At 36.4% G+C, this 72,089-nt stretch overlaps 1 pseudogene; it reads right to left on the bottom strand.

Annotated features, from left to right (window-relative positions):
• Positions 1–57,370: 57,370 nt before the first annotated feature.
• Positions 57,371–61,245, bottom strand: LOC129244174 (jerky protein homolog-like; annotated as a pseudogene).
• Positions 61,246–72,089: the final 10,844 nt, after the last annotated feature.

Below are 72,089 nucleotides of genomic sequence, written 5' to 3'. Positions count from 1 at the left end.
TGGAAAAAGCATAACTATTGATTGCACAGTGGCGCGCCTCTCTATTTCAAGCTACACTCCGTGTACTCCCTATTGGAACCAATGCGATCGCGCATATACACATATGGTCATCGTTCAGGCTCTACTGAGACTAGTTGCTGGCTCTCACTCTAAAGGAGTTGTTCAAGAAAAAAAAGAGTTAAGTCGCATTGTACGAGTAAATGCAACAAGCGGCGGTGTACCAGTAAAAGTGGCGACAACAACTGTGTCGCCTGTGTGGTCTGTCGTGTTGAGATCTTTATGAGTGCGATCACTGTCGTCGTAGACTTGGAGTGGCAACTGCATATTTAGTTGTGGAACAACTTACTGCGCGCTTTTTGGATGAATTGCGTTCGGCCGCGGATTACTCACAGTATATTCAGACATATTATATATACATATGTACATACATATGTACATATACAGAGCAGTGTGTGTATTTCCATACAAATAAGTTTGCCTGTTAGGTCTGTCTGCATGTCTGTCTGCTGTCACTAATTGTTGGCTACAGTTGAAATGAAATTGTCTTATTGCGCGCAGATCTACGGCAGCAGTTCCACAGTCAGTTTTAGCTAATCATTATTTCCGTAAAAGGTTTTTACGGTAGCCAAAGTGGTTGTGAACATGCGAACTTAAGTTGAGTTTCAATGATAAAACTTGAATTAAAGAAGGGTGTAGAGAGAGCGACATATAGGGAAAAGGCGCAGCCTAGACAGCTCCGCAGCATGCGTAAATATATTTCGATAGTGCATGATTTAGATTTAAGTCTTTGGGTACATTTGACGTATCAGAACGTCACGTGGGAATTTGGCAAAATAAATGCATACCGTTCTGATACGTCATTGAAATGGATACAGTATTTAACAGTTCATTCTTGTTTGTTTGAGAGTAATTTGTATCCGTTACAACAGAATAAATAATGTCAATATTGTGCTGAAGCTTATTTGAGAATAACAGCCCCATAATGGCAGAAACAGAGAATATATTTTACCAAAGTGATAGCGACAGTTTTGAAGAAAGTAGTGATTTTGATCAATCTGAGGAAGAACTTTCTAGTAATCCTTTAATCCTTTCGGAAATTATTACAAGCTTAAAAATGATTAATAATTAGCTTTTTGTTATAAATTGGAATTATTTGTTTTTGTTTTGTATATTAATTGCCTAAAGTTCTTATGGCGCGATAACCGCTTAAGCGATTTTGACCGAGTTTAACAACGCGCATCCGTTGGACACACCAAGTGTAGCCAAGTCCTTCTCCACCTGATCTTGCCAACGCAGAGAAGGCCTTCCTCTTTCCTACTACTACCAGCTGGTACCGCATCAAACACTTTCAGAGCTGGAGCGTTTGTATCCATTCGGATGACATTCCCAGCCAACGAAGCCGCTTGATCTTTACTCGCTATACTATGCCATTATTCCATCCCCTGCGATACACGCCGTCGCTAACGTGCAAAGGTCCAAAAATCTTTCTTTCAAACACTACTTCTTTTCAAACACTCCAAGGGACGCCTTATCGGATATTGTCATCGTCCCACCTTTTGCGCCATATAATCTAGGAGTATATATCATGGATAATAAGAAATAACTGAATTCTAGCGTAAAATATACCGCTTTTAATTTCCCACTTAATTAAAAATCTATCAATGTATTAAAGAAAGTATACCAGAAGTTCATCTTCTTATCAGTACAAAAATTTATAACTTTCTATATTTTCATTTCAAAGCATTTTTAAAATTCTCTTTTTATAACACACACACTCATGCACTTTTGACAACCCCATCTGTAGATGAGTCATTGGCTTTGACGAACCTTAAATCACCGAATTTCAATACCAAAAATTTGAACAAACTTCGTGCAAGAATTTTGGGAAAAAGTTTGTAAAGGACAATTCATACTTTTTCTCAGTTATCGCATTTTCTTTTTTCGTATTTTGGCTCCTGATTTTATTTTTTGCAAACTATTTGAGGATGTCCAATTTAGTTAATAATGATTACTCGAATTCGCTTTCCTTTTTGTTTGAAACTAAGCAATCCACGAACTCTTCTTCATCTTTATTATACAATAACAACCGAAGTGATTTTGACCAAGTTCAGCTTGTGTTTTTTTCGTGCTAATTGAAGACGAAGTGATACCCGAACTACAACTGCGCTTGTTATTTCTTACGTAGTGGGCCTTCCACCTTTGTTTCCATTCGTTCTATAGACCATCCTAGCGCCGCCGCTACATAAAGTGCATCCAACTGTTCGCTTCATGGTCTGCTGCCGGCGTTATGGGAGACCTAAAAAGTGTGATTTCTTTTCGATGAGAGGGAAATTTACTTTTCAACTGCCTAATTAGCTCATAATAGCACTTGCTCTAATCTCGATTGGATTTTAAGGCTGGCATTATTAACAGTGTTAATGTTACTTCCCAAGTATGATAGGAGAAGCTCGAAGTTATTTTCAAGCGCTACAGTGTTCGCTAACATAATGCTCAGATCGTTAAAACCAGCCTGAAAACACTGAAAGCTGATGAGTTACACAAGGAGCGGAATAGCTCAAGCATTATTTTTTCCAATCTCTGTCTATTCCGACAAATGACGCTCGGTCTGGCTGAAAAGCACTAAATTCATGACGCACCCCGAAATACGAAGGTCTCCCTCGGAAAATTATGACTAACGATATGCAATATTTTCAATATAAGTATGTATGTTTGAAACTAATTGCTCGCAATAAAGAAATTGAAATTTGAAATTCGCTTTGTCAGTCTCTTCGATTACGCATAAGACAGTAAAAGTTATCCAAGAAAATCAAATGCACGTAACACCAGAGATGCATGAAACCATAGATTTTATATAGCAGACTGAGTTTTTCATGTTCTCATCAATTTACTTTTGTAAAGGACCTTTAACATTTCTAAGGATTAAAATTTCAAAAAATAGTTTTGAACACTTATACACACTCTATGACATTAATATATACAGGATATATATAAAGGATATACCCAGCTATCACAAAAATTGTGTTTACTTTCGACTTTGTTCTTGCAGTTTTATAAAAACGCAAAAAAATGGTTGATCCTTCTTTTTATGGAATAAAATATGGGAAGTGGGTAGTATAAAACATCTATATTCTTTCTAGCGAAACGTAATACAAATTTGTTTAAGGTAAAAAACTGAGTACCCAGCATTTTTACATATGTAAAATCTATACGTGAAACTAGGTATATATGCAAATGCAATTTTTCCTTGGGTAATAAAAAAAGTAGATTTTTGTCCCACGGTGTTACCTCGAAAAGGGTAAAACGATTATTTAGGGTTAGAATGATGCGATGTTGAGGCAAGAAAAAATCGAGGTTGACCACCGCAAGACAGTCCGTAGTCACTATGGTAAGATTTGATGAATTTGGTTACGATTTCGTCTTTTATGCAAAAAAAATTCCAAGATTTAGCTTCTTCCAACTGTTTTCTGTTTTAAAGTATGAAAATAATAAATTATTCGGTAGTAAGAGATTTTGGTTAGAAGAAGAGGTTATTGATGAAACCAACGCTTCAGGAAGTTGTATTATTTGGATATCAAAAAATTGTCGAAATATTTAATGAAGTATACCGCGCTAAAATGAGATTATGTTGACTAGTTAAATTCTCTTTTTGCCAATAGAATGTTTCTAGTTTAAATTTTCTGAAAATTGTTGACCAACAGAATTGTGTGAGCAATGCTAGTATTACCCGCGCCCTAAGAGAATTCAATGAGATCTCGAGTTCTATTTCCCTTGACTTTTCGATGTCAAAGAATGAATTTTATAAATTTGTAAACTCTTTTTTTAATTAATTGATTTAACTATCTGTAATAATTTAAGCTCATATTAGCTCTACTCGTAAGTGATCTGCAAAAACTATAATTATGTTTTAGGCTTGAAATAAACGAAAACTCGAGCATACGAGACTCTCACATAAGAACAAGTAAATCTTCAAGAAAAGACCTATTCCAGCTTTAATGCATTATATTGTATATAATATAATTCTCAAGATTTTTTAAATTTCTTTCCAAATAGAAGTTCTGAGCTTCCCCAAATAACTTTTTTACTGCCCCTTTTTAGTGGCGTTTTTATTTATTAATTAATTTTCTTCCAAACGGTCAGTTGCTCTTTATTTCCTTTATCGCGCCATTTCACTCTGTCGCCCTCCGCTTATTTTGCTTTGTGCAGAATATCTGCTGGTTCGTTTTTTTTTTTCTTTTTATTTCATTTTTAATTCCTCTTCGGGTTCAAAGTTCGCGCTGCTACCATTAACCACCTCCACCTGCCACCTGCCAGAGTCTTGGTAACGATTTAAATCTCTTTGCTGTCAACACGAAGGCGCGAGTGTGAAATTTAAAACGTGATAACACCGTTTCTCCTGGGGGTGGGCACAAGCGGCAAGCGCACACTTGCCAAAGAGAAGAGTAAAACATATGTATGGATGGGATGTGCATATGTATGTTTAGCTGATGCTGGCGTAGTTAGAGGGTTCTATATGTAATTGTTTGTGTGTAGGTGTGTGGTGCCTTCTATTGTTGTGACTGCTGCTGTGAACACGTGTTCACTACACTTTTTTGACACGCCGCACACTTTTTTATTTGATTTAATTTTACCACTTGAAAACTTGTAGACCATCAAGTACAGTTGGAGTAGTGAAAGCACTCGGTGGGTGGATGTGAGTATGCTCGTACCGATGTTGTTGTTTGTGATGCTGTTTTGTTTTTGGTTTACTATTTCTGCTGCCACCGTTACTGCTGCTGCCGCTGCTGCTTTGACGACAAAATTGATTTGTTCAATTTTTCCAACGATTAAACTCGCTGAAATTGACATTAGTTACGGTACATTTACTTTGAAGGTTGCAGAGCAATTCGATGCGACGCCGCACCAAGTGATACGATATTTTTTAGGTACTCGGGTGTCAGCCAAATCGTTCGACGCACTGACTACTCAATGCATTGTTGTTGTTGTTGGGCGGAAGCTGGGTAATTTTGGCATTTTTGCACGTCTACTCACTGTCTTCCTGATTTTTGAGGTATGCGAAAGTGTAAAAAAGAGGTAGGGGGGGTGTTTATTTGAAAAGTTTGTTTTAAGTTTTCTCACCAACGCTTCATGTTTATTTAACCAAAAGGTTTCTAGCTGCATTTTTATTGCCGCCACCGTTGCGCTGTGGAATTTAATCAATTTCGCCTTTTATTGATTGGCACAGGGCTTTCGTGTTATTTTCGTTTGTTTTTCTTCTCAATTTAAATCGATATTTTAACTTATCTTTAATTTCCACATTTTTCTTTCTCTTTGCAGGACGAAGTAAGTAAATTTTGGAAAGAACTTGAAATAAAAAATAAAAGATTGGCTCACGCTTTAAGTTGCCCTTTCTGTAGCAGGAAAAGGTAAGTGTTTTTGAAAGGATTTTTAATTTTCGAAAGCTATATATTTATTTATTTTATAACTAAAATCTTTATTCCCTAATTCATCTCAAAGCTTAATAAAATTTAAAAAGCTGAAACATGTAATCGTCAATTAGAAAGACATTATTATAGCATTACAAAAAAAAAAAATATATATATATTGTATATTTATATATTTGTTCAAAATGATTTGATTCTCGAAATCTTTACTACTTCTTTATTATTCATTTTTCTGCTATTACACCGCACGGCTGTAAAAGTTGCGCAGTAAAAATTTCATCTAAATAAATAAATAATTGGCGCGTACACTTCTGTTAGGTGTTAGGAGCTCCTCCTCCTATTTGTGGTGTGCGTCTTGATGTTGTTCCACAAATGGAGGGACCTACAGTTTCAAGCCGACTCCGAACGGCAGATATTTTTATGAGGAGCTTTTTCATGGCAGAAATACACTCGGAGGTTTGCCATTGCCTGCCGAGGGGCGACCGCTATTAGAAAAATGTTTTTTTTTTTATTAATTTTGCTTTCACCGAGATTCGAACCAACGACCTCTCTGTGAATTCCAAATGGTAATCACGCACCAACCCATTCGGCTACGGTGGCCGGTTTCATCTACACATATTTTATTTAGTAATGCTCCATCTTCAGTTTTTCTCTCGTAAATTTAGTTTCTCAAAGAACTTTAAACTTTCAAAAAATATGATAGTTTTAAATCTTATACTTACCTTACAATATTAATATGGATATCAAACGAAGGAGAATATATCCAACTATTAAAAAAAAATTTTTTACTTACAACTTTGTTCTTCGTGCTATTTTATATAAACGTAAAAAATAGTTGAACTCACCTCCTATGAAATAGGGTATACGCAATACTGACATAGACATAATGCTGCAAATAAAGATCCAGTGGCTTCGCACGCTTTGTCATATCGTCCGGATGGATACGAGTATAAGCGCTACAGCTCTGAAAGTATTCGATAAGCGCTGGATATAACCTCCTTTGTTTCAGGAAAATGATACACTTGGTATGCAGCATTACTATATAAAATTTATAGCTTGACATATATACATATGAAATTTTTCCCTTGGTAACAAAAAAAGTTTATTTTAGTCGCACGCCTTATCAAATATATTAGAAATAAAATGCCAAATTTTCTGACATGGATTATTTTTGAACTGAAAAATGTTTTTTATAAATTTACATAATATACGATCAATATTGGCAATTTAGACAATTTGCAGCAAATATTATACTTCATATTTTATATGTCTGAGTAAAATAAGTGATTCATACTACATATGTTGTTGCTGTTTCCACACTCCAAGTTGATCAGAAAACAAACGTAGTCACGACTTTGGTCACAACTTCTGCATTGGCTTTGATAAGCACTTTAAGATATGTTTTCTTTTCAGAAAAGAATGAAAGAAAGGTAATGTCTTTAAGGGTGGTCTAGAATTTTCAAAAAATGGTTTTTGTTTTTTGATATTTCGAAAGCACCGTCACGCGGCGGCATCAATGGTCGCATTTAAATTGTCAAAACTTTAAACTCAATTATTTCTACTGTTTTGGCCTGGTGCTGTCAAAAAAAAAAAAAAAATACTATTCAACCGAATCGTCTGAAATTGTAGTATGATGTTCACAACATCAATGGCTATCGCTCGTACTATAATCATATTATTTTTTCAATTATTTCGTATTTTTATTATTAAAAAACTTTAGAGTGTCAAATTCAAAACCGCGCCATTTTGTCAATTTTTTTTGTTCTAGTACGGGACATAGCTACAGTCATGCTGATTAATAGTTCTTTTGGTTTTTGGCACTTCAGCGCCATTTTTAAAATTATTAAAGTTAAACATTTTTTTCAGTTTTGTATGCAAATGAAGTTAAATAGAAAGCCTAAAAAATTTAGATATCGTTTTTCATTTCTTTATTGTAAAAAGAAATCCTGAAAATACCCTAAATTTTCAAGCTCTAGACCAATGGGACCCCTTAAGAGAAATATCAATGCCGGTAACCACATCCAAACTAGTCAAGCAACGCGCAATGTAATTGCACTTGGTGTTTCAGTCGACGTTAATCTCTCTTATTTTAGCTCCCTGTCTCAGTAGTATCAATGGAATCCAGAGAACGTACGACTTGGTTCCTCCTAAGTAGTCACTTGTAAAACATTGCAACGCACCAAGCAACACTATGGGAAATATGGCATCTGATTTCTGTTAAAACTTTTCTTGCAGGATCTGCGCGGCCCACATATCGCTAAAATAGAGATAGCATGTGATATTGTTTTCGTGTCAGTCACTCCAATTAGTTTTGTATAGCCTTCGAGTTACCCTTTAGTAGAAATCTATGGATGCCTATTAACTAACAGAACCTGTGCTGTAAAACATATTCGTTTACGTTTTAATCACCTTTAATATACACCGCTCACCTATCCCTCGAAATTCATGAAAGCAGTGTTCGAAACAATGTTTGAGCCTTCTTCCTTAAGCTCAGAGCTCGTGCCGACTTCGCTGCCACAGCTTATACTCTCTTAAATCTGGTACCTTTTAATGCTTACAGATAGAAATCACAAAGCGAAAGATCCGGCGAATAAGGCGGATCGTCTAACACTGGGATTTGTATGAAAAACATATCTTGAGAGGCAATGAGGAATGAGTTGTCCCAGTTTCTTGCTCTACCGATATCACTTTTCCGGCGCAATAAAAAATCAGGCTATGGAGGTACGGTAAAAAAAAAACAGAAACGAGAAGTACAGTGTTTGGTGGCTGGCGCTTAGCGCACGCATAATTCTTATCTACAGTAACTCCACAGTCTCCTAACTTAATGGCCACACTTCGTATGAGTTCAAACGGAAATTTTGCGCTGAACACCTTGATTGCTATATAAAACTTCAACTTCTAAAGAAATTCTTACACAATACGTAAATATTTTGGGTCATTTTACATGCATCTTTGAAAACATTCGTAATAGCAATATTAAGTCGAAGAGGAAGATTTATTAAGTAGTTTCGTGGTAAACACAAATATTTCTTAATTTCACTAAAATATTTTCTTAAGCATCGCTATACTAATAACGCAGGAGAAACACGTCAAGACGCTTCAGTCGCGGTTTTGCGTGGCTCTACCACTAGCCAAGCGGATATGGTGAGTAGGGCAAGACGGAAAAGTAGAAGTCAAAGTAATAGTTGCTTGAAAAAAATATAGAAGCAAGCATACATATGCAACTATTTCTTCCATTAGTTAACCTTTTTCATGCTACATTTATGTACAGTTGTTTGGCCGCCAGTCGAAAAGTTGAAACCAGAAATGCCCATTAGTGGCTGTCGAAATTGCTTCATTTTCGCAAAACTATTCTAATAAAGGATTCATTTTCAAGTTCAACATTATTCGGCTCATTCAACATTGGACATTTTTGTTGAAAAGTAATTAGGATTTGTAAGCTTGTGGACGACAGCGAAATGAAGTGTCAAAAATTTTACTATGCCAATACTACGAAAAGTAATAAGAAATAATGAAAAGAAGCCTGCCAAATATGCCCCATCCACTCTTCAGGGCTTAAAGTAGTTGTCGGTTATCACACAGCCAGCTGAGTTGAATTTAATTTGAAATAATTGTCCAACTTATTCGATAACCCTTTTGTCGGCAAGCAAATTTAAATTCTTGTGGCCCAATTATTTCTATATATTTGGCGCACGCTTTTTATGGCAATTTTGTGGCTGCCTATCAACATCACCACTACTCACCCACTCAAAGAGTGGCAATTCATTGTGGTGCAATAAAATTTCATTACTTAACTTTAGCGAAATTGAAATTTACATTGTAATAGAGCATAGTACTCGTCCGTAAAGCATAATCAAAGATACGCATGGCAAGGGACTTTCTCCCGCGCTTCTGTGCCACCAGTTCTGTCCTTTGTCAACTCTTTCACGCTTGCTCGTCATGCTTGTCAACATTTAACTGTTAATTAAAGAAAAAACATCTTTCTTTGATTACGCACACAAAGGGGGTACAAGTTCTGAATTGCTTGAATGACGAAGAGGTTTTGGAAAAACGGTGAAATTAAAGTGAATTCTAATGCAATTTAATATAAACTCAATGCGATGCTTGTACTCGTATGCCCTTGAGCGATATATGTCATCCTTTCCTATGACACATATGTAATACTTTTTTGAACACACTTTTTAAGAAATATTTCAAAGCTTCATCCCTACCTAAATAAGCCGCTTTTCGGCAATGAAAAAGGGTGATTAGAACAAATAGCCTTATCATCTCAAACCGAACATATTGATCGACAAGAAGCACATTTCCAAATAATCCCATAATTATTTTCTAGCTGAATGTGGATGAAACAATGTATGTTAAGCACTGATGGCTCATTAAGTCAAAGTAAATTTATGAAAAGTTTGTTTATAACGCCTTAACCCATAAATGATCAATGCCGCAATTAGACCTAATAAAAATCTAAATGAGCTTTTAAGTAATTTTTTTTTAATTAATTTTTCTTATTTAGTAATGGTTTTTTACGTATGTACTTGTACATATACTAATGCTGGGATTTAAATTTCTTGTTCAATAACGAAAATGAGTTCTACATTAAACAACTTTTCTTGTTCTTGTTATATTTTGATTTCGCGAAAGGCTAGTACTAACTTCACAGCCGTGAAATTATGCATTTGGAGTAACGCGAAATGTTGCTAGCAGAAGAAGCGTCAAATATATGAACAGTGCGCCTGATGCAATTGGCAAATTTTGATAAGAAAGAAAGTGTTTTTAATGCATTACTTTGCTGGTTGGTTGGTTGGTTGGTTGAAGTGGTTATTCATTCGGAATCCAACTAGCGCTTCCGCACTATTTTGTTGCCATATCCTTGCTACTAACTTATTTAGCGGTCATTTACCACATGACCGTATTCAGTCTGTGTAGTTTAAGAACCTTATTAGGTTGTTGACGTCTATGCGAGACAGTTGGTTGAGGGTTGACACTCTCTCCTTCCAAAGGACAAGGCCTTCACAGAGGAAATGGAAGCTCGATGCATTTTTCTTTTGTTGTTTATAACTATGGCAATGTGTGTTGTAAGGGATACCCATTTTGGCTGCTTATTCCCCGATAGACAAAAAGCCAGTTATGACTGCCGTGAGTCTCTAGGTGTCCCATCGTTTCATCTTTATCAATGTTGACGTTTCTTTGAGGTTGTTGGTTGGCCATAACGTTCTGATAATTTTGCATTTCGTCTGGTCTTTCCATCTACAATCCGGTCTTTCCATCTGCACCCAGTGATGTGAATACCGATTCTGCCAAATCGTTACTCAATGTTCCGATGTCCCGAAACCCAGGTTAAGGTAATGTTATGGTTTTCACTCAAGGTCGTAATGCTATTCCTGATTTGTTCCACTAGTTGTTGTATCCGAACCCTGTGCCTTGGTTGCAGCTTAGGTATCCGAAAGAATAGCGATATTGCCCTTAAAAGGGGGATCTGCGAATAGTAGCCTACAAGCTTCCCCAATTGCCAGTACTTCCGCCTGGAAGACACTGCAAGCAATAGCAAATTTTTTTTCAAGTTTAAGTCTATGAGAATATATACCAGCTCCAACACCACAATCCATTTTAGAGGCATCCGTATAGACTGTAGTGTCGAAGTTGTTTAGTGAGAATCCCTTATTCCATTCTTTTTTAGATGGAAAGAGTGTGGCAAAATTCCTATTGAACGTTGCCATCGGGACGATGTAGTCAGTCCTCACCGAGGTTAACTGAGTTTGTCGCAATAATAGACTAGCGTGATCATAAGTTTTTTTTTTCCAGCGACCCGCTTCATTTAACCTAAATGCACTCATGGTTGCCGTCTTCTTTATATGTAGGTCTATTGGAATAACGTGTGTCAGTGCGTTGAGAGCCTTCCTAGGACATATTCTGATTGCACCGACTTTTATTGTACAGGCCGACCTTTGTATTCTGCCGAGTAATTTGATGTTGTAATCTCTCCCTAGAGCGTTCCACCAAACTACCGATCCATACGATAAAATTTGACGTATAACCGCCTTATACAACCATAATTTATACTTAGGTTGAAGACCCCATCTTCTTCCAATCATACGTTTACAGGCATATAAAACCACTTCTGCTTTTCCAGCTAAGTTTAGAGTCCAGGATTACCCTTAAGGGGGAGGTAGGGTTTAGCGCTAAAAAAAAAACACTTTTTTTGTGAATTTTTTACAGAAATATGGCTTAAGATACTTTAATAAAATCAGTTACATGTTATTGTACATCTTTTCAATAAGTTTTTAAAAAATATTAATAATAAAATATTGACAAATAAGCCCATGACAGAGTTTTTTTGGAGATATGTTTTTCGAGAGGTGCTCTGCGGTGCCAATCGGCATTCATCGTAGAATCATCTGAAACTAAAAAAGTCGAATTTTTCAGTTAAAGTATGACGTAATGCTCCCCCCTACATTAATAAAAATTTTTTTTTTTCATTTTTGTAGTTTTGGTGGCAAAAAAACGTAAAACGAGCATTTTTGGCGAAAAATTTCGCCATATTTGTAAGTGAAAAACAACCTTAAAAAACAAAAAATAAAAAAAAAACAGTGTAGGGGGGAGGTATTTTTGATTTAGAAAACGTGTGCCAAATTTGAAAAGAATCGGTTGAATAGTTTCGGAGTTGTGATTGGCACCGACTTTTAAGAAGTCGTTTCGGGAAAAACGCGTTTGAAAAAATGACTCTGAAAAATTATCGATGCTCCGCATTTGAGGTAGAGTGCCTACAAAGGCTATAACTTTGAGAGTTCTGCTCCGATCCACATAAAATTTTGACACAACATTCTTGAAATGATTTACTATAAGATGAGTGAAGAAAAAAAATTTCGATTTTGTGACCCTACCCCCCCCCTTAAGTACTTTGTACTGGGTGAGAGTGAGAGTGAGAGAGTTTGGCCATTTATATTTGGTAGGATAAAATTCTAACCTTGTATGTGCTATTTCGAAAACCCTTTGGCCCAATAACGTTACATGAAGGACTCAGAAAGTTCTTTGGACTACTCGCCATTCAATTTCCAAACTCGCAGCTGTGTTTACCGGTCACTGTATGATCGGCACACACGCGGAAAAGCTAGTGTTACCATTTAACACCCATTGCAGAAGCTGTGGGACCTTTCAGAGAAGGAGACTGTACAGCAATCTCTCTGTAAATGTCCGGGTTTCGCAGCTAGAAGACTAAGGTCACTCAGGTCACTAAGGGAGCTCCTTTCATTGACAGCCTGGGGCCGCTCTGGTCGGCTGTAGATATCTGCCTGTTGGAGGTCTCATAATGATATCAAAACGGGGTTTTAGTGCTACTTGAGGAGTGCCAACTGCACTTAAACCATTTCACCAACCTCACCTACCTATCTGGCGGTAAAAAGCATAAGTTCTGTTTTACGCGGATTTAAACTTAGGCCACAGCCTGTTGCCCAAGAGTTAAGCCATTAACACCAAAATTGTGTGCATTTCTTTTTCCTCTTCAATCTCTCCTCCTTCAAATAATTTAATAAATTTAAGATATCGAGTTCTAAGTTTATGTACTTTAGTATCCCTAATTAAAAGTATTATATTAAGATCACCAAATCAGGATTGGTCGACAAAATCCACACTACGATATTGAGCGGACGGCGAGTGAAGGTGCCCGAACTTGAAGAGGCTGTACCCTGTACGCATGTCGTCCAACAAGATTATAATAAAGTTCTTTGGCATGTCCTTGAAAAGAGTAGAATAACAATCGACACATTTTATGCCGAACTGTTAGATCGAGTCACTTTAAATGAAGAATACTCTACTTACGACAAAACTGTATGGATCGAAACTAACGGCGTGATATTCAGTTTGAAAAAAAATCATTAAAGGAAGCTATTCAGCAATCAATATTTTCTTCGATTAGGCAGAACACAATAAAGTTCATTTATACGAATTTGGAATGTTCCAGAGGCTTAGAGTCGGAGTAATATTGCACAAGAGCCCTGCTTAATCATATAAGTAGGCATGGAAAGTAAGAACTTGGCAGTTACAACAAGCAAGATTTTCATTAGGTACGTGCAAGAATCTCTCAAATACAGGCAGGGCAAATGGAGGCAGGGCGAAAGTTCTTACTCAATTTAAGCAGCACTTCCTTCACGCTTTCAATTAGCCACAGTTGCTGTTGCGTTAATTCATCTCTATGTCAGTGCCATGAGTCATCATCGCCTTTGATTACTTTTCAAGGAGGCGGAGGATGACTACGCAAAGTTATTGTCAGAGTCCAAACAGGATGATACGCAGGAAAAAAACCAAAGTTTAATTATTTCAAATGAAAACTAAAGCGAAAAACAACCGAGAGTTTGACTATTTAACATTTGAATTAATTGCGTCGGCAAAAGCGGTAGAAGAATTCCAATCGAGGAAGGGCACGATGGGTGTAAGGTTCGGTAAAAATTTCGCCGCCACATTCAATGCCGTTAATGTTTCGACTTTGCGTATAATTTTTAACTCCTCATAAATCTTGGCGGCAACTTCGTGCGTGGATGCCACGAAAATTTATGCAGACGCTCGATTTGCTACGAGAGCGAAAGAATAGAGGTGTGGTGGTGACTGGGCAAGCAGGAAAGTGGGCGGGGTGCAGGTAGTGTCCGAAAATGAAAGCAACAGCGCGATAGCGTCCAGTCATTGTGGCGCAATTACGCGCATCTATTTTATTTGGCAAATGGAATTTTTATGTTTGTGTACACACAAACAAACTCTTGTAACTCTAATACACACAAAATTTAGTAGAAAGTGAGCAATTTACAATTGATTGTGGTGCAGAGCGCAGCAGTATGCTTGCTGGTGGTAGTAATTGTGCGGCGAGTCCTGCTCAATTAAATGCGCCTCCACTTCTACGCTTAGCGCGTATGGATTACTAATGCTCATACAGTGTTGCTTGCTTGCTTGCCGCCATGTTTTCCGGCGGTTATTTTAAGCTCCATATGTTTTTCTTCTTCCTCTGCTTTTTCTTATTCTGTTTGTGGTTCATCTTCCTTTTCTGTTTGCAGGTCCACGCGCACGTAAACCCAAAAAGTTGTCCGGTGAGAAGGGCAACAGCAGCGGCGGATCGAATGGCAGCGGAAGCGGTGGAAGTGGTGCTGCCACAGCCGAGGATAAACGACCGCGTACGGCGTTCAGTGGCTCCCAATTGGCGCGCTTAAAGGTGAGTTATAGCTGCGCAATGAAATTTAATTTCCAACCAAGAAGATAAAATAAATTAAAAAAAAAGAAAACATTTGTAACAAATAGCTTAAGCGGCATGGCAAGGACTAAATAATCTTCCTAATAAATCTGAAAGCCATTAACTTTTAAAAAGTTAAAACAATTTTGAATTCCGAAACTTACTCGTATCTGATTCCGAAAAATATTTAGTTATGTTGATAGAAGTGTCTGTTCCTAAACTCATTAAACACTTATGTCAAAAATGGGGTTGCATTGAGCGATCCAAGTATTTTGGATTTGTCGCAAATTTTTCCAAAAATTGGTTTATTTGTAGGTTTGAATATAAGAGGAAGTAAACCGGGAAAATTTGGATAAAAATGTATAATTTGCAAATTTAGGAAAATTTGAGATAAGGTTTTTAAAGTGAACTATTATTTCGAGTTTCTCAGGTTCTTTTTAATTATTTTCCTTTTTTCTTAAACGTTTCTTGGAAAAAATTACTTGTGTTGTTTTTGTAAAACTCCTCCCTCAGATTTTTTCGATAATAGAATTTATAAGTAACTATGAAACTTTCTCGTAATATTATCAGGGTCTCAGCTTTGTATTAATGAAAAAAAAATGCCAAAAAGAAGTTTATCAGAAAATTAAAATTTTTTTCAACAAAAATATTTTTAGGAAGTATATTTTATTTTAAAAATTCAAAACAAAATAATTTTAAATTCTTGAAACAGCCGAATATTCGGGGTGACCGCTGGCAGAATTAGGTTTTAAGTTTAAAGTTTCTGCCTAACAGCTGAGCATATGAGCGAAGAGGTGACCGCGTTAGCTTTGTTATTCGTGCGGGTTATTTAGTCTCGACGTTGCAAAGCTTTCGCAATCGAAACATATTACAAGACCAATGATTCGTGTGCGTCTGATCGTTATAGATTTTGTTCACGTTATAATATTCAAAGTTTACGTAATGCCCCATATGCAGACTTGATTCATAGGCTCGAAGTTTCCGGGCAACAACAAGTTTCCGTCCGGAGCCCAGCCTTACATCGAGAACAAATGTATATATTGAACTTTACGCTACAAGTTGGTACGACAGTCCCGGTCAGTCTATGTGCGAGAGAGTGGCTGACCTAGTACTTATAAAGACTATTGTGCATGAAATATTGGTGAACGATCTTCGACTTCATAACTTTAAATTCAAATTGCGCAAGCGTTAATGATTACAATTTTCGTGACAATGTTGAAGCGATGTCGTACGGTAAACAGTAGCTTTTGGAGCGATTAAGCTCATTTACATTTAAATGAAGGGTAAATAAGCAAACTTTCCGTAATTGTTCAGCTAAAAGGCAGAACCCATTATTAAAACATTAACAGCTACTTCACAGTCCCAAAGCTTAGTGAGCATTGTCAAGTACTGGAATAATTATACTAAATTTTTTTGAAAATCGTTGAGGGTAGGTTATTTCTGCGGACGATGTCTCTTGGCCAATAATGAGAGAACGTCCCTCCTTCGGTTCACACATGAAATCATGACTATACTGTGTGATTTCTTCCCTAACGAGCGTATAAGCCGTTTTGATGACATATCGACCACCCAGGTCACCCGATCTTATCTCTGTGGACTTTTTTCTGTGGGGGTACCTCAAAAGCAAAGTCTATGAAACAAACACAGTAACCATCTCAGCACTTAAGGGAAATATTGCTCTTGAGGCTAGTGTGATGCCAACACCACTTCTCTAGCGAGTGGCACGGAGTACTTAGGTCAGATTTCAAGAATATAGCCGACGTAACGGTCTACAATTACAGTAAATAATTTCTAAAAAATAAAATCGGAATTTGTCTTCTGTATAGTAATTATTAAAATAAACTTTTATGATTAGTAGTTATTTTTTAAATGTAGCTTTTAATTCCTATTTCTGCCGCCGGATACTTGCATTCCACTTTAAAAAATTTGATACCAAAATTTCCAACATTGAATAAATCTCAAAATTATTAATTTTTATGTTTTCAATTATTTCAGTTCATTTCTTATTAAACTCAAGCTTACCAATCAACCAATTGTCAGATAGATTAACGAAAATATCCAAAATATTTGGATCACTTGACATGGAATCGCTCCATTGTGATATCTGGTTTAGGTTTAGTTTCCCTCTTTTGAACCTTCCAGTTACTTTACATTACTGTTCACAGATTATTTGTTTATGTCTGCTTTGAAGCAGCCGTACAGTTACAGAATCTCTTCATCATTCCTTTAGTTTCTGAAGCATCGTCGAAAAGCCATAACCCACTTTATATGAGAGCGGTACTGGTTCTATGTGAAAATTAGGGCATTATGCAAAACAATAACATAAACTATTTCATTAAAGTCTGAAGATTGCCCACGATGTGACTGCGTTCACATCTACACCGCATAAGTAAATTTACTGAGAAATAATACGTACTATACCTTTAGGACGAAAAGGCGACTGAATAAATTGTATGTGAATGCTCGTCCTTGGCGAGATATGGATTAATAATTTTTAAGACAATTTTAGTTGATCCTAAGTCCTCTTTAGGGAGTCTGAAAGTGGCATGAGCATGGGAGTCAGAGACATGATATTGGATATAAAAGACTTTAACTGTAACAATGGCTTTCGATTCCTGTAATGACCCTTCTCTTATCTTGCCTTAACTTTCCTCTGGGCACTGGCCCTATTATGACATCGGAAAAAGTAGGCAAATACCCTCGTTTTAGAAAGAACACAGCTCGCTTTTTGCTCCATTTCGTCTTTACAAGTATATCTCCCAAAATTGCACTGCTCGCGCCTTTAACCACCTCCAATGCAGTTTATGCTGCTATAGCTTTTCGAACTGAGGTCGTAATACAGCGAAATGTCCTGCTCTACAGAAAGCTAACCATGTTTTCAAATTGGTTTCAAGCTAATTGCGATCTAGCTTAAACTCTCCTTAAACAAACGCCTGATGTTAAGAAATTTAAAATGGTACTTATCAGCAGCCGTGGCTCGAAGATATTTCAAAGTTCTATATTTTGAAGTTGCCTATGCAGAACTCGTCAAGCTAATGAAGGTCCACCTCTATTCACTTCTTCTATGGCATTACGTAGGGGTGCATTGAAGCACTTGTAGTCTAGTTCGCTTACAAGTTTAATAGAGATAAGGGTGGTATAGTTATTAGACATTCAAGTACTTAGAGTCTGGTTTCCTTTCTAGTTTGAGAGAAATAATGGAGGTAGTTTCATGAGGTATCCTTTCAATTTCATCTGAAAGAGTAAATAGCGCCAGTGATTTATGTACAACTTTAGTTAGAACGATTGCCTCCTTTAATACTCACAGAAAGTAATCACAATGAACAATCCTACGTTCTTTGAAAATGTGAGATTTCTCATACACTGCAATCCAATCTAAGCTAAACTGAAGCTAGTAACTGAACCCATGTCAAATTGCCCTATTTCATTTTTCCAATTTTGTTTATTTTTATTTATAAAAATCGGTGGGATGGTGTATTTACTTGTCACTCAAGTTCTTTTTAAATGTCTTTCTATTTTTTTACTAACTTTTTTTTTCCATATTCTTTCTTTCATTCCCCCGAACCTGCAGCACGAGTTCACCGAGAATCGTTACCTGACCGAAAAGCGACGCCAGCAGCTCAGCTCCGAATTGGGTCTGAATGAAGCGCAGATCAAAATCTGGTTTCAAAATAAACGTGCCAAACTGAAAAAGTCTAGTGGCACGAAAAATCCCTTGGCTCTACAATTAATGGCGCAAGGACTCTACAATCACTCGACGGTGCCACTGACGCGCGAAGAAGAAGAGCTGCAAGAGTTGCAGGAACGTGAAAACGCAGCAGCGGCAGAGGTAAGAAGTGGTGGTACAACATCAACAACAACAACAACTGTGTCTACGTAGATACTCGTACAAGATCGGCTGCGGTAAATGAAATCCTTTTCAAGTGAACGAAATTCAACAGCAACGAAGAAATTGTTACTAACTACTTAAGTAATTTAGTAAGAATATTAACGAAATGTATGTATACGTGTATAAATTATAATGTACAAAATGCCTAGAAATATTAATAAGAGAAGTTGAAAAATGGTGGAGTGATGAACGTTGTGTGGGCAGTTAGCTTTGGTTGGCATTTAATATCTCGAAAATTATTTAATTTTATTAAATTGAAAGTAAATTATGAGTACATTTAAAGACTCTAACGAGGAAGTTTTGATAGAGTAACTTAACGTAACTAATCCTTCGTTGGTCACATGGGTGCATAGAGCCGTTTGCAAAAAAGTGCCAATTATGGAGGACAAATTCAAGCTGCCTGAAGGCCAGTCGCATGCAAAAAATTGAGTACTTGCTGAGTCCTCCAATATGAAAGGGTGAATGAAAACGAGTGATCCCAGTATTTTGGACATGGTGTTAATGTTTCGGAAAATTCGATTATTTGGCGGCTTGAGTTTAATAGGAAGTAAACTGAAAATTTTGTTAAAAAACTGAATAATTTTGGAGACTTCGTATAGAGTGGTTTCAAAATTTTTGTAATTTTCTTTTTTTAAATTTTATAATAAAATATGCTTTGAAACAATTTTTTTGTTTTCGCAATAATTTTTAGTTTTTGAACAAAATTTCTGGGTATCTTTTTTTTTTAAAGAAAAGTTTTTTTATTACAGTTTTTCATTATCAATCCCTGAAATTTTCATAGTTAGATTCCCATAACTTTTCTCACAAGTATTCAAATACGTACAGCGAACCAGTGAAAAATAATAAGTTGAATGAATTTTTAATAACAAAGTGAATTTACTCTAAATAAAAAAAAGTTAAAATGTTAAGCCAAAAAAAAGCAACCTCTTCTAATTAATATAAATATCTTTTATAGCTTAAAATTAAAATTTGTTTTCCTACCTTCTTAATTGACGTGACTTTTTCGGTTTTATTATAATTAGCAGCTAAATTAAACTTTTAAAAATGATAAAATTTGGTTTCGCGTTTGCAAATAAAAAAAAAGATTTTTAATTACTTCCATGCATTATTAAACGTGCGAGGTATTAAATTTTCATGTGCTAGTATTTGAGCAAAGTTGTAGTTCTACAAAAATTATAATTCTATTTACCTTCTTAACAAATTGTTAAGAACCAGCAAACCCTTTTCCAAGGCACTGAAAAATGCAATAACCGGCACAGGAAGCATCTTTTCATTCGCCTACGAAGGAAAGAATAAAAAGTGTTGCATATCAGGAGGGAACTGCGGAACTTCATATTCGCTAATTTAGCTTCTGTTAATTTTTACGTTCTTTTCATGCAGATTTTATCTGAAAAGACCCCTAGTGAAATTTTCTAACGAATAATTTCCCATAATATTGTATTTAAACTCTCTAGTGACCTTGCAAAAGCTTTATTTTTGAAATACAACTTAACATGGGCCAAAACGATCACACTTTGAGGCAGGTAATAGGTTAAGGTATTCTGAAAAAATATTCCTCGTGCAATTCTACTTCAAGTATTTAATAAAAAAGATGTTTGAAGTATTTATTAATCAATAATATTTCTTCCTTCATTATTTATGTCTTCCGAACATTTGGCAAATTTTTAATTCCCTGCTCAAAAATTTGTTTGTCCTTGGAGCCAAAATACGCTTTGATATCCCTTTTTATAGCTTCTTTTGAGGAGTAGTTCTTGTTACTCATGTGGGATTGAAGTCCACGGAAAAGGTGATAATCACAAGGTGCAATATCCGGAGAATATGGTGGATGCGGCATTAGCTCCCATCCGAGCTCGTTCAGCTTGCCTAATGTTTGCCTTGCGGTATGACGTCTTGCGTTGGCGTGGTGAAACAAAACTTTGCGTCTATTCACTAAAGACGGTCGATTTTTGTAAAGTGCCTCATTCAGATTTGAAAGCTGATGGGAATAATAATCAGTAGTTATCGTCTGGTTTGGTTCCAGAAGTTCATAATAATCAATACCGGCCATATCCCACCAAATACACGGGAGAATCTTCTTGGGGTGAAGGCCATCTCTAGGCGTCGGTTCTGGTGTTTCATCTTTGTCTAACCATTGGCGTTTCCGAACAGGATTATTGTAAAGGACCCGTTTTTCATCACCAGTAACGATACAGTTCAAAAAACTTTAATTTTCAAGCCGTTGCAGTAGCTGAGAACATACATTCACTCTCTGCTGAAGGTTGGCGACGGAAAGTCTATGCGGAACCCATTTTCACAGCTTTGAAACCTTTCCCAACTGAACCAGGTGCCTGTGAACTGTTCAATGCGATGAACTTAACTTCTGATGATAGCTCACTCGACTGTCAAATTTGGCTCAGCTTCCACGAGTTCGAGTAAGGCGTCGGAGTTAAAGACTTCAGGACGACCAGCGCGCGGGGCATCCTCCACGTCGCAGTTACCACTTTGGAATTTTGAAAACCACTTTCGCGTATTCCTTACACTCACGGTTTTCTCTCCGTGAACAGTGTTTATTTCTGCAGCAGCAGTTGTTGCATTTTTACCACTTTTATAAAAAAAATACAAAATATGAATCTTACACGCGTTCGAAGATTCCATATAATTTTTAAACAACACGTGCTTCTATCCGCTATTAAAATCACTTGTTGAATGCATGTTGCACGAACTTATGGACTGACCTGCATTTTAACCACTTTTTTAAAAAGCACTCGGGTACGTACCTTGAAAATTAATTTGCCTGTAAGAAAAAGCTTCTGAGAATGCAAAAAGCTATGGTGGTTTTAATATAAAGCTCTATTACATCATCCCAAATTAGTTGCATTCCGCTCACAGACAATGACTTTAAAATTATGTTTTTTTTATTTTTTTATTTAGAAATGAATTCGAAATGTATGACCAAATTATACTTACTACAGTTAACGAAATCGATACTTTGCCGATGATTAAGGTGGTTTGATGCTTTAAGCCCGCACAGCGATCAATAGCCAGAAACCACTTCTATAGCAAGCAATATTGATCATACCTAAATTTACGAAACACTTTGTAAAAAATTAAACTAATTTAATTAAAATCAAATTATATTGATTATTTATTTATTAAAATTACTCAAGCAACAATAATTAATTAAAAAATAAATATTATAATATTAAATAGGTACGCGACTTTGCTACCGCCGTTTTTCGATAAGAGACTGCAATACTAAGTGCTGGTCGAAGTATACAAATCTAAATTATTTATCAGTAAGCTCGGTTATCTGTGAACATAGCCTCAACACCGCATTAGTGAATTTGTGTTTCTTCAGAAATTTATTCTCGGTCAAAGATGAAAATTTGTACATCATTTGTATTCGAAGAAAATTGCGACCGAGTCTTAACGAATACTCTTAAATGCTTACGGGGAAATTATATTTAGCAGAGGCCTGTGAAGAACGTATCCTGGGTGGTACGAATCTTCAAGAGTGGTGATTTTGATGTCAAAGACCGGCAGAGTGATAAAAGATAGAAATAATCAGAATTGCTTGATGAAAACTCATGTCAAACGCAAAATTGGGTGTGACTCTACAATCTATCTCGAAATGTTTTAAGGCTTTGATGATGAAAAGGCCACAAAGTACGAGTAATCCTCCACCTTGACCACGCTCGACCTCATGCCGCAAAAGGGTGTATGGCTTCACCGAATCACCGAATTGGGTGATCTTTTCTCACCCGCCGTACTCTGCAGTTGCAATTCTTTCCGACTATAGTTTATTTCCAACGGCATATTCTCTGGCTGATTAGCATTTTCACTCTCATGAAGAAGCCATAAAATGGATGGGCTCAAAAGAGGAGGAGTTATTCCGGTGCGAAATTCATGCGCTACCCAAAGGACGAAAAAAAGTAGTGAAAAAAGACGGGCAGTATTTCGAAACAGCAACATGTAATAATTTTTATACTATAACGTCTTCAATTTTGAATTTTTGAATTTGGCGGCATCAAAGTTGTACACCTCATAATAGTGATAAAGCAATGATAATAAAACTATTGATAACGACAATGATACAAATCATAACAATAACATGCCCCAGAATTAAAAAAACATGAAAATGGAGTGCAAGAAAGAGAAAAAACTAAGACATAAACTATAAAGCTGAGGTGGGAGTAAATAAGACCCCCTTACAATAATAAATTATTGCTATTTAGATATTAAAACAAATCTAGTCGTAGCTGATATGAATGATAATAGTTTAAAAATAATTACAAATACAAAAACTACATATGTACTATAAATATTAATTATTATTAAATTCAAATAATCTGCTTGTAAATATAAAACATAATTTCTAAAATATAAATATTGTACTGTAAATTTTTGTTTAATAATATTAAAAGTTTGTTGAGTTGCTAAAAAAACTATTCAACATTTATTTATGCTAAAAAATTGAGTTTTATTGTTGATTTTCAACATGCGGATACAGAGTGTCTTGCGAAAAGGCCTAAGAAGTGGTAAGTAAAGTAGTTAAGTAAGAAAGAAAAGAATAATAAGCATCTTTTTTTCGACAAGCGTTAGCAAATGGTTAATAGATTAAATATAAATGATATGTATTGGGAATGCTTGAATAGACCTGCCTTGAATTACTTGTGTTTGTAAGGTTGTGAGTTATACCAGGTTTATGAGGTATAACCATACTCGCTAGCGGCGAATCTTGTGCGATAACTTTGTTGTTGCTTCCACATGCAAATTTTTCGTCAAGCGAGCAAAGAAGTGGCGAATCGTAGGCGTCTAATATGCGGTCAGAATGGTCTAATGACTTCGAATAATAAGAAGAGATTTTTTTTTTCATGCATTCCGGAAAAATGCTTTTAAAAGCAATGGATCTACATATCAGTAATTTTGCTTGTGAAAATGAAAATAATGTAGTGCTGCCAAAGCATATGCAACGTTGGATTCAAGGGAAATTTTCCATTTTATTCTATTACTCGGTGATTGGTGAATCGAAAGCAACTATTATTACAGAAAGTTGACCAAACAACGCAACGTTAAGCAGGAGGTCATCACTGCTTCAATATATGTAAGTAAAAATGGGATTTTGAAGCTCATTGGACATAGCGTTAGTATGCCTTATATTATTTCACTATTCTGGTCGACTTCCATGGCCAAGCCAACCCACGATGCACAGAATACAGAGGTGTGGCCAACATCAGACCATTAACTGGCTCTCAGCGATGTTGAATAAATCAGCTGATTGGCTGACGTAACCCCGATTATGACAACGATTTGTTTACGGGAAAACTGAGTCTATATTTCGGGTATACGAGAAAAATCAACACAATCTATACCCATTTTACTTCGTTGCCGTCTGAATACCGATTGATTGGACGAGTGTTGGACGAGTGTGTGAAGTCGTCTGAAAAGAGCGGGGTGGAATACTGCTAACGAGTACCCGGTGACGTGGCAGCCGAAGTTTCTTTCACAATTGTGTTTCTGTTGGTCAAACCTGGTAATATATCATCCTTGAAACCTACCTGCCACCGGACAACTTACATTCCGTCAAAAAAGTAGCATCAATTGGTGATAAAGAAGATTGGGAAATTTAAAAAAAGTAGTAGTAGCCGGTAAAAAGGGGTATTATTTGGATATATTAGAGAGCAAATTCGTCAAAAAACACCAAAAGCTTCTGTATTCACCTGATAAAAAAATTAATTTTAGTAATCTTTTTTTTCGGTTTTCATGGGTGTGGTGCACATTTATTTGGTTTACTACCTCAAGGTTAGTTAAATTTTAATAAATAAATAATAAATAGTTTCAAAATAAAAAAAGGCGCTTTAATGGCATATAGAACTAAAAAATGTATCGATATTGTTTTCAAAAGGCATGATGTGCTTTGTACTGTATTTTTAAAGGTTTTTCAATAATTCACCCTACGCTTGGTTTAAACGATTCAATTTTGTGCTAATCAGTTTACATTTATTTAAACTAATTTCTCTTATTTTTTTAAACTAATATGTGTTATTAATTAATTTTAAAAAGTCCACGCTTTTTGAAAATGATATACAGTAGCTCTATTACTATTACTATTACTATTTGGAACTGTAAATTAATAAAGTATTTTTGAAAAAAAGAATATTTCCCATTTATTTAGAGTCTACTCTATATATTCACATAAATAAATTATACTTGCATTCATCATTTTTATACTGGGAAATAAAAATAAAAACTTGGAATTCATGTGCAAATGAATAATCGTACAAAATTAAATATCCTATCGCTTTTATTACTACATTTAAACGTCTTGACATGAATTCTAACAAATTTCTACAAAATTCCTGCGAAATATTTTGACATTCGATTGCAGAGCATCTTTCAGTTCTTTTGTTTTGAGAAAAATTTTATATTTTTTTGTTTTCTGGCAGTCGTTTGTAGCAGTTTAAGGTAGTAGTGGGTTATACACATCACGGCAACAGTGGAGGTGCGCTTCAGGTCGTTGCTCTGATACAAAGCAAAATTGTGCAAAATGGATGTTCGGATATTGAAATTTATCCATATTTCCTTCTGTGAAATGAATATTTCCGACACTTGCGCTTGAAATATACTCCCACAGCATCATAGAACCACCTTCATGTTTCACAGTAGTCTTTGCATTGAAATTAGGCTTTCCCCCGGCATAGCACCTTCCATCCGACCCATTAAAGTTATAATTACTTTCATTAGTGTATATTAGCTTAAAATAATAGGTTAGGTACTAAAAGTAGCAAATTTTTTTATAGTTTACTATTTTCGAGAAGTCTATATCGATAGTTACATATATGTACATAAATTTATTCAAGTACACGCGGGCGCTTTTGCTTTACGGGCGAATAAGTGTCTTCTTTCGCGCAATTCGCCCATGGACCTTGTATTTTTTCAAACTATTCCATCACAAACCAATTTTTAACTTCGTTTAACGCATGATTTTGTTCATCGCGATCATTGAATTTCTTCCAACGGTTTTTATTTGCCCTCGTAAAGTCCATTTTGTATTTTCTATTTATGTATTAAACTCTAAAATAAGCTTTGTTCATTAAATTGCCGATATCTCCAAAAGTTTTCCCTCTTCACGCAATTAAACAAAAAGTTGGTGATTGGCTTTACTTTTCTGTTTTCCTATGTGTTTATCGCTTCAAAACTTGTAGAAAACTAAAAACTGAAAGACTTTTTAGGAAATTTGATGCGCATAATGACCGCGCGCTTAAAATAAAAGGGAAATGTAAAACGTGCTTTTTACTAAATAAATGAATTTACCGTTACGAAAGTATGTTTTAAAATTGAGAACTGAGTGCTTACGAGCCGCTGTACCATATACGTTTGCCTCTGAAGGCGTAAAAAGCAAAACCAGGTAAAAATTACTTCACATACTTATAAGTATATATATGTAAAAGGTGATCAGATTGGAGGTAGTTTTTCCAATACGGTTTTTTTGACAGATCCCGCATGACTACTGTGAAACTAAATGCAAATTTTTTTTTTAGTATTCATTAACATTTCATAATGGAAAGAGCGCTTAAAAATCGTACAATTGTATTACGAAAATCGAGGTACATGAGCTTAAAGGAACCCGAAGCAATTCAAGAACAGCCATTACATCCATTGAAAACAACCGTTTGGTGTGGCATGGGCTGGAGGACCAGCCCATATTTCTTCAAAGACTATGCTGGCACCAACTGGTAACAGTGAATGGCGAACGCTATCGCGTCATGATAAACGAGTTTTTGAAATTGAGCCTTGTGATCTGTATAACATGTGGTTCCAACAAGACCCCGCGTCTTCCGATACAGCCTGTGAAACAATAGACTTACTGCGTCGTCGTTTCGGTGAGCAATTTATCTCTCGTCTCGGACCACGGGACTTTGGACTTTTATTTGTGGGGGTACGTAAAGTCTAAATGGTTTGTAATACATATCGATGTCTCCAGCGAGTTTTTTGAAATGGGTGTTTAAGGATGGCCGAATTACGGCGCAGTTGCGGCCAACATTTGAAAGGGATTATCTTTAAAAAATAAATGCCATAAATGGTGTTACACAAAAATAACTAGATTCCCCAATCAATTTGAATTTACGTTGTTTTATTTCAATTTAAAATCCGATGCCTCAAAACTGATAACCCTTTATATTTGGAGTCATCGTACTTCTATATCTCCCCATCTTCCCCATTAAGCAATAAATTTTGAATTTTCAACTCATTCGAACGATTATTTCCTCAAAAACAAATAACGATTTTTGAGATATGTTGTTCTTAAAGATCGGCCATTTTCATAATAAGTTTGAATAATTTTAGGGCGTTGTTCCCTTGTGTAAAATTGTACGTCTGTCTACTTGACAAATGTCGAAGATGATATATAGAAAAGGTACCGTCTAGAAATTATATATTAACTACTGGAATCTAGGCGTCACCTTTGAAAGACACTTTATATACAATTGACATTATTCCATTTGTTGGGTATTTGGTCGAGTTCTTTCTCCTATTTGTAGGGTGGGCCTTGATGTTTTGCAACAAATGGCAGGATCTACGGTATTGTGCTGATGGTCTTTTAAGAGGAGCTTTTTCAACACAGAAATTCAGAAAAATCGATAGGTTAGGTTAGGTTAGCCTGGTTGGCAATAAGCCATCATGTAGGATGTCAGCGCTTTTGGCGAATCTAAGCAGAGCTGGGAGATCCGCTTTTGAGACGTCCTCCAGATCCTTAAACAATGGGGTTCCCAGGCATTTTAAACGCGTTTTTAACAATGCCGGACAGACGCACAGAAGGTGTTCTAAGTTTTCCTCAACATACTCTCTGCATTTCCTGCATTTGTCCGTGTTAGCAATCCCTATCTTGTACGCATGTGCAGCCAATAGATTATGACCTGTTAGCATGCCTATAATAGTTCTGCAGTCCTTTCGCGATAGCGTAGGTACGAATTGAGTCAGCTTTTTGTCGCTAGTTCTACACATAACTTTTGTTGTTTTCCATGTGGTCTGATTAGTCCACCCAGCTTCCACTCGCCTTTTCATGTAGTCGTCCATTTCATTGTATATTGTATTTAGCGGTTTTGGTATGTCGTTCTCTTTTTCAAATGGTAGTCTAACAGCACTTTTTGCTATCTCATCTACTATTTCGCTCCCCATAATTCCTTTGTGACCAGGTACCCAGTAGATATGCAGCCTTCTGTTTGCGGCTAGCCTTTCTATGACCTCCCTGCTCCGTCGAACATTTTTGGACTTAATACAATATGAGCTTATTGCTTTTATTGCTGCTTGACTGTCCACGTGATAGGTTAACTTTCAGAAAATATTAACAAAGTCTGAGCTGATTTGAGTTGCAATAAAATTGTTTTAAGTAGTTTTACTGACCATCTAATATTTTTGTTTTGTTTGTATGCCAAGTAATTCCAAATACGTACTGCAAGTAATCGTAATATCATACAAAAAGAATTAAAAATATATATATTAATTCAAATAAACAAGCCAAACAACACAAAAACGTAAGCCAAAAGCAAACATTTTCTGGCAAAAACGATTTATTGAGAAGCTTTAAAATCATAAGGCAGCACTCTGTAGGTAGGCGTTTCACATCGCAGTGTACATATGTATGTATTAAAATATTGTATTACTTTTTTTCTCAATTATACAAGTCAGAATTGCTAAATCTTCTTTTTAATTCAAATTTATTAATCCAATAAATTCCACTAAATATAAAAAAATGCATGCAAATTTGGAAGTTAGTAAAAGTAAACTGAAAGCGAAAATCAAATGAACACAAATGAATACAAATTAATATAATAAATAAAAATAATACTTTGGCAAATAAAACTGATTATTTATTGTTTATTATTTAAATTATAAATTCTTTGTGTATTTGTGTAGGCACACGCACGTTGGGTGACAGCGATTATCGCAGTTGCTTGATTCTACAAGACAACTTAACGGTTATGCTTTAGTGCTGCTTCTGAGAAGAGCGTGAAAGAGGAGAGGAAAAAGTCGGAACTAAATTTTGAAATACTAAAAACTAAACTATGAAGGAAAAATTATTCCATTTCATCAAAACTTATTTAATTTTAAATTTCGTTCCATTTTGTCTTTGAGCATCTTAAGAAACTACTTTATTAAGCATTTAAATTGGAAGTGGAATATCTTTTCCTAAAAAGGTGAGGCTTCTTTTTTATTGTGTTACAATTTATTCCTTTCAAAGCAAGGTTAACTCTTTGAGAAAAAAAACCAGGGGTCATATATAATTTCAGCAGCGCCAAAGAAATAATCATTATTATTTTCACTGGTTCTACAGCTGTTTCTACAAAATTGTTTTCCAACTGCAGTTGCCTATCGTATTTCTTCTTCTTGCTTGGCCGATTACGTGATTTTGCCTACTGTGTTTGCTTTGTAATAAAAACTTTAAAATATTCACAAACGTAATAAAACTCTGCCTTTCTTAATCCTCGTGAAAAAGTCTAGATACACACCAAAAAAAACCTAAATCTCGAGCGAAAAATAGCGTGAAATTAAGCTTCAAAATTTTTTATTCTTCCCCATAGAAGACAAAAAATTCTAGAAGAAACATCAATTTTCTTGGCGACTTTAATGTCAAATTGGTCGATGATGGTGTTTTTGATGCAACAGTCCAAAATTCTCTCTTGAGCAATGAGACATCAGCTATCTGAGGTTCTACAATATCGAAGTACGGGACCCTTTACTGATATTTTCTTAAAAACAAAAGCTCATTTCGCATATCCGAATTGAGTCATTTATACAATTTAAGGCAATTGGCGGTCTTAAATCTGTGCCAGTAAAGCTACTATACATCTATTCTATATATGATATTAGGCGTCCAATAAGATCTATAAGTGGAAATTGTAAAACATGCGTAAAGTAAACATCAAAAAAACAGGTAACTACTACTTAAACTACCATCTCTCAAAAATTCACATTGGGAAAAAGACAGAGTGTCGTTTCTGTCTGGAGGGGGACGACACCTTAGAGCATATCTTGTTCAACTGGATTGCCTTGACAAGGCAAGACTGCAAGCCTTTCATCGTGATCAAATGGATCCGAATGAAATCAAGAACGCTCCTATTGCAGAAATTGTAAAATTTGTGCACAAGGCAGAAAATTCACTGAAAGAATTTGATTTTGAACCAATTCCCAGCCTAAGACAGGGAACATCTAGGTTAAATAGAACCTGATGTAATACATTTGAAGACTAGCACAGTTGGAACTGGTATAAACTACTTACAAAACATACAGTAGAACACGAAAGATCTTTTAGGACGAACTGTCGGCCATAGCTCACACTATAAAAGCCAAATTCTTATTATTAAAGGCATTCGATGCTTCCTCATCGCAAAAAAGAAAAAGAAAAACAAAAGATTACGGAGCTAAACAAAATGCTTTTTCTTGTTGGTATCAATAGATTTGCTATATGGTAAAAAGAGGTATCACCTATATTATTTTTTACTTTTTTATTTAATATCGACCTGTGTCGCAGCGCTTTGAAAATTACAATTAAATTTGCATAGGAAAAAATGCACTTTTTGGTAAATTTGGCATAAAATTTCTAAAGATCAATATTATTTATTATCGTCTTTAAAAAAAATTACAAAAATTAAAAAACGAGTTAAGAAGTTTTTTTGTTACCATCTGGTTATTTATATTTTTTTAAATAAAGCGTAGAGTACATTCTGTCAAAAAAGTACCGAGTATTGTTCAATAAAATGCAAAATAATAGTTTAATCAGCAAAATTTATTTTGTCGCCTTCAAATTAGGCTCCATTCGAAGCAATACACATGCATACAATGATTAGTCCAGTCATCAAAGCACCTTTTAAAAGCGTTCGAAGACACATTTTCAGCTCCTTCAGCGAGTTCTCCTTAATGGCATCTATCCACTCAAAGCGGCGTCCGCGAAGTGACAATTTAAGTTTTGGTAAAAGGAAAAAGTCACAGGGGGCTAAATCCGGTGAACACGGTGGTTGTCCGATGATATTTGTCGAGTTTTTGGTAAAAAAATTGTTCACAATATAAGCCTTGTGAGACGGTGCGTTGTCATGGTTCAAGTTCCATGAGTTTCCTTTCCTGCCGTTTTCTACGCACATTCTCTCTCAAACATCGCATAATTTCCAAATAAAACCCTTGCTTTATTTTAGAACCATTTGGAACGAATTCCGAGTGTACAACACCATGATAATAAAAGAAAACGAGTCGCATGACTTTCACTTTTGACCGACTTTACTTGGTTTTTTGTGTTTCGGCTAATGTGGATAGCGCCATTCAGCCGCCTGTTTACTGGTTTACATGTCAAACTCATTTACCTCCGTCTCATCACCTGTTATGATGCACTGGAGAAAAGTTGGTTCTGAATTCACTTGCTCTAGCATGTTTTCAGCCACCTTCTTCCGATGAATTTTTTGAAAGAAATTCAACTCTCCTGGAACGAGTCAAGCAGCCACGCGTTGGTGTACAATGTTGCAAATTGATTCGTGAGACACGCTAAGTTCACAAGCTACCTCCCTCGAACTTAAATGATGGTTTTCCAACACCATTTCCTTGACTTTGTCGATGTTTTCATCCGTTGAAGACGTTGATGGGCGACCAGATCGGGGCAAACCTTCCACGAGTTTTCGGCCCTCTGCAAAAGCCTTATACCACTCGTAGACTTGTGTTTTTGATAAAGCACACCGTCATAGGCTTTCTCTAACATTTTCAATGTTTCGGCACACGAAATCCCGTTCAAAATACAAAATTTAAGACAAATTTTTTGTTCGATATTTTTATTCACCTGTGAGGGTAAATGAAAAGAGGTCACTAAATAATAACGATATTTAAACACTTTATATGAAATTTACTTGCGATTCTACATAGTCTCCCAGTAAAGACCTCATAGTTTGGTGCAAACTCATAGCCTTAGCTCTTTGTTTTGGGTCCATATTTAGGTACTTTCTAGGAAAACCAACTAGAGACATCACAAAAATATGTTTGTTCACTTGTTAAACTTGGCTAAAGTATGATCAAGGCAAAAATTAATATTTTATTCTCATGCGAGTAACTTTTATATCTATTTGAAGATTTTTTCATTTATAACTTAAGGATTGAGCCAACAAACATTATCGAATCTTGATTTCTTATATATTTGAAATTTTTGCAAGAAAACTGTTTTAGTCGAAACTTTGTAGATATATTTTTTCGTTTTTATGAAATTTTTATTGTACTTTAAATAGCAGCAATGCATTCTGCAGATATTAGAAATTTGTATGATTTAAATTTTTTTACTTGATTCCAAATCCGTTATTTGACTATATCTCTAACGATATGATAGAAAATAGTAATTATGTAGATTTTCGGAATGAGAGACCGATTCTACATAGCAGTTGGATATTCTGCATCATGGGTTTCTTTCTTTGGGAACACTTTTGAAGCAGTAAAAGCATTTTTATATTCGTGAACCATACTTGAAATCTGATGATGCATCGCTCTTGCAGGTAACTGTTATTCCATTTTAATAGACAATTTGTTAGCAAAAATATCAAGCGATAAACATTCAACTCTTAGAGTGTTCGATCGAAAGATTTTGCGGAGGCGGCAAATACATCCGGCAATGGAAAGACGATCTATTCAACTACTTTTGTAAGATGAATAGTAACACCAAAATGATTCATGTTTAGCAAGGTGCAAGGTACGTAGATATGTTATGATATAAAAGACTATAAAAAAGCTGTGTCCGATTAATTTTTATTGTACCATCACTAAACGAGTGTATGAATATATCTTTACTAACTTTATTTTGGTACTTTTAACTCGCCAATTATTAAACTATCCTTCCAACACTCCCATCTCCACTAAGTAAAAGCTATAAAAATCTAATTGCTTGCAGTTTATTTTGCAAGGAAATCTGTAAAATATACTCTTCCATACACACATAGTTTCGGGTGGTTGGCGACTGACTCATCCCATCGATACGAGCAAAAGAGTTCCATCCAACCATCACTATTACAATTTCCAAATAAAGTTACCTCAGCAAAATTCATACAGAAAAAATCATATCTGCGTAGAGCAGAAAATGAAAGAAGCAAAAGCTAAGCGAAAATCCCATAACCGCACACATTACTGATAGTGTCATGCGTGTTAATAAATTTCATATGTGATGGCGATATTTTCACGCTTTAAATGTCTTATTTTGGTCAAAACAAACCATTAATTTTTTTCAACCTTCTCTTTTTCTTTTTGTATTCGTTTGCAGCTTAAAGTTCACATTTTTTATGCGAGTTGTCACAATAGCAATAAAAAGTTAAAAATGCATTTTATTACAATAATTTTTACAAACGAAGTGAATGGGAAATATGAAGAAAAAGTAAATTTAAAGTAAAAGTAATAAACACAAGTAAAGTAAGACGCACAGCAGAAATGATCGGTGAGTAGGAGAAGGAAAGAGCGTAAGCAGAAGATGACGAGAACGAAGAACTCGAAACTGTGGTAGACCAAATCAGCATACAAGTGCTCCGACAAAGAAGCCTACAGTGTTTCACAGAAAGCAAAATAGTGGAAAATTGTTCGTTTAGTGAAGAGTTTCTCTAATTTCGAAAAACAACTAATATTTACAACTGCTAGTAGGTACTACAACTTTTTTTGTTTTTTGAAATATTGAAGCTCTCGATCGACGCCGGTCCAGCCGTAGTCAGCATGGACAATTTATTTATTTATTAAGTCTATGAATTACAATCCTTACAGACTATGATACAAAAGTTGCTTAGATTAAACTACAAATATATTACATGTATTTAAAAACTATACTAGCTACTAACTAACTATAATATAAAATTCAAAAGATTTAAAAATGCTGTTCTTGAAAGCGAGAAATCAAGAAGAACATCATTATGAACGGCATTTAATTCCCGTAAAGCACGAGTAATGGGAGCATTACTGGCATACGTAGTTTTAAAGTTTCCCCCATAATAAGGGTAGAAGTTCCTAAAAGATCGCTGGGGAGCATTAAATCGAATCCTTTCCAATAAGTAGGGGCAATCAATTACTCCAGTAATAATATTATAAGTAAAAGACAAACACAGTATAGACCTACGAATCTTTAAGGACTTGAGACTTATAAGCATGAGACGAGCCGAATATGATGGCATGGGATCTATAAAATTCAGGGACCGAAGGGCATATTTGAGAATTTAGCTTAATGATGAAAAGAGTTTATAATGTGGTGAAAGTCCCAACATTATTTAACGAAGGATTATATGTAATATATTTATTTAATTGCTTCTCTATATTACAAAAATTGATTGGTGATGATAAGAAATTAATTTTTGTAAAAACTTTTCTCTTTGGAACCGAACTGCACAGAATCGGTTCTTTAAATACTCGGAACCGCACATCACTTGCCATATACTTCGATAAAATGCGCTTCTTTTGTCAAGCAAGTAGTTAAGATTGGCGCATGATTCACCTCATTGATCAGCCACTCTCCCTAAAGTTACCTTAGGCAAGTCTCTGAAGCTCAACCGGGGGAGCGCCGCTTTCGTAAAACTAAGAATGCCCATTATGTTTAGCTTCAGGAGGTCGGCATCCGTGAGGATTGTTCTACCGAAGCATATGTACCTTATCTGACCCAACACGCACATACATTTGTAGCGTAGTCTTCTTCTATCTTCAAAGTATGTTTTACATTATTCAATCTTACCTGAAAGACAATAGTTTCACCAAAAATGGTCCATCTCAGAAGTCCAATTGATACTCGTCCGTGTATACAAAGGTAGTATCATCTCAAATATGAAATTGCCAGTCTGCTCAGGGAGAAATTACGTGCCGATACCGTGTCTGGAGCTTTACCTTTGCAGGTTGGCTTTCAACACCTTCCTTCCTTTCCCGTAATGCAGCTGCTAGTAAGAGTTCTTCCACCATAAATCCTAGCCCCAGCACTGATAACAAGGTATCTCTTGAACAGTGGATGTCTCTATCTCTTTCTGTATATCTCCACTCATGATGTACTCTCACCTCTTAACTGTACACTCACATTTTAACTATGCCGAAGATGCTGCCTGCGAAATGTTTCTTTATTATCTTCGTACCAATATTTACATATTTATTTATTCCTGAAAATACAGTGAGACAGGAAGTCTTTTCATTGTAAGAAAAGTAAATTATTTAAATTAAAAAATAACTTAAATTAACACTTAAAAAATATATTAATTAAATTAACAATAACAGAAAATATTAGAGAAAGTGCAAGAGGAAGGGGGGAGAGAAAGAGGTTACTACATAAAGAGGTTTTTAACTACGGTTTTAAAGGATCGAGGCCTGTAAAGAATTCCACAATCTGACAGCACTAATAAGGAACAATTTAGAGAGAGGAAGAGAGAGAGAGAGACAAATGTGTGGTGCAAAACTAATCATCCAATTTTGTTTTTAAATAACTTTTTTACTAAATAAAAATAAATGAATAAATGATTTTGAGGGTAATTAATTTTGCTCCACTTTGTATTTTGGAACAAAAATATTAAGCGTGCGAGTTGACTGAACAAAGTTCAATTTATGAAAATAAATCTCAGAAGAAAATAAGAAGAATCTGATTCCTCCTTCTCCGAAACACTTCTATATCTCAAATAGATTGTAGGCAGCATCGCCATTCCAAAACACATTTCGAACGAAGTGGCTTTTCCGCAGCTTTCTTGTCTCTAAGGATGGCGAGATTTGAAGGCGCGAGGTCAATTATGTCGCTATATAAATATTCATCAATATACGCATAATTTACTCTCGTGCTTTCAAAATTGAATAAGATTTTCTCGAAACAACTGATATTATTGCATTAGACGAAGATTTGCATTGAAATAGGTTTTATGATTTTCTTTAAATAAATTTTTAAACGAACAATAATAAAACCAAAATTTGTTTAAATGAGAAACATTTTATGACACTGTGCCACTATCCTCAATACTTAAAAAAAGAAAATCATGAGTATATGAACCGTTCATAGGAATTTTTCTCCATTCATATTTAAATATAGGTACGTATGTACATATGTATATCCATTAGTCCGGGTCAATTTTTATGGAACGATTTTTTTCGTCGTCGTACATAAATATTGTAGTATATAAGGATTCTACATGAAATTCTAAAAAAAGAGCATTGGAGCAGAGATCAATTTTGATCTCCCCAAATTTGTAAATAGGGATGGATTTATGGCTAAGAAGATAAAAAGTAGAATAAAAAAAAGTGCTTCATGTTGAATGCAAACGAAAATAATTGTAAATAACGAAAGTATATACAAATATGCAATATTGCAAAAAAAATATTAGTAAAAAGTACTAAAAATAAATGCTTGAAATATTGTAAAATTAAAATGTTTACGGGTTTTTGCAAGTTGAAAAAAAAATTACTGCCAATTTTCCCATTTACAATATTATATACTTCGTGTCCAGAAAGCTTTTGTGCGTTATGCTTTGCGTTCCTTAAATTTCACTGATCCAATTCCATCCTATAAAAGTCGGTGCTTGCTCATAAATCTTATATCACTAGATATTAGAAGGACTATTCTCTCCACTATTTTCTTTTTCGATTTAATAAATTATTGACTCCCCATCGCTACGCGAGAAAGTCAGTTTCAATATTTCTCAGCGAAGTTTACGGAATCATTATTTTTTCTGTTTAGAGATGGTTAAAACTAATTATGCTTCCAATGCTCCGATTTCTAGAACTCTGGGTGATTTTAATTCACTTTCAAATCACACTGGCCTGAATTTTTCGTCCACAAAGAATCACTTTAAATTGGTTCTAAATGAATTGTTGAACTAAATTCCTTTGTATTATCTAATAATCTTCCTCTGTAAATTATAAGAAATATTATCTTTCTCTTTCACTCATTACAATTGAAACTAGTTAATTATAAGTTTAATTTTACTTTGATTAATGTATTTAGCATTAATTTGATTTCATAGTTTGTAAGAAAGACAGTAGTTTTTAGACTATTAATTAATTAAATAAATAAATAACTAAATAAAAAATAGATTTCAAAAACGAATTCTTCGGACCGAAAAATCTCCAAGTGTAAGCTTGTAAAAAAAATATTCATGTGTTTGTTGAGTTCATGCTAATCTTCATATTAACTTTATAATTAATAATTAATTAATAATTAAAAATTGCTTTTTTTATATTTTGAGCGGCTTGAATTGGCTCTGAGGGACTCTTTTTCTTGTAATTTTATGTAGAAAAATTTATGTCGGGGAAAATTTACCATCCCTAATATCCATAAATACATATGCACGGCCATCGATATATATAGCGCCTTACAGTTTCAAAATAATGACATCGTTCCAAAAATGTCCAACAAAGAAACCCAAAACCGAATTGTAAATCATGCCTTTGGATTAAGACGTTTTTGCGTTGTTTTTTCACGCTGTTGCATTATTTTATTCTTAATTTTTATTTTTTTATTCTTTTTTTTTTTTTGATGACTTTTTGCTGTAGTGCAACTTAATCTGCACGCCGGCCACAAGCAAACGCTCGCATTACACCCACATACGAGCAAAACTAAATGCTGGCGCACAAACTCAACGCCGTCGCGCCTGCGCAAACGCACCAAAACAGTTTTGCGCACCTACACTTTACTGTGATGCAGCACAGCGATAATATATATGGCTTTTGGTGATGTTGATGCTGCTGCCGCCGCTGCTGATAAAGACACTTTTTGCCTTTGCTTCGGTTTTTTTGTTTTTTTGACTGGTGTTTTCTTTGGCCTGCATACAACTGCACTTGTTTTTGTTATTCTTCTGCTATGCCAACTTGATGTTGTTGTTGTGTCGGTGTTGGTGGTGGCATTTTATGTGTGAATTTTATGGCTGCATTAAGCGGTGATGCGTGTAAATTCGGGATTAGCGTGGCAAAAGCAACACAAAACCAAAAAAAAGCCAAAGGAACAAAGTGAATTTTTTATAAAAAGAGTTTAACGCAAAAATTGTGCACCTAACGCCAACCTGGCCAATCGCCCAAAACGTGTGTTTTAACGATAAATATTGTAAATAAATAATAAAAAGAATAATGCGTGAGCAATAAACTTTTGAAAGAATTGAAGCGAATGGAATTTAAGTCAGTTGCTTTTTATAGCACTGCAAGCGGGAGGGGTATAATGGGGCATTTTCTTTTTAGCTGCAATAAAATTATAAAATACACAAATTGCTGGAGATAAGAATTTTAATGTCAATTTTATTTACTAAAGGGGTCAGATAGGTTTCCGACATGTACGAGTACACAAGTACATATATATGAGTAAGTGTAAATTGAGTCAGCCAGGTTGAGGCTATGTATGTATGAATGTACATTGGGCTGCGAACACTGAATGAGTAAGGATAGTAGGTATTTTAGACACGGTTGAGATAATAAAGAAGATTGCGTATTTCGCTATGTGTAGCACTCGGTTCTAAGTGAATTGATTTTTATTTTTTTTTTTTATTTACAAACAGTTTTTCTCTTTCCTTTCTCCTTTCTGTTATCTTCTCTATTTATAAGAACTTTAACTAACTTTGAGAAATCTTCGCCACACATCCCCTGTTTTGTCAGCCTATAAGCTGGTCCTGTCAAATTTGCTGAGAGCCAGTTAAGTGTCAGATAATTGCCAGACCTCTGAAATCTTTTCATCATGATTTCGACACTTTCTTATTTTTCCATTTCTTTATCGTCTACAATGTTATCAGGTTTTCAATCACTTTTATTATGAACGTAAAAGTCGAAGATATGGCCAAAGGTGATCTCCTCCAGATAGGATTTGGCTGCATCGAGCGGACTGCTCCAGCTTCATTGGTGTAATTCAAAGGTGTTACAGATCTTTGGCAACAATAATTTTTGATATTTAAAAAAAATTTTATGCTTCAGTCTTACTACAGTCTTTCACAAGCTTAGTTACCTCATCGAATGGAGCGATACTCAGTTGAACAATGCGTAAAAGTGATCCAAATGTGTTGTGAAAGAGGTCATTCTACAAAAAGTGTATTTCACGTAACGTGTGATTGCACAGGCACACTTTCACTTAAACGGATACGTGAACAAGCAAAACTGCCGCATGTGGGGTACTGAAAATTTACATGAAACACTATGCACTTACAACCACACACTGGTTGGTGTAGTTTTTCGGCTGGCGAAATCGTTGGACCGTGCTCCTTTGAAAATGGTGTCGTTGTCGTGACAGGATGGCAAAATTTTGTATGACCTGAAATAGATGGAATTGACTTGGATAATATTATATATTTCTCAACAGGACGGTGCCACTGACGACACAGCGCAAGAAATAGTGTAGCTATTGCGAAGTTCCCAGTACGAATTTTCTCTCGAAACAACGTGGTCAAATGACCGCTGAGATCTTGGCATTTGACTACATTGGACTTGTTTTTCTGCAGCTACGTGAAAAGTATTGTCTACGTCAATAAGCCCGTATCGATTCCTGAGTTGAAAAATGAAATCTTACTCGTTATAAATGATGTACAGCCCGAACTATGCCAAAAAGTCATGCATAAATTTGATACACAGAATGCACAGTGTTGAGAGAAGAGTCATGGAGGGCATATAATAGGTATGGTGTTTCATATATAAACGCCATGGACTAAAATATGTTTACAAAGCCAAAAGAAAAGGTAATTTCAACAAACTCTGGTTTGTTTTATTAATAACAGGAAATATACGGTCTTATTGAATCACTCTGTAGGAGTATGCCAAGTTCACTACATACAACCTGATCATATGCGTCATTTAGTGTCAACCGTCTTCCAGAGATGCAAATGGGCTGTATAGCAAAATGCAATTTATTTTCTCCATCTTCGGCATTCCTTTTTCAGAAATATTTGGAAATTTGTGCCCTCAAGAAAACCTTTAGCCCAAGCCTGCCAGTGCACTTGGGCAGACCGTTGAGTGCAAACTGTCATGTCTTACTACTGGACGGGACTTATTTCCCTTTCTTTCGAGTTATAGGCCCTGATAGTAAAATCTCCTTCTCGTATTAGCTTTAATATTATGTATATATACTTCTCTTTAATTAGCGCGATAACCGCTTACGCGATTTTAGCCGAGTTTAATAAGACGCACTAGTCATTTCTTTCTCGTGCTAATCGGCGCCAGTTGGACACACCAAATTAAGCCAAGTCCACCTCGACCTGATCTTTTCAATGCAGCGGAGACCTTCCTCTTCTTCTGATACCACTAGTTTTTACCTCATCGAATACTTTCAGAGGAGCGTTTGTATTCATTCGGACGACTGGATCTTTAATAGCAGCGCAATATCTATGTCGTTGTAAAGCTCATACAGCTCATCGTTCTATCGCCTGCGATATTTGCCGTCGCCAACGTGCTAGGTCCAAAAAGCTTCCGGAGTGTATACTCGTATATTATACATTACTTCTAATAAATAAATAAATGATACAGCTATGGCCAGAACAGCTGGAGCATTTATATACTTACTCACGAGAGGGGGGGCGATCGGGTACTTTTTCCCCCGGGCCCGGAGTTTTCAGAGGAGCCCGGATTCGAGATTATACGTATTTATATGAATTAGACATCATTGGAAAGGGCCCGCATTTGCAATTTTCCCCCGGGGCCCGGGTATGTTCTCTACGGGCCTGCTTACTCAACAATCTTTGGAGGTAGTGTGAAGCAGAAATTCGCTCAGCACGAGGTCCCATAGCCAAAGATAGTAATATTAAATGTAAGGTGTGCTTTTTAGATTCTTGTATATTTGTTATCACAGCTCTTTTCTATCTAGATGAATGGTCAGGATGAGTGACACATCTCTTTTTAGTGAACATTTTGGCTATAAATCAGTTATAAGCTTTCTGTAGTTTCACCCCACTATCGACTCTCTTCAGTGCAGGGTTTGAGATAAATATAGAGTTCTGCACAACAGAATCTGGTAAGCTGATGATTTCCAATGGAATTTAATGCAAGTTATGGTGAAGTAAACATTTACTTCGACAGTCAAGGGGCAATTAGGGCTATGAACTTTTTGCGGGTGTGCTCAAAATTACTCAGGAAACGCTTGACTGCTCCCTCCCCTGCATACAAATACTTTGATATCAGGCTCATTTGGGTTTCTGGTCACAGCAACATAGCGGGAAACTGCTGGGTGGATGAGCTAGCTAGACAGAGGGGGCCTACGAGGTGGTTTCTTTGGCCATTACTGGAGAGATTGGTTTCACATCAATTCAGCGAGCGCTGAGTAAGTACACAAATGGTCCACGTTTCGAGATATTTGGACAAGCGTAAGTCGGAGGCACCCAAGGAAACTTCCAAGGTAAATAAAGCGCCGCTACTCTAGAATTTTAAAAGTGACCTTTCCTGCCATTGCAGGTTAGGTATCAACCCGGTGAGATTTGGTGTTATTTTGAGTATTTTCCACAGCAGCTGTCTGGAGAATGAGGTTGAATTATCTTAGCATCTCCTTCTCCATAAAAATAAAATAAATACATAAATAATTGGCGTGCATGTCTGTTAGGTATTTGGTCGAGCCCCTTCTACTATTTGTGGCATGCATATTGATGTTGTTCCCCAAATGGAGATGCATGCAGTTTTAAGCCGACTCCGTATGGCAAATGTTTTTTTATGAGGAGCTTTTTCATGGCAGGAATGCCATCGCCTGCCGAAGGGCGAGCGCTATTACAAAAACACTTTTTCCTCCATTTCGATGTTCCATGCACGGAGATTCGAACCTACACACTCCCAAATGATGGTCACGCACCACGAAACGAATGGTATCGTCTGCTAAGGGTGATCAATTTTGCGGTACCTTATATGAAGCAGTTAAAGAAATAGTTAAAAGTTATCGTTCATTCTTCTTAAATCCTCAAACATAACCACTATCGCCGATCCTTTCTTTACTGTATTTTTTTTCCTTTTGTATCACAAAGACTGAAAGTTGGATTTTCCGTCCAAGTATGTCCTCGTATGAGCAACTATATAGCCTAACCAAACCTGGAGCAAGTTACCACAGCGAGAACCTTCATAATGCCGACTTGAAAATCAATCGTAAAATAACTTTTGTCATCGAAAGCTACATTTTATGCGATCTAAATCCAATTCCTCAGGTCTCTTTTAAGTCCCTTTTATTGTCGATACAAATAAAAAACAGGGAGTTTGCTGGCCAAGTGTCGCAATCTAGCCAATAACTCCTGACAAAAATTATGAAGTAAAACCATTGGAATAAACAACAACAGCAATTAGCAATAGCTTTCCAATCCCTTTATGTTCAGACACTGTTAGTAAATGATTAATGCCCATACGCGGGACCAAACTAGCAGGGCAAAGAGTTGAGGCCAAAACTTACCATGGCGGTACTTTACATCCCAAGAACGTTGGTGAATTGTCTAAATTCTGGGAAAATGCAGCACGGCATATCGCACCCAGCGTAAATGTTGCAGACGCAACGAGAGAAGTTTTAACGTGTGATCGCCGCACACAGTTACATGACAAGCGCGAGTGGGATTTTAGGTATGAATGTTTATATGTATGTAAGTACACCTTTATACGCGTACGAGTGTACTGCTATATGGACACGTATGCAATATTCCAGTGCGCATACAATAAATCTATGCGTTGACACTTAACTGCCGTTGGTAAGTCAGTTTGGTATATCGACCGCTGCGTCCCCCACAACAACAATAACAAACTAATAATCATACGGTCCTTTGACTGCACTAAGTATGTGTTGGAGTGTGACAGATGAATTACCCCGTTGGATTGGAATGTATTTTGGTGCGAAATGTGCAGCAGCAGCAGCAGCAGCAGGAGCTCGAACAGTCACGAAAGGAGGCGGCTGACTGTTAGCGGGAAACGTCATAAAATTTGCAAACAAATTGATGTCGTGCATTAAGCAGCCCGCCAGCAGACGAAAGCAAGGACACCAGTGTGCCGGTGAGGGGGAGAAGGCGCGGGCAGCTTGTAAAGTTTTCGGCTTATGCGCCGCACAGCCGAACTTAATCATGGTCAAAATAATGAGATCGACTGGAATGAGTGATGTTTGTGGCCAACAAATGGGCCGACCAACGGCGTAGCAAAAACAATAGCAAACAATCAATTTTTCAAAGGAACGAACGACAATGTCGCATAAGGCACAAAGCAGCAAAAATATTTTCGAGTACGAATGCTCGTAAGTTAATGTAAATGAGCGTGTTGGGTTGATATATGTGGTATGTGTGCGTGTAAATGTATGTATGTATGTTTTGGTTGCTTAAAAGCGATTGTCATAAATCTGCCTTCAAATGGTTGCGCGTATAAATTTTAAATGAAAATGTATGTATGTGCGTTTGTTTGTTTGTTTACGAATATAAATTTGACTGGCCGGTAATTAAGCGCTTCTTTTCGTTTGCTAAGATTTATGGTTAATTAATTTTGCTGTAAGGAAAAATTAAGTTGAAATGATATACAAGGCAAATAAAATGCTGAATAAAGACTGAAATGAATTTTGGAATTTTAGCGCTAAGATGAAAACAAATAAATTGCTTAAAAATTCAATTCAATAGTACGAGTATTGATTTCTTTCCACTCACTATGATTATTATGAAATGTTTTTCGAAATAAAAACTTTCGCAACAACTCGAATTGGAAATCGAGAGATTTTCATATTTATTCGATTCAATTTTGCACCTCACCTGCTCATCTGGTTAATGACGAGCCTGCGTATAAGTATGTATATTTGGATGCTCCAAAAAAAAAAGTTATCTTCATTTAATATTCACCCGTGGGGGCCCCAAAAATGATACCCTACGCTCATTTATTGGGTATGCTGATACTATTTTTGTAAATAAAAAAAAAATTAATTTTTTTTTTATAGGGATTCTGAAACTCCGAAGCATGCTACGAAACTGCTCTTTAAAAGAAATGTTAAAAATTAAAAGAACAAATATATTTTCTGGTTTTTGCTTACCTTTGGTAAAACTCTATGGAAAGTAGTAAAAAGAAACTAACTGTGAAGATTAAATAATATCGATCTTTGTATATATTTTACCAAATTTATTGAACAGTTTTACTAGTTTACAAGTAATCCACAAACAGAATTCCTTTCGCATCCCAAAAAACTGATGCTAACCTTCTTAGCCGATTTCTGGACACGAACTCCTTTCGGAGCCTTTAGCCTTTTGTTTCGATTTAGAATCATGGTGATAGACCCAAATCTCATCCATAGTGATGAATAGACACACAAAACCCACTTTATCCTTTCGAAAATGCTCTGAATGTTGCTGAGAAAATCGCATTCGAATGTGTTTTTGTTCCGTTGTTAGCGAATGCGGGAACCATTGTGCACACTGCTTTCTGAAACCCAATACTTCAGTCAAAATATTGCTTACACTGTCCAATGAGTTGCCTAGGGCTTCTACTAAATCTCCTTCAGTGACTCGACGATTTCTAAATACGATATCCTGTATTTTTTCTACGATTTCTGTTCTTTTTGGTGTTTTTGGGCATCCTTGACGTGGATAGTCTACAAGGCTTCTACGACTACGTTTAAATTCAGCAACCCATCTTTCTATCGTACTGATTGATGGCAAACAGTCCAATTTAAACATTTCTTCATATAATACATTTCCTTTGCTTTTAAACTTTCCAAAAGTGAAAATTCAATCACTCCACGATACTTGATTTTTTCCAATGTAGAAAATACTGTGACACATCGATACTAAATGGCTTGTAAACAAAAAATGATTCGACAGATTGAAATGAAACTTCACATACGTTCATATGAAGAGTGACCAACATAAAGGTAAATTTAAAATTTAAAACATTTAAGGTAAATTTTCCGAAAAATACTTTTCCATATTCTCTTAATATGGGGCAGCGCGCCAGGAAATGTGCTATGTTTTCAAGCTCGCCTAAATTACTATACACATTGAGCAAGTTTTATTTTCTGTGCCAAATCTGTTGCTATTTAGAATTACCATGTCACTTCTAGCCCTCATTATCCACATGCTTGATTCTATATCATATTTTTTAAACGAAAATAAAATAAACAACGCGCATCGGTTACGGAATACAGATAAATGTGTATGTATAATTAGTCACTCACAAAACGTCTACTAGACATCAAATATTACTCTCTGAAGCCAGTTGAGCTTTATTAGGAGGAAGGCAGAAAACTGCGAGCTTCCCTTCAAATGCAGCTTTGCAATGCGTGGTGAGCCTTATTAAGCCAAATTACGAGTCAAACACAGGCTAACCATACAAAAAATTTCATTATAGGTAAGAATTTAGTCTTTATTTACCCCGACTTGCTCAGCTTCCCAGCGAATTTACTTATCTCATATCTTTCCCTATCAACCCAAATATTTTGTTTGAAATCAAATCGTCCATGACGCGAGTCAATTAAATGCGCTCACCAGTGTTATCTACGAGCAGTTTACAAAAATATGTATCTGTATACAACAACAACAAATAGTAATAACTCTTTACAGCTTTAAGAACACACGTTTTACGACGCTGACGCTCCAGCGCTCCAGTGCCTGGATGTATTACAAGTGAATGTGCGCAACCGGTCCCCTACACTTCACTTCACTACAATCCATTACACTTCGTTTCGCTTCGGTTCGGTTCGAAGTTCGAAATTAATTTGCAATTTAAATTGTATCGCATTTTAATGAGTTTTAATGATGACCGCGTAGGGTGCGACAGGCACATGCAAATGCGCCCCAAGTGAGCGCTTGCTCAATCAATCCTATGGCACGTATGCATCTGTGTATGTAAGTATGTCTGCTTGTATTTATGTACGTATGTATATATCTATCCAACTAAGACTTTCCTGGCGGTCACTTCACACAAGTGCCGTTTTTCCTTTCTTCTACTCCAATGTTCTGTCCGTGGGCCACCCACGTTGAGCTGTTACTGTTGCGCATGTGCAAAACGTTTTGGCAGCCACTCTCAGACGGCAACACAGCTGTTGCTTCATTATTTGTTTTTGTATTATATTTTATGCTCTTCTTTTGTGACAAAATGTTTGAAGTGGCGATCGGCAATACTGTTGTGGCAGCTTAACTTCATTTTTATGCCTTTCCGTAATTCGACACTGTCTTTGTTGTTGTTTGTAGTGTGCTGGGTTTGTTGCTGTGTTGTGACAGCTTATTACGCCTGCGCAGAAATCATTATGATTGTCAATTTAATTAAACTCATCAAGTAGAGCAATACAAACAGAGAATTTCAGCGATTCAATCAAACGATTTCAATTAAAATTGCCTGTATTTTCGGGTTAGATTAGCTAATTCAAAATATTATAACTGTAAAAATAAAAAAATTAAGAAGTTGCTTATAGTACTTACTTAGATATGTGGCTTAGGCTTTAATAGGTATGTAGCCCTGGAGCTTTTTAAATAAACGAATAGCTGTTGGAGAATTTTATTTTAATTGCGTAAATAATTATTTACTTTCAAGCATTTTAAGATACACTCCTTCCTCCTCCATCCCTACATAGCAAAAATGAATATTTCATTGTTCGATACAATGCTGGAAGTTCTCATCTTGGGGAGCAGATAGAAGTATAACGGCGGAATATCTGTCGAATCAGAGGGATGTTCTAACACTGGATGCTGTACTTGGCTATTTTGGCAGACAATCATTAATGAGTCGGGGTATTGCGGGATTTGAAACATTGTTTCCACGTTGTTTCACAAAGTTCGGCAAGACTAATATTGATTAATTGTTTGAAGGAAAAAATCGAAACCGGAATCGAAAAATTGCTGGAATAGGAACCTGAAAAAAAACTTACGTGGAACAGGAAACCAGTGTGAATTGGTTTCAACTTCTACTCACTTTCTTGAAAACGTTTTAAGAACATTTTCACTTCTCCCAAAAAATATACGTCTCAGAAGCGGTTTCCCAAGAATAATAGAGTAAAAGGTTACGCCATCCCAGGATCGTGACATAAGTACAGAAAATAAATAAAGAAAATAAGAGGAAAAATAAGCGAAAGTAATGGGAAGCACAAGAATGATGGAATGAATCGTGCACACGAAGGTTGTTTATTTTCAGTACTGACGGAAATTTTCAAATCGGTCAAAAACAAAGTAGCGGTTTATGGATGGCGGCGCCCTGATTTTCCAAGGTTCACTTGAAACCAGATGTCATGCAAGTCAAGCTCTTGCATTTTGGGCAAGAAAAAGTTGGATATCATGTCACGGTAGCGCTCACCATTCACAGTTACGTTACGATTCGCAGCATCTTTGAAGAAGTGCGGCCCAATGATACCTTCAACCCATAAACCGCACCAAGCTATGACCTTTTCTGGATACATTGGTAGCTCTTGCAATTCTTCTTTACTCCAAAATTGACAATTCTGCTTATTTACGTACCCATTGATCCAAAAATGAGCTTCGTCGCTGAACACAATTTTTCAATAAAAAAGTGGATCTTCGGCCAACTTTCCAAGAGCCCATTCACCAAAAATTCTGCGTTGCGGTAGATCGTTCGGCTTCAATTCTTTCACCAGCTGTATTTTGAAAGGCTTCATTCCAAAATCCTTTCGCTAAATTTTCCACGTGGTTGAGTAACAGAGGCCCAACTGCTGCGAACGGCGATGAATCGATAATTGATGGTCATCAATAACACTGGCCGATACAGCTGCGATAGTTTCTTCTGTTCGCACTCTACGTAAGCGTGTTGGTGGTTTGATGTCCAATAATGTAAATTTGGTTCTAAATTTAGTCACAATAGCTCAAATAGCCGCTTCAGTGGGTCGATTAAACTGACTATAAAATGGAAGAAGCGCGCGATAAACTTTCTTAAGAGAACCCGCATTTTTATAATAAAATTCAATGATTTGCAAGCGTTTTTCGTTTGCAAGACGATTCATGGTCAAATTATAGACCAAACTGAAGATGTTTGACAGTGAAACAAAACACGAAACGTGCGTCAGCTGTTTAAACCAACTGTTTAAAAAGATAATAGCTAGAAAATCAAAAAGAAACGGTTAAGCTGGTGTGTATCGAGAGGCCTATGACTTTACACGACTTAGCGAACAGCTTTCAGTCAGAAGTCTTTGCCCTCCGAGACACTTGTAAATTAGTTCTCTTTTCAGAAAGTCACTGCACTAGTATTGTTATATTTACGGTGAGTAAGTGCATTGGCTCAGTAATAGTAACATCTAGCCCAGCAGTGTGAAGAGTATTTCATGCTGCGGTATTACCTTGATTGTAAAGGCGGGAGTAGTGTAACCATTAATGACTGATGAGCTGACCGAATGGAACGGACCCACTCTGCATTTTACAGAATCAGAAGAGATATTTGCGCCTGTGAGTTGATGAAGCAAACAGATCTCTCAACACTAGTTAGGCCAGATTAGATGTAGATGGACTTAATGATAAATCAAATGGACATAGCTGAAGCACAATATGTTTCCCAGAAGAGAACTGAGAACTTATTAAGCTTCACAGTAATATATTTAGTATCAATATTTTGCAAAGGATGTTTCAAAACAAAAAACAGTACTCAATAATATAGCACAGAAATTTTAAGTGCATGATAATCACTACAGTTCACTTTTCGTGGAACGAAGACTAGAGGAGCTAAAACAATCATTATTACGGAGATACCGAAAATGGCCTTATAGATTACATAGTATATCTTTTTGATACAATTTTTGGATAATATTCGAAAGCGGAAACACCATTCTTTTAACTTTTAATTTCCTTGAATGGAGAGATTGTTTGCTTGTGTTCTTGCTAGAAAAGATTAACTGAGTATAAACATCCACCCCCGAAATTATCACGAAGGCACCAAATATTAACAAGTTTTACCTAGTTTCTTAACTTCAATTATTTTTTATAAAAATATAGTTCATACTCTAGTAAAGGCATAATAAACCAAGTTTCAAACTTTGTAAAAGAGTTATAAAAACTCAGCGAATTGTGATTAAAATTCAAAAATTTTTAATCAGATTTTTTTATAAAAATTTGGATACACGTTTTGTAGCCCATTAAATTTTAGTATAAATTTGAAGTCGTTAAAATTTTTTGTTATATTTTGATACTATTTTCCTTGACCATGATTCGCATTTCCTCCATATATATTAAAAAACATGTCTGCATTCGTTACATGAATGCGCACTTCAATGGGAAAAAGTATGAAAAATCTTCGAAAAATTTCGGCTACTTCAAACTTTCATTTTAGTATACTAAAATTGAGTGGGTTATAAAACGGCGCGCTTAAGTTTTTTTCAAATATTCTGATAAAAAAAGTTGGAGATTTGGATGAAAATTGTTTCGGGGCTATATAAGTGGTAGTAAAAAGTGAAGATCAAGACGATTTGCTAAGAAGGATTTTCCAGTTCTTCGTATTCGAATTCAAACGATCTTATCGAGTTCTCCTTCAAAGGCCTGAAAGGTTCTCTTTATCAGTTTTAATGTCGTAAGATGCAGTTTTATGAAAGAGACTTCGGGCATGGCTTCTTCCATGACTAAAATTACACTGCGATATTTCGAAAAGACTTTTGTTATTCAACCTGATGTCCTAGGTAGGAGGAGTTTGAGGTTATATCCATGCATTGTACTACGAGGTGTGCTCAACAAATAAGGTGAATTTTTATTTTTCTCAAAAAATATCTATTTATTCATCAATTTCTATTTTATCTCCCTCAAAGTAGTCCCCCTTAGATAAAATACACTTCTGCCAGCGTTTTCCAATCCTCAGTTATGATATGTACTTTTTGGTATGTCCTTGAGCTCGCTCAACGATTCGGTTTTTATTTCCTCAATTGTGAACAGGAAAAAGTCGCAGGGGGCCAAATCTGGTGAATACGGTGGTTGAGGCATAATAGCGGTGTTGTTTTTGGCCAAATAATCTCTCACATGCAAAGATGAGTGAGCAGGTGCATTATCATGATGCAAAAGCCATGCATTTTTTTCCACAATTCCGGGCGTTTTTCTCGTATTATATTACTTCACGTAAATGGCGCACAGCTTCAACTTATTTACCATACGACCTTGTGCTAAGAACTCCTGATGCACTACACCATGGCAATCGAAGAAAACAGTGAGCAAAGCCTTGATATTTCATCGAACTTGGATCATCGTTGACGTCATTCAACAATTCCTGAGCGTTGCTCATCAGACGTTGTTTTTGTTCAAAATTCAGCAATTTCGGAACGAACTTCGCTGTCACACGCTTCATGTCCAAAATTCCCGAAAAGATTGCAGGGCATGAGCCAACCGATATGCAGACATCCTCAGCAACTTCTGTATTTGTGATTCGACGATTCTCTATAACAATTTTCTTCACATTCTGAATATTTTCATCGGTTGTTTATGTGTTGGGGCATCCACAGAGAGCATCGTCATTAGCGACCTTTTGTGAAGAGCTTGTACCACTTGTCAACATTTTTTGACTCACAGTACTCTCACCATATGCCACTGTCAACATTTTAAGTCTTTTTGAGCACTTAATTCCATTTTTTACACAAAATTTGATGCAACTTCTTTGATCCATTTTTTCGATAGCCGAACGCGCACAAAACACTTGTCTTATTTATGACTTTCACAAACAAACTAAACATGCTAACTTGCTAAAACCGTGAAGATATTTGCGAGAGGAGTGTACCAACATAAAAAAAAATAATAATCGAAAGTCGAATGTACGTAGCTCGCGAAATTTGAAAATTCACCTTATTTTTTGAACACACCTCGTATATCATATACAAATCTATAGTCATGTATCCTTTTTAGTCAATACTTGGTCGGAAGATTGGTTCAAGAAAAAGTAAGCATATGAGTAAAAAACAGCAACAAATACCAATATTTTTTTATCCCGGTATAGAGCATTCCTTCGAAAGCTGAAAGTCAATTCCAAGGCTACAACTATAACCAACAGTAGATACTTAGGTACTTGAATACCAATACCGCTCATCCTCGTACGCCATCAGTGCTATTGTACTTCCATGTGACTATCAATGCGAGGATCAATTTCATTTTTGAATTTGCCAATTCGCCGATTTAGGCTGGACATTCCAAAACATCTCAAATATCCTCGAGTTTATAACAATCTGCGCTTCTCCAATGCCTTGACGACATTTTTATTTGTTTTTCAAGATATTAAAGCGTTACATTTTTATTACTATTCGAAAGGAGTGGAGTATGGAAAAAAAAGCAAAAGCCAAAAAAAACCGCTAAACATTTCCCAATTTCATGACAATCTATGCACAATGCGGCAATTTTATACCACTACGTTATTATGCGTTAATGTGTCAAAGTGTTATTTGCTTATTTGTTGGTTTGTCAGAGAAAAGGAGTTGAGCTACATAGTTGACAGGCGGTTAAAGAGGGTGGAGTATCAGTAAAATTGGTTTCAGCTAAAGGCGTACATTAAAAATTTAACTGGACATGCGTGACGAATAACATCAGACACACATACACATATACATACAGAGGCACCCATACCCACAATGAGTGGTGACAACAACTGTTGGCCGAAAAAGTGTTATGAAGAATGGGTTGATGTTTATTGTGTGCATATAGTATGTATGTGTGAGTGTGTGTTTCGTTGCAATTGGAGCTGGCTGGTGGGTTCGTTAATGAATTAAATGTGGGTGAGTTCAGTAGAAAAAGCGTAAAGGATTAAGGTAGGTACGATATTAAAGCATAAATAATTGTATTTAATTTAATAAACCGTTTATAATGAATGTTTATACGTACACACTTAGGGGAATGTCTTGGGAGTGGAAACGTATTTAGTGACAATTAAGTACCCTGACTCGTTTTCCATTAGCTGTCATTTTATTATTATTTGTCACTAAATTTATTACTTGACCTTTTTTAATGTAGAGAAAAGTGCATTGGTTCGAGCTCATTGAGCATGTCAATTCAAGAAGACTTCCGATATTTCAAATATTCCGTAGAGCAAATGTTCTGTGAAACTTTAAAGTCACTCTTTGAAAATAAGTATGATTTTGAAAGTTGTATAAAAGCATTAATGCAACTGCTGTGTAAAGTGATTTGATTGATATCCGGCTGGAAGTTTTACGATTAGCATAGCATGGGATTGCCTCAAGTCCGTTCTGCAGAAGCTGTCTTGAGGACGAGATGGAATCATCTCAACACCTTCTTCTCAGCTACCCTGCTCTCGTCTGGCAAAGACTTAGACATCTGGCCTCTGATTTTTTCGCTACGCCTGCGGATATAGCCGGTGTAAATATCATAAATTTGATGAAGTTCATCAGCAGCTTGTTGCGGCTAACTACGAACGCAAATCAGCCACCGTCGGCGTCGTCGTAAAATGTATGCTCATCATCGTCTCTAATCCCAAGGTTCCTTCTTCCTTCCCCTCTCCTTTCTCCTCTCCCATGTATGGCACCACAACGGACGAACTTTCAATATTTGTCCAAGTGTGCCCTTAGCTAGGGCAGCCAACCTAACCTAGGTCGATTGGGGAGCCTACGATAATGGAGATATCATCTGTGCTTTTGGGTGAGCTCGTTTATTTCAGCTTGGTAGCTCGTAAGGTTTTTTAGCTCACTTTAATCTCAAGCGCCAAATTCGTCACCCTATAGGAGGATTTATAATTTTTGCAAATGGCGCCGTAGGTCTATCACATTTGACTCTTGTGAACTAGACCGCTGCAAGCAATGGATCACGTAAAGTACAAAATAAAGACTTCCATCAGTTAAATTTTTTTTTATTTGGTCAAAAAAATTATTTCAAATCAGATGATTCATTTTGCGTAATTAAGTGTTTTTGGTTTTGACTGATTTTGAGTCGTTGAATACAAAAATGAGTTAAATTTTTTTTCCCCCCCAAACACGGTTTTTCGACAAGTAAGCAAAAAATCTGTTTTATTGTTTTTTTGGCGTTGTTGACTAATGGATTTATTCATGACTGTCATTCGGTAGGGTCTACAATGAAAACTCACAGTGGCAATGAAACACCAAAATATTAGAAAAAGTTTTTTTCTAATAGCAGCCGCTCTTCGGCAGGCAATGACAAACTGTTGAGTGTATTTCAAGACCCACGCCACATATTGCAGGAAGAGTTCAGGATGTAAACACGTAACGTAGATTGAACGCGCCAATTATATAGGTAGGTAGGAGAAATGGTTGAAGTGCCAGTCTGGCACTCCTCAAGTAGTACTAAAGCGCCGTTTTGATACCACTATGAGACTTCGTATAGGCAGATATCTACAGCCAGCCAGAGCTGTTGATATAATGGAGAAGTTTAATGGGACTTAGCGCACTGCTCCAGGCTGTCGAAGAAAGGAGCTCCCGGTGATCTTTTTCGTCTAGCTGCCAAATCCGGATATGTACAGAGAAAATGCTCAATAGTCTCCTTCTTTGAAAGGTCCCCACAGCTTCCGCAATGGGGGTTAAATGGTAAACCCAGCTTTTCCGCGTATGTGCCGATCGTCCAGTGACTGGTAAACCAGCTACGAGTTTGGGAATTGAATGGCGAGGAGTCCAAAGCACTTTCTAAGTTCTTCGTACATTGTACTGGGGCTAAAGGGTTTTCGAAATAGCACATGAAGAAATGGAGCTTCATCTTTTCTACGCTTTCCTGAGAAATAATTTGTACAGTTCCCCTTTAACAACTATCAGGGGGATGCCAATGACCGGGTAGGAGGTCTCTGAGGCCAATTCAGTCGCCTTCCTGGCAAGCTCATCAACAATTTTACTAAACAATTTCATTTCTCTCTATGTTCCCTAGGCCCTAGAACCTAAAATCTACCTCCAAGGAACCAAATCATCTATTCAGGGATATCTGCATACAAATTTATTTAAAATAGTTTCTAGACAAAGCAGTACTTCGAGACTTGACAATAGAAAGTCTAAGCAATGTGGCTACCTCACCAGTGTCAGGCTTTAAAGTTCAAACTTGAGTGAGATTTGTACAGTTTTTAACATTTAAAATGAACAAAAAGGATTTAAATGTATGCGACAGAACCGTTACAGCCATCAAGAAAGACAAGAATAATATTTCTGGCAGCTTCTGACTTGTTTTGTAAAAGCTTGAGTGAGACCTTCCGTCATATTTCTAGGAAAATATTCAATTTACGGTGTGTGTATGTAAGTGCGCCCTTATGTAAAAATATGTTTATGAATGTGTGTATAGTCGTACACATACATATCTACTTACAAGCGTATACATGCAAGTGCATATTTTTTATAGTCAAAATCTTTACATTCATTTGCGCAATTACAACTTAATTAAGCAAAAATTATTAAGAAAACGAATGCATTGCTGTGTTGTTTTGCTGCTTACAAAATTACAACAATGAAACATTAGCACAACAATGGACGTTCATAAGAAGCGACACGAATGGCTGTCTGCACAAGCAATAATTTTGCACACATCCATGCACACATATATATATATGTATAGTAAATATGTATGCTATAGAGTATGGCCAGAAATTGCTTGGTTGGCTCTTCAGCGTTTTTTGGTTGCATGTAATTAAAATTTAACGAGCTTGTATAACATGCACTGACGGCAAGAAAAACCAAAAACTCACTACTACAAGGCATAATATCCTCTACCTCTACATACATACATACCTATGTGTATATGGGGTGTGTAGCCAAGTATGCCCCAGCTGGTCATAATGGCCCACCCCGTCGCACGGACGTATGAAACACGAAACACTTGCATATGTATGTACGAATATGCACAAGTGCAATAGGAAATAGGAAAGCCCACATACGTATGTGTGTATGAATGTATTCCTCAGCAGTTAGTCAGTAATGTGGCGGCCGTTTTGGTTCGACTTTTGCATATTCATGCCAAAGTCATAAAGCAACTTGTTTTGCATGTTAACAAGACACTTTCGGCTCGCGACGTAATGACCAAATACAGCTATGCAACAATGACAACAATGGCAATAATAGCAACAACTACAACTACAATTAAATTACGAAACGAAATTAAACAAAGAAATGGCAATGGTTAGAGGAACATTAAGCGTAAATGAGTGAGTACTGGTGAGTGGCAAATGAGCTCGAAAAGCACATAAAAATTCCTTAATGAAATAAACAAATTTATTAGCAAAAAAACATTACTACTAAAAGAGTATATATCTATAAATAAAAATAAGTGCATATATAAAAATGAAAAAGAAAATATTTGAAGTAAATGGCAATAAAAGGAAGAGAATTACATACATACTTATGGGTGCATACATAGGTAGGTGTGGAAGATGTGCTGTAACTTCGCATTTTACTGTCACATAATTAACCCTTTAATGACCGAATCGAGCACTATCATCCACCCCCTTTTTTTAGAAAGCAATGCGCATTACTTTGATAAGCTATTCGTGCGTGCTTCGATGTACTAATAAAATTTATATATCCTCTACGAAAACCTGGCCGCACCTAAAGTTATATTAGGGGAACTGAGCGTTAAGTACGTACGTAGGTAGCCTATCTTATGGCGTTGATCCGTTTTCGTGTGTTACCCCTAAAAAATGTCAACACGATGAAATGTCATTCAATCGCATAATGAGTAAACAAAACGTGCAAATATTGCTTTTAATAGCAAACAAATAGCATCGTAAAGCGCAAATTGACTGTTAATTGAAATTGAAAGGGAGGCATGGAACCTTTCTGAATTTTATTAGCTGCTTTCATTACAAAATGTTGCAGTGAAGTGCACGTCCTGGCACAAAAGCAACATTCATTTAAAACCTTGGCATTTTTGGAGTATAAATTTTAGTACCGTTGTAATATGGTCCTGGACGCAATGTTACCGAGGAAGGTTGGTGTTCCCACATCAATGCTGAATTTTCGAAACAAACTTCTGACTTTAGATTAGGTTAGATTAGACGGTTGCACTGAAAGTTTGAAAAGAAATAAGTTAGAGCGGTTTTCTAATAGTGATTAAAGTTGTATTGACCCTCTCGTTGCTAATGGTAAAATTCAGCAAGCGGTTACCAGCTCAAGCGTGGTAAAAGAATGGGAGTCAGGAGGCCACAGGTAATGACCGTCCAATCTTCCCTTTGCACGATGAAGCTGCCACGCAGACATCTCTGCCTAAACAGCTCAACAGCCAAGCGGTGTTTTAACCTGATCGCGGCACCCGTGGGAGTAATTTTGCGTGGGATGCCTGCGAATACTACATTTAGCTTTGTGTTAAGCATTAGAATAGTAAAGGTTCAAAGCACCCCACTGATTCCAATGAGATTGGCACTTCCTCACGGATATTTTTGGATTCGATTGGAAATTCGCCAGAAGGTTCTTCGCACGATGGTAAAGAATAAATCAATGCTGAACTCTATGTTCATGTCATACGAGGTCTATTTTGAACAAAACATGTAGTAAGGTAAAAAGCAAAAGTGTCGAATATGGAGTGATTGCAAATAAATATATTTTTATGAGACAAAATTGCACTGTAACAGATACTCGATACCGTTATTTACAAATGTTATTGTAAAATATTTTCCAGAACTATGTCGAATGAGAATACCTTTCAATGAAAGTATATCATAAGCTAGCCTGTATTGTAACGAACATTTCATTATCAAATTATGTCCAAGAACGCCTTGCGCAAATAAAAATAAAGCTGGCTCTCTACTTATTATATGGGGCACAAGCTTATCCGAAGGGGAAGCTTAGCCAGAAAACTAGACGCGTTATAAAAATCAGGAGCAAGAGAGCCCTGCTAAACTGTGTTTCGTCCATTAGATAAAAGTTGGACCGAAAACCAAATAAATCGAATGTTCTTCAATCGTTTGAGTCATCAGTCAAAAATAAAGGCTAGTCGCAAAACTAGTGAAGATCTTGAATATGCCTCAAACTACCTACCTAAAAAGGTATATAGGAAAAAAGTGGTAAAACTACTTTAGGGGTAATTTCTCCTGAATAGACGTTAACCCATTTAAATCAATCCAAACATAATTCAATTTACGCCATTCAGACGCACACTTCGGTCACCTCTTCTTTTCGAGGAGGCTTCTTGTTTACCACCTTTATGCCACTTGAAGTAGTTCTTACTTGCTTGCTACACAAACGTAACTGCATACATACACTCTAGTATTTATGTCAGCCTGTCAGCGAGTGCACTTTATTAGAACGCCACTAAGTCTAACGCTACTTAAGTAAGTCCACCATAACACTTTGTGTGCAGTATCTAAATTTTAATACTACTCAGCGCACACGCACAAGATTACTTACAAGCATAGAAACTTATTTATGTATGTAGGTACAATGTTCTAGTTAGCTCCACTTTGGTGCGGCATGCCACATGCTCGTGCTCGCCCCACCATTGTCACCAATTTATGCGTTTTTGTCACGCGCCAATTCATTCGTATTTTGGTTGTACTTTTTACTAGGAAAAGTCCCAAGGGGGAACTATTTCAATGTAGCGTAATAAAGGAAAAACTAAGGCATTGAAATTCCAATCATATGTTGGTGCCTCTGAACTACTTCGAAGCTATTTCCTTGATTAGCTAAGGGTAAAGAGGATGAGCTTATCCTTTTCGGAGTTTATTATTGATGGTATTGGTTTGTATTGAACGATTGCTGGTGCTACTTAGTTAATTTAAGAGTTATTTAGAGTGTAAAAAGGTGTATTTTTTATCAATTACAAAAAAATATTTGTATTACTTTGAGCGAACCGTATAAATGGATAAGAATGCACAAAGTAGCTTCTTTATATCACAGCTAAGCCAATGGGAACAGCAAAATAATTTTCTTCAATCAAGTTTTTTAATTTCTTAAAATCGTTGGGAAGGTGTTTATATAACCTTAACAGATCTAAAGACTTCGACTCCTTCAATTTGTGATCGGCTGTTGCAGCCCAAAAGTCAAATAGAAAGCTCGGCAGCTTACATAAGGTTTCAAGATCGGAGCAATGTTATGTTCAATTAAATAAAGAGAGGAAGTTCTGGAAGGAACACTTCTTTAACTTATTAAATAGTAACAGCAGTGCAAGTCACAGACTCTATGAATTCTGGTGGAGTAACAAGCATGGATGCTACGCATTGCATTCTTTCCACTTTGCTGCTAGATGTGGTCTTAATTAGACTGGCCGCCTGAAAGTGGAACCATATAAGAAAATGTCGTTGAAACAGGCGCCTGTGTGCTGTATGCTGACAGTTATGACTTGGAGGTTGTAAGAGACATCTGTTTTTACGAACCAACACTAACACCGATAATAATGTCGGTCTTGAGTTCCAATGGAGGGCTACTTTGAACTGAGTAGGCAAATGGGTAGTAAAGTCCTCTCTCGACGAACAAAACTAACACTCTACAAGACTCTCATCATGCCCGTTCTAACGTATGTCGTAGAAACATGGACGATGACAATATCCGATGAAGCGACGCTTGGAGGGTTTGAGAGAAAGATTCTGCGCAAGATTTTTGGACCTTTTCACGTTGGCAACGGCGAATATCGCAGGAAATCGATGGAACGATGAGCTGTATGAGCTTTACGACGACATAAACATAGCGCAGTGAATAAAGATTCAGCGGCCACGTTGGCTGGGTCATGTCGTCCGAATGGAAACAAACTCTCCGGCCCTGAAAGTATTCGATGAAGTACCAGCTGGTGGTAGTAGATCAGGTGGAGAAGGGCTTGGCTTCACTTGATCTCTAGCACATAAGATTTGTTAACTTATTGTTAGTTTCTTATTCAAGAAAGATTCAACAAATAAAGAAAAAAACATAAACTTAGTGTTTCCAACTGAGCTTATACACAGTAATTCCTGTAAGTTTCATAATGGGATCATAAATCAGTAAAACACTGTTCCAGTAAAGCACAAGCATACTTAATCGGCGCTTCGATCGATTTCCATGCGCGTTAAATTTAGTATTTACTATACAGCGCACGCTCGATAACGTGAACTAATTCAAACCAAGGCAGTTCACGTTAACAAAAGTGTTCACGTTTTGGAATGCCCAAAAAGACTAAGTAAATATATTTCTTCACATTTAAATTTACATTTTATTCTTGTTTTCGTTACATCTTTTTTGAAAATTAAGTCATACGATGGTTCTATTTAAAATAATCAGTCATCTTTTTTTGAAACATCTGTTTTTTTTTTAATTTTAGCCACAGCTTTTTCCCTTAACTGTCTTAGCACACTCATATCATTTTGATGGACGTCTTCACGACCAGCCCATATTAACGCCTTGTTGAAAATTTCAACTGCTTCAGTCGGCTTAATTTTCTCCAGTTGCTCTGATACGCTGTCATCATCGGATTCGTCCTCTAGTTGATGATCGTCATCTGCATTGCCCTCCTCGATATCTTCGTTTCATTCATGAATGGCTGGTAACGTGAATTCAATCTGAAATTTTCAATAAAAAAAAGTTTGTCAATAACCCACATACATATCTTTGAGCATATCTGCGAACACGAACGAACCTCAGGATTTAAACTACTAAGGAGATCGCCGGTGTTGCTCATCAAGGTGCGAAGTTCAGCTTCCCATTTTTCTTTTAAAACCGCCAACCGAACATTATCTTCGAGATCATCATTGTTTGCTCAAAATTTAAAATACTGTTCCAGCACTTAGCTAATGCTGCTTCACCAACACGAAACCAAGCCGCATCCAAAAGATTTATAGCTGTTTTTAAGCTAATTTTTTTCAACGACTCGAGCAAATCAGATTTTATCGCTGCTGTTGAAGCTAGAAGGCTGTTTCTGTAATCCAACTTAGTGATTTTAATTGCATTCTGATCCATCGATTGAATGAGGGGAGTAACGTTTGGTGGCATAAACATTGCTGAAATTTGCCCATTCTCCGTTATCAGTTCAGCTTCATTTGGGTGAGAAGGAGCGTTGTCGATTAGCAGGGGAGCTTTAATTGGTAAGGCTTTCTCCTTTAAAAATGATGTAACCTTAAAAAACAACCAGTTAACCTTAAAAATCGGACAAAACTTAAAAGGAATATTCACCTGTGGAACAAATGACTCATGAAACCATTGCTTGAATATAGCCGACGTCATCCAGGCGGACTTCGAGCTCTTATAGTCGGTGGGACACTGAAAGTTTTTAAGGCAGCGTGGATTCTTCGCCTTTCTAAATACCGGAAGCTTAAGCTTGTGGAATCCAGTGGCGTTTGAACAGCATAAAACGTGATTCGCTGCTTCTCGGACTTTACCCCTGGGGGTCTCTTCTCCAAACTTCACGCGTATGTTTTCTCTGGCAAAAGTCTCCGGAATAACCTCGACTTATCAGCATTATATAACTGATCGTTTCACAACTCCAATTCGGCCATTTTAGCTTTAAGTTTTTCTTTAAACGGACCCACTAGCTGAGGTTGCGAAGACAGTTTTCCGCGTCATATTTAATCCTTGGAGCTATCCATCACTAGCGAAGAAGTTTGTTTCATTTTCTTTAAATTTTGCATGCAGTGTTTTTGCCTATTCTTTCAACATTAAAGCACTTACTGGCCAGTTTTTATCACACATTCGGATACACCAACGATAAAGAGCTCTCCCCATTTTGGGCAACTCTGAAGAACGCAGTGTGTTTCTATTTCCAGGCCCACAATACGTGTTTTTACGCATTTTAAAAGCACTTGCTTTTTCGCTTTAATGTTACAAATTGATGATTTAGCAACATTACATATATTTCTTTGCTAAAATCGTCACAGATGAGCCTTTTTTAAAATAGCCGAGAATTTTAGCCTTTTGTTTTAAGACGAAACACTCTTTGCAAAACCAAAACCGCGACTGAAATATTTTACTCCCTACATGCAATTAGGAATAAAATGCCTATTTTATAATTAGGGGATTCCCTAATTTCAGAATTACTTGAAATAAATGAAACTACATTCAAATAATTGTAACGTTTATTGTTCATGTTACAGAGCTTTTTGGGTTTGTTCACGTTTTAGAGTAGTCAATGCACAAAAATGTCTGTTCACGTTTTGGGGTGTTCACGCTTTAGAGCGTTCACGTTATCGAGCGTGCGCAGTAATATTTTATAGCCGGAGAAACTGAAACCTAAGTATCGGAAGACTTTTAATTTTTGCAAATACTATAGCGTCGTATGTCAACTAGAACTGACACTTGTGAACTGGACTATGTAGTATGTAAACAAATAAGCTATGACTCAAAATATTTTTTTTTATTTAGTAAAAAATTGATTAAAAACAAAATTGGATGATTAATTTTGCGCCATCTTCTAATTAAATATTTATAATATAGGCATACATATACATGCACGTGTGTGTACACATATGAAATACATATCTTCATACGCAGCCGTTGAGTCCCTTCTTTCTTAACTCCTTGTCTTTTGAAACATCTGTTGCATTTCCAGAAAAATATTTCTCAATTAGACATGCTTCAGCAACGGAGCATAAAAGTATAAAGCGAGCTGTCAAAACATGAAATTGATCACAGCCCATTGGGGATTTGTGGGTGCTTAAAGAAAGCAGTGGAAACAATGTCGATGTATGAATGCAGATATGTACATAAAACCAAATCACAAAACTACAAATATTTGTGTGAACCTCACAGTCAATGAGTCAATGAGTAATCGATAAATCGCTGATTTGTACAATCAAAACATTACTAAGCAGAAATTAAACGAAAAAGAAAAATTAATGATTGAGAGCCGCAGATCAAATGAGTGAGAAACTGGCAAATGAGTAAATGTTGGCATTAAAGAAAATAGTTTTCTTGTTGATACTACAGGCATTTCAAGCTACAAAAGGATATACACTAATGTGATAAACAAAAGCAGCCTGCATATTTCTATGTACAAAATGGAATTGCAAGGTATAATGAATATTTCGATATCCTTCGACTCACTTGTCACAGCTGTACACATTTATTCACGTATGTGGTTCTAGCCCTTCAATATTTATATGACTGCAGGCAAGCAGGAGGCTATTTAATATAATTAATGATAAGATTCTATGGAAACTGTCTCTAAACGGCTACCAAAAAGGTATGTAAGTGCAAGTAATGAAAGAAAGGATTTCCAACCGCATGAGCCGCTCTTTGTGGCTTTCTTCAACAGATATTCTGCTTTTCTTTCCTTGCTAAAATTTTTTACCTTTCTTTATTTTCATTCATTCTCCCTGCTCCGCTACTGTATGCGTGGACATTAATTCAACTCTTACCTGCAACGAAAGTACTGTAGGTCCCTTGTTATAACTATTCAGATCCCTTTTTGGTAGGTATGTATGTATATATTTTCTATGATTAATCACCTGTATTGATCGTCGAGATTAACTAAATGAGACAAATTTAATATTGGTTTTCGGTAAATTGCTTACTTAAAGAAATTATGTCCGATTTGCTGATAAGCTTGGTTGTTGGTAAAAATGTATGTATGTATGTGTATGCCAACAAACATAATTTGGTAGATAAGGAAATGAGTATTGGAATAGAAAATTAAGGTTGACTAGAATAGGGAAAAGCGCTAATTAAACAAGAAAAAAGAGTTCGGGCAGGGTGTGACAGTAGCACTACAAGGTTTTGAATATAATGAAAATTAGGAACTAATAACAAAAATATAATAATGCTACTAATACTAGGTTGTTCAATAAGTTTTGCGGTTCGACAAGAGAGGGCATTGCTACTAGCCTACATTTTTTTTTGTTATGTTGGCACACTCTTTATATGAACGTATGCGAACTTTCATTTCAATCTCAGAACTCATTCTTTGTTTACAAGCCATTTAGTATCGACGCGTCATCACAGTATTTTCTACAATGTAAAAAATCAAGTATCGTGGAGTAATTGAAATTTACGAACGAACAAGAGGGGGGGATCGAGTACTTTTTCCCCCGGACCCGGAGTTTTCAGAGGGGCCCGGACTCGAGATTATGCATATTTATATGAATTAGATATCATTGGAAAGGGCCCGCATTTGCAATTTTCCCCCGGGGCACGGATTTTCCCCCGGGACCCGGATGTGCTCTATACGGCCCTGAGTAGAAGCCCTAGGCAACTCATTGGACAGTCAAAGCAATAGTTTGACTGAAGTGTTGGGTTTCAGAAAGCCGTGTTTACAATGGTTGCCGCATTCGCTAACAACGAAAAAAAAAAACACATTCGAATGCCATTTTCTCAGCGACATTTATAACTTTTTCGAAAGGATAAACTGGAAATAGAGCGTCGATTCATTACTATGGATGAGATTTGGGTCTATCATGATGATCCTAAATAAAACCAAGAGTAAAGAGTGGTGTGAGCCTGGTTCTTCGGCTCCGAAACGAGTTCGTGTCTAGAAATCGGCCAAGAAAGTGCCCAGAACAGCTGTGAATTTTGGTACAAGTGTATTGGTGTTCAGGGAGACTATACTGAATAATAAAGTGTATTTCAAACAATCAGCAACTGTATCAGCATAAAATATATTTTTCAAACTGGGTTGCCACCGTTTAAAAAAGTTAAGGTGATTAAACTAATAAGACAGAGCAAATAAATTGCAATGAATTATATTAAAAAAAAAACACAAAATAACAAACCAATTTTAACTATATTAGAAAAACATTAATATTCAACAAATATTCTTCATGAACCCAGTTAAGCTCGCCGTTGTATAAATTATATAAATGCATACATATATATATATATATATATATATATTTTGTTGTTTTTTAGAACAAAAACATATATATATATATATATTGATGCCTCGAATTACAGGTATAGCGCGCAAATGGCAGCCCTATTTAAAACAAATCTTGCATTTTTTAAACAAAGCAATGTTTAAGACTGCATCTGACAGCTTCATTTACCAGAAACCTTGAATTTTTAATATGTAGATACATTTTTATAATTTTTATATGGCAACCCTGTTAATAAGAAATATTCTGCCTTTCTCTGAAATAAAAATTTAATCTTAAATGGCAACCTTATTAAAAATTAATATTAAAGGAATGATATTTTGTAAACATTATTTTACTTAGAGTTTCTATTAAAACTGATGAAAAAAATAGAATTAAATTTTAAATATTTAGAAGTATATCTATTTGAAAAAAGAAAATTTCAATATTTTCCTTTTTTTATTAGAATCAAAGATACATAAATGGCAATTTTTTTCATAAATCAATAAAGCATAAAAAGTACAAGGAGAGAAGGACTTGAATAATAGGGGATATGTAGGATAAATAAATGGCAATGCCTTCTTAAATAAACTAAGCGTAAGTGGGCTATAATTGACAAATCTTGTTTACGAAAATATAAATAAATTGATATTTGCAGTTTTTAATTGTATTATTACAAATTCGCTTTGCAACTCTGTCAATAAAAGTCAAAAGTCAACGTTTAGCAAACAAAAAATTTTTTTTTAAGTTTTTGCCACTTTTGCAAAATTTTCCCTTTTTGGGTGTTTGATCGAGTTGTTCCTCAAAATAGAGAACCTACGGTTTTAAGCCAACTCTGAATGGCAGATAGTTTGTTTTGTTTGAGCAGCTTGCTGATAGCAGAAATACATTCGGAGGATTGCCATTACCTGCCAAGGCTCAACCGTTATTAGAAAAACCTTGCTCTATCAAATCGAGTTTCGTGATTCCAAATGGTAGTCCCCCACCAACCCATTAGGCTACGGCAGCCGCATAAGTATGAGTATCAAAAAAACTTAATAATTATTTAACCTACTTCTTTGAACCAGCACGAAAAAGCAAAAAAAATCAAAACAGGTACCATTAGAGTATTGTTTTTTTAGCCCTCTTGACTTTCCATTATTTTTGCACATTTGATCAACGTTGATCCTGTAATATTTTCAATATAAAAAATATTATAAAAAAATCAAAAACTAAATAGTGCAGCGACTTCTTGGTGGTCCAGTTTATCCATGTCATACACGCATCGGCATACTCACACTTTTCTGCACGAGTACACTAACAAAACAGGGAAGCCAAACAGAAACGGCGAATGAAGGGCATAACAAGCTACCTGTGCAAGGAATTGTAAGTGCCATGAATCGAAAAATAAATAAAAAACAAAAACACAAAAAAAAATTCAAAGGAAGCAACAAGCCACCCCATGTCAAATGAAGCGATGAGGATAAAATATAAATTAAGAAAGTCATTGCGAGTGTGAGGACGTGGGATCACAGCAGCAGCAGCAACAGCGACTGAAAAAAGGAAGCCATCACACGTCGCTTTTTTGAATTGTCTAATGAACCACCAAAAAATGTCACCAAAAATTATGAAGGGTCGCATGCCAAACCAACTCCGATGCCCATTGCAGCAATCGCTGTTCGTGGATGATCGCGAGGATCACTCACACGCTGTAGTCATTTGTGTTGGCGTGGCTCGCAGTAAAATGCGTTTTAATTATGCACCACACGTTGCCCCAATTGGCGGCAAGTTGTGTGGTGGTTGCGGTTTAATTGTTGTGGTTGTTGTTTTTGTAGGGCAGCACCAGCTGTCGCTACATGGTGTTCAGGTGGACGGGTGCACTTTGACTTTGACTTGATGAGCAGGAACACACACGAAATTATTGTAGAAACCGTGGCAACCTTATTACGCGCTGAAATATTGCTCGTTCATATACCTACATACGAGTATATACTTAAATGGGAAGAATCTGGCATTCAAAAAAATGTTGGTTCCTGTCGCGCACTTTGTGTTATTGATCCCATTGTTATTGTACGAATGTCGTTTGCATACTAAAACAAGGAGTAGGAAATGTGGTGTAGGAACAGACAGGAACAAAAGGGTGAATGAAGTACGGCTAGTGATTCGATGATTTTGATTCATAACTATTGGCCTTTGGCCAAATAGGGCTGATGGTGGCAGATAGAACTTTTTCTGAGAGGAAGTTGGATAGAATATCATAAAAGACTGTAGGGTATAGGGTAGAATGTGATAGGATGTGATAGGATGTGATAGGATACAGACAAAGTGGCATTGGGGAAGGGCAGGATAGGGTAAACATGAAAGAGTAGAATGCTTTTAGAGACAACTGTATGAAAAAAATGCTGAAAAAAGCAAGAAAATAGGATAAGATACCATAAAACACATATAATATATCCGATAGGATGGGGTATCATAGAAAAAAGGGGATATCAGAGGATAGGATCACATCTTATTAGTTCCATCCTTCTAATCCCACTTTACTCTTACCTGTTCTTTTGGTAAGAGTAAAGTGGGATTAGAAGGATGGAACTAATAAGATGTGATAAGATAGCACAGAAGAGACTAAAATACGATAAAATATAGAAAGCCTGTATTGGTCTTATCCCTAATAAGTCAACGTAACTCAAAATGGCTAGACAAGACTGGATAGATAAAAATTAAAATTTCGATATATCAAAATGTTTAAAATAATATTGTCCGCAAGTGAATGTAGGTCGAAAAATATGATACATTTTACTTTTACTTAGCAAACTGTTTACAACTATGACAGTATGTGTTGTGAGGAATGCCCATTTGGCGGCTTGTTCTCCGATAGACCAGAAGCCAGTTATGTTTAAGAGAAGATTTAATACGATTTTCCTTTGAAAAGTCTGTGCAAGGTTATTTTTATTTCGGAAGAGATCAACAAATTAGAACAGCGTTGGATGAAGTGTATAAGCCTGAAAGCGGACTATGTCGAAAAATAAAAAGAATTTACTTACTGTTCGTATATTTTTGAAATTATTCTGTTACTGGCCGGCTAAACATTTTTTTGTACCATTGCCTGTTGGTTCCTCAAAAAAACACAGCGCCGAACCTTAGACGTTTCTCTGTTTATTTTCTGCTTAGAGGAGGAAACTCCATTGGGAACTCCTTGTTTATCAGATTCGAACATAGGGCTGCAGTTTCTTTAGCTGTTTTGTCTGCCAAGATTCAGTAGATAGAATGGGGCACAATAAGATAGAGGAAAATAGGACAGAATTAACGGGTGGGCCATATTCAGTGAAAAAAAGCATGATTTTAAGAATTATTTTAGCGATAGAGATAATATTGGCTTACTACTCTAATCTCCATATATTGCAACATTTGAGTAATATTCTAAATTTTTGTAGCAAAAGATGTCTCGAAAAGTAATTCTTAAAGGAGTTGTTCCTAGAGGTATCTCTTGGAGAATATTTCGTTCAATTTCTCGTAGCACTTGCAACCTAAAAACCATTTTTCTCTCACAAAATTCCTCCAATTCATTATTTTAGGATTAATAAGGGATATTATTACTATTATGAGTTGACTTATCTCTGCGACCTGAAAGATGTAAAGTTTCAGATCTATTGTGCCCCTTCAGGGACTCAGAGTATTTCTCTGAACCCAACTTCATCATTAAATTTTAGTATTTGATCCATTTTATTGAGTTTTATTTCCTGCGCTGGTAAAATGCCATTGTGATCAAAAAATTCGCGGAATATATTTCGAAAATTCAAAATGCAAGTTTATTCCTCAAAAGTGATATTTTCGCCCTCAAAGTACTCCCCATCAACTGCGACGCACATATGCCAGCGTTTGACATACCATATCAGATGACTTCGGTGTCTGTTTCGTTCTTGGTTAACAATTGACGTATAAAGATGTCACTGTACGACTGTGTGTTATCATATTGCAAAATCCACGAGTTGTTTTCCCACAAATCCTTTCTTTTCTGGCGAATTGCTTCACGTAAACATCTCATAATGCCCAAATAGTAGTCCTTATGAACTCTTTGACCTTCTAGCAAAAATTTTTGGGCGCAAAATACCGTTGAAATCCATAAAAACAGTGAGCATCGTTTTCTGTTTTTGACTGAAAAGCATGTGGGTTTTTTCTTTTTGGTTCATTCGTAGCTCTCTACTCACTGGCCTGCTGTCTGGATTGGGTGTCGACTCATAAGCCTACGTCTCGTCTCAAGTAATAACGCGCTTCATGAATGTTGAGTCGCATTCAGCCTTGGGAAACATGTATTTGGGGACATCAACGCGCCTCATTAAGAAGTTTCTGAAAAACGCTTTAAAGTCGAGCCGGCCTGGATAAACGGACGCTCGAATACCCAAAACATTGCTTCGATATTGAAGTGCTTACACAATTTTCTGAGATTTAGTGTAATAAGTTAAAAAATACAATTTAAATACCTTACCGATCCTTAGCGATCCTCTCTGATAGCTACTCAACTTATACCTTATACCTTTCCATTTACCCTCCGCTCACGCTAACACAAAAACACACAAATTGTTGAAGCAGATTTTAAGAGGCAAAATTTATTTAACACAAATACGCTTGTACGTTTACCACCTTTCTACACTTGCTATGGCGGTATTTGATGCAAATATTCTAGATTATAAAAATTTTACATCAAGCGGAGAAGGCATACTCCAATATATTCAAAAACAGCACACAAACAAAGTGAATTTTCGTGGAATTTGGGAACTGAGTTGTGATCAGCAAACTCTTCTGCAATTACCCATACAAATCGCACTGCGCTTGGTGAAGATCCGATGCAGAAGAACAGCCTCTCAGTCCGATTCAATTATCAACATCAGTGTGTTGGTGGCGTTCCATTTGCTGGCAGCTGATGACGTTGGCGCCCACTTAAGTGTCAGCCAAATTGAGTAGTGTGGCATATGTGTGACAGCAGTTAACCAAGAGTTGATCCTTTTCATATAAAATTTCACAAGTGGTTTTAATATTAGGAAAAAAAAATAACGGCCACACGTGTTGAACTCTCACACGCTTTTCCGTTTGGTATGGAACAAAGAATGATGAAAGTGATATAAAGGTTAAACTGAATATGCGCACAATGACATGACATAATCGAGGTGCATAAAAATTATAAGTAGGTATACTCGTATTAGTAAGTATGTATGTGTGCACAAGCATCAAGTTGCTCATAATGAGTTAGTTCTTTTTAACACTTTTTTGCATTCTCGAACTTTGGATGATGGCTCAATTTTTCGTTCACTTGTGCATTTTTTTTCTCGAACCTTTTTTTTTGCCTGCCGGTTTTTTCTTTTTTCGTTTTAATGCTGGGGCATGGATGTTAGCATTGCTGCATATTGTACACATTTAAGTGATTCGCAGATCATAACATCTGATCTTGTATGATTTACACTCTACTCCATGGTGGTCCTTGAATGATGAACTGATTTTTTTAGAAGTGTAAGAGGAAAAGTGCTCTATATTTGCTTACTACTTGGGAGTTCCTTTTTTAGCGAGAGTATGAATCGAAATTAGGGAACGAAGCCCATTGAAACACATTATTGAAAAAATTTTTTGCCAACAAGGATTTGATAAGATTTGATGAATATTTATACGCTTTATTTTTTACACACAGAAATCCTGCATTACATTCAATAAATAACCTTTCCATGGAAGCGCCTTTTGGTGCATTTTAAGAATATCTTCCGCACCGATAAATCGAAAAGTAAGCGCTTTTTCAATGTCACTTAGCAGACATTGAGTGTTGACAGCCAGCATTTAGTCATTGAGCCGGTCATGTCAATCAAGCGCCTTATAAAATTACCATCGAGTAATTACACTTGACTCCTTCTTTCATTTTCTGGTTCAGCGATCTTCAGTGATTATCACTCGCACATGATTCTAATGTACAAACATACGAGTATATTCGTCGTTCACTACTTCTTTGACCTCAACATCAGCCATGACAGATGAACGTGTCATCACACAAAGGCATATTCGTTATGTGTGTTGCTGTTATCTGCTCAATTATTGATACCAGTGATCACACAAATGCCCATTTGCTTAATGGCAAGAGAGTTGAGATCAATGCGTGAGTGGTTTACTGAGCAAGGTTTTATTGATGAAGACTAATTGCAAGTGTCCAGTTGGACTTTTCAATTTCTGTTCATAAAATTTAAATAATTACTCAACTTGAGAAAGATATTCTGCTTCTGGCAATGAGTCAGTGACGAATGTTCAAAAGGGTGATGAAAATTAATCAACATATTTTTTTTCTTAGGTCTAATGTGTGGTAGACTTTGATACGAGATCATGGAAAATGTTGCAGTAAAAGTGGGATAGATTTCTGCACTTAGTTATCTATTATGCGGAGCCACTTTTGATAGCGTAATTAGGGACAATATACGAATATGTAAGTAATGTCATGAAAATTAAGGTTATGAGAAAAAGTTCGAGAACAGTCGGCTCTTCTCGTTAGGATAGTCTCTGCCTGCAAGTACTGCAAGAAGATGGACCACATCACATCCTCTGCTGCTAGTTTGATACAGTATTGAATAGCACAAGGCTAAAAATGCAAATGCAAGTGTCTCCATTTTAGTCTCACCTATACACATCTCATTTACAGCGGCATTCTAAATAAGCCTCATTTGGTGAATAATATTTCGACACACTTTGCGATAATCTAAAAGGAATTGACATAATTCTGCAAAAAGGCGTAAAATTAATCATCTAATCTTGTTTTTAAATACCTTTTTACTAAATAAAAAAAAAAATGATTTTAACTGATTTAAGTCTTTATTTCGCCTTTTGATTTTTGCGACGCCGTTTGCAAAAATTATAAATCTTCCGATTGCAAAAATTATAAATCTTCCGCATATTTCTTGGTGATATACCTACATATGTGACTGCAAATATTCTAAATAATCTGGCAAAACTGCATTCTGCAAGTTAACTTCTCGTTACATCGTTTGGCATTAGCGTAGCTTTTCAACAAAAAAGGTCGAAACTTCAAATATTGATTCAAAATCAAAAATATTAATATTTTGCTGAAAAATCATTAGAAGGGATTACAAATTTCTTTAAAGAATCTAATTAAAAAAACAACGACATTGACTATACTGTTAAAGAGCAATCATCTTCACTATAATCCTTCGATAATCTTCTACTTCTTCTTATTGGCATATTGGCTCGATAACCGCTCAAGCGATTTTGGCCGATTTTAACAAACCACTCCAGTCGTTTCTTTCTCGTGCTACCGGCGCCAATTGGACACACCAAGTGAGGCCAAGTCCTTCTCCACCTGATCTTACTAACACAGAGGAGGCCTTCCACTTCCTCTGCTACCACCAGCTCGCACTGTTTCGAATACTTTGAGAGCACTTGTTTCCATTTCCAAGCCATCGGAGCCGCGGAGTTTGTATTCGCTGGACTATGACTATTCCAGCATAAAGATCCTACAGCTTATTCTTCCATCGCCTACTTTTACTCTCCGCCGTAACGTGCAAAGGTCCAAACATCTTCCGCAGAATCTTTCTCTTAAACACTCCAAGGGATGCGTCATCGCATATTGTCATCGTCCAAGCGCATGCGCCATAGGACGAGCATGATAAGAGCCTTATAAAGTGTTAATTTTGTTCATTCAGTTCAGCAGAAGCGCGACTTTTAAGGCCGATTATGTTGTTTCGATAAGATGGCACAATATTTTGTTATTTACAACAATAACAACATAAATTGAAATATTTTTATTTATTTGTACATACAGGGTTTGATTGAAAATTAATGAGCCTTATTTTTTTTAAGCAGCTCTATTACACCTTTTGGCTTATACAACTAATATTCTTCAAAATAGGACCCTTGAGCGTCAATACACCGCTGGTAGCGGTCCTTCCACTGCAGGAAACATTTTTTAAACTCATCCGCCGGAATCGCGTTCAATTCGGCTGTCACAGTTTTTTGGATCGCTTCGATGGAGTCGAAACGCCTCCCCTTCAGCTTTCTTTTCAGGCTCGGGAACAAGAAGAAGTCCGGAGGGGACAGGTCTGGGCTGTAGGGAGGGTGGGGAAGCAACGGAACCCCCATCTTGGCCAATGCAGAGGTGCAGTGGAAGGCGGTTCACATCTTCGTCTGTTTGCGTCGTCGAAAGCCTTCCTGATCGCTGTTCGTCTTCGACGTCCTCCCGGCCTTCCTTGAACGACTTGTGCCACCGTTTTACCTGGGCACTGGACAGAGATTGGTCCCCGTAAGCCTCCTTGAGTAGCCCAATGGTTTCGGTACTCGTTTTGTTTAACTTTACGCAAAATTTGATCGAGTAACGTTGCTCCAACGATCGCTGCATTTTCGCCACTGCAAAATCCTAACACACTTTTAAAACAGCTTACACTCGCAGAGCGATGTTGACTGCACCGGTTTCTAGTGGAAGGGGAAGGTCCAACGATCATTTTCCCCCACCAGCCAATTCGGTTGATCGCTTGGCAGACGCTCCGCGCGGGAAGGCTCATTACTTTTCAATCAAACCCTGTACATATACGAACGTCATATGTAGTCATATGCGTTTTTATTTCGTTAATAAAAATTCCATACTTTATAATATATAGGATTCAAATTCTTTTTTTATTTGTAGTTTTTACAGCAATAGTAGTTTATTTCTTGGGTTTACAAAGCAATTGCAATCACTTAGAATTTGGTTTTTAGTGAAGATTTAGCCTTGTCTAGTCATCATATGCCTGACAACAGGTCTGAAAGATGATTGCTTGGCGAGCAGTGAAAAAATACCAGGGCGTAGATTTGGAATTCTAGTTAGAAACTTTTTTACTGCAGTGCTTGATGCTCCTTATCTTAGCTCCTGCATGTCTCAGGTTATTCCTTCTAAATATTAAGGGTTGTCTTCCGCTGAGCAATACCTGGTCAGTAGTATGCGATACCGCTCTCAAGCCGGTACTGTGAGGTGTGTTCGGTATGTCCTGTGAGTATTAAGCTAGCTCCTGCTAGTTACAAAGCTAAGGAATCATCCAAAAATTTCGACTCTTTCATAGGTGAATTTCGTCAGATGATTTTTGGCGGACCACTTCTTTAAATACCGAATTCAACATCATTAGGG

Source organism: Anastrepha obliqua, chromosome 4 (assembly GCF_027943255.1).
Source record: "Anastrepha obliqua isolate idAnaObli1 chromosome 4, idAnaObli1_1.0, whole genome shotgun sequence".
Classification (NCBI taxonomy): Eukaryota; Metazoa; Arthropoda; class Insecta; order Diptera; family Tephritidae; genus Anastrepha; species Anastrepha obliqua.
This window is presented reverse-complemented; position numbering and strand designations above follow the sequence as displayed.